The sequence below is a fragment of the Chaetura pelagica genome, unplaced genomic scaffold (assembly GCF_000747805.2).
Source record: "Chaetura pelagica isolate M959 unplaced genomic scaffold, ChaPel_1.0 scaffold15, whole genome shotgun sequence".
Classification (NCBI taxonomy): domain Eukaryota; kingdom Metazoa; phylum Chordata; class Aves; order Apodiformes; family Apodidae; genus Chaetura; species Chaetura pelagica.
The window spans coordinates 2,248,763-2,320,851 of NW_009953507.1; positions in this window are offsets into that span (position 1 = coordinate 2,248,763).

Below are 72,089 nucleotides of genomic sequence, written 5' to 3' on the forward strand. Positions count from 1 at the left end.
TATAGAACATTCATTCTTAAATATGTGGAGGTATCCAGAGTTATCTTTGTTTTTTCTTTATATATATTTGTATTAGATACATTTTTTCTGTGTTTCAGAATGTCTTGACATTGCACTTCTTTGATTTTAAAATAATGCTTAATTTTTTAATGTGTGAAATACATTGACAATTTGCTTTAGCTCTTGCTTTACACATGCATACTTAATAACTTGCTTATATGTGGCCAGGGATAGCACAACACTTTTGTTTAAATTCTTCCTGGTACGTTCAGTGAGACACACAGCTCCTAAACAAGGCCATACTGTTTTATCATTCTCCTTTTGTTGCTTCACATAAAGTATGTTTTTTCATACTCTGACTTGTCTGAGAAGTAGCCCTCTACATGCTCTGATAATATGGAACAGCTTGAGTATTTCTCAGACAACAGAATTTCTCAAAACAATCAAGTAGTATATGGGGCTCCATTAAGGGCAAAAATAGAATAATCTATCAAACAAACCAAATCAAAACAAGAAAGACTTTTATTTCAATATGCAAATTATTCATATTATTATTTATTCAATATGCAATCATTTCCAAAATTGACTCTATTTTTCTTTTTAAGGAATCCAGTTCATTTCAAAAGCCAACCACAGAGATATGGAAATAGAAGAAAATAGTAGACATTAAGCAGAGACAGGAAATGTGTGCACCAGCTTTAGCTCAACATGAAAATTAAATCCCAACTGCTACAAACTAGGTCTGGTTTTTAATATTAATTGTTCACATACCCTCAATACCAATTATTCACACTAATGTACTGCATTAGCCAAGACTGTCACTTCTACAAGTATTTTTTGTTGTTGTTTTTGTTGTTTATTTGTTGGGGTTTTTTGTTGTTTGTTTTTTGTTTGTGTTGGTTTTTGTTGTTGGTTTGTTTGTGTTGTTTTTTTTTAATAAATGCCATCTCTTTCTTGTGTCCATTGTGGGAATTTAGGTAAGCTGCTTTAGTTGTAAGAAAGTTTTGAGCATAACATTTAAGGCTGCTGCAGCAGTTTCATGGATCATTAACAATTTGCTAATATTGTTTTAGCTTGCAAATTAGTGCAGCTTAGTGACTAAGAAAAGGTTCCATAGCTGTCATCAATCAGAATAAAATTCTTCATGCATGAGATGAAAACCGATTTTTAGCCTTTGAGGCTCAGACAGCAATAACTGTAACCAAAAAAAAAAAAAAAAAAAAAAAAGAAAAAAAAAAAAAGAATAGTCACTGTTAATCTTTTGGGGCCAAAAAAAAAAAAACTAAAAAAAAAAAAAAAAAAAAAAAAAAAAGAAAAGAAGGTAAAAAAAAGTAGAGGATGGGGAGGAGTGAAGGAGAGAAAGAAAGCTATATAAAATGCTGTTAGCCATGCCTTAGCCTCCTCCTATATTAAGAAACTACAAGCATTAGAGGGGAAAAAAAGAGAACCTTTCCTAGAAAATTACATGAGATTAGTGAATAAAGAAGGGTTAAGAACAAAACAAAAATGAAAATAAACCTGAAAACTTGGGCATTTAGCAATGCATTTTCTTCAGCTTTCCATGTCTTCCTTTTGTATTTGCTCTTCTTCAATATTTGAGTGACTGAGTGTTATTCACATAGATGCTCACAAACCCCAAATCTTTAGATTCCAGACTCTAGTATTCACAATTAGCAAATTATAAAAACCCTGTACACACAACTCAATGGAATGTCAGACTTCTCAGATTCTCTTGGCAGAGACCTTTAGCAGTACAGTTAGGAAGCCAACAAGCATTTCCCGGGGGCTACTCAACAACTAAGTGTAAACTCCATTCTGAATTTCCTCAGAGCAACTAGCAGTTTCAGTCCACACGGTGTGAGGGTACAGCTCTCCATGTGGTTGCCTTGCCTGCTGCTCCAGCAGAGCAGAGGACAAAAGAGAGAGAGGCAAAGCAGAAGTGTTACACTCTTGCAGCATGGTCCTCAGCTTCACTTAGACCAGCAAAAGAGTACATTTCTTATCAGGCTGTTTTTCTTTTTTCTTTTACCAAGCCCTCTCACTCCAAACTATTTTTCTCTCATGCATCATCTTTGCATTCAATCAGCTGCTCTCTTCCTGTTGGCTTCTCTGCACACCTCTTTGCAGCCTTCTCCAGTTTCACACTTCCTACGCCACTTCTAGTGTCATCTTGATATCATCAACCTCATTGTAGCTCTACAGTCCTCTCTTTCTAATATTTCACTTCTTTATGGAAGCTCATAAACTATATCCATCTATATACATACTTCATTAAAGATATAGAAGAAGTACAAAATAAAGTGACAAGAATATCCTTGTGGTAATACCTTTGCCATCTTCAAACTATATACTTGTCTTCCTGTCAGGGAACAGGTTGTTTTTCACTTGTCTATCAGAAATGTGTGCAGAAAAGGGCATGCGACTGTACAGCATCCATTGCAGTTCTCACCTGTGTTTAGGTTAAAACTCTGGTGTCTTTGGTAGAGAGGTGCAGCACTAATCTAAGAAAAGTCATCACTGTAGTGCCATCATGTTTTGTAAAGTTCTGTCAAGGCCACTGGAAAGAAAAACCTGAATTTCCAAATTTACCAAAATGCTTCCCAGGATCAGTCTGTGTTCTTTATGTTTAGGGAGGGATAGAACTATGCAAAATGTATCCATCAGACTCCATAAACAATCCATAACTCAGTAATAAAGAGCAGGCATAAGCATAGGAAACATTGAGACAGAACACTATCACTGTATCACAAGCTACAATCTTAAGATTATCAATATTTTCTAAAAAATGGAGACCAGTGTGACTAACTAACTAACTAACTAACTAGCTAACTAAGAATAGTCCTTTTCTAATGTTTCTTTTTGGGCCTATGTTTGCAAGACATTGATCGACTCATTCCACATATTCCTGACTTGTAAAATACTTTAGTCAGTTTGATTTTCAAGTGTCTCAAAGGGGTTACCACCTTCCTGAGGAACAGAAATCATATAATGTCATAATCATATAATGTTACTTAAAACAATTCATTTGTTTTAACAAATCTCAAAGAATAATATTCATAAAATAACTTATAATTACTAATTAATTTAATAATGTATTAACAAGTTTTATTAGTATAATCCGTTGACTAATCATTATTTTAACAAAGCTTTCAGTCACTGTTTTTTTGGTTTTTTTTAAGACATATTTTTAAAAGGCTTAAATCCATCCCTCCATCAAGTAGTGGAGCACCTCTCCTATGAAGAAAGGCTGAGAGAGTTGCAGTTGTTAAGCCTGGAGAATAAAACATTCCGGGGAGATCTTATTGCAGCCTTTCAATACTTAAATATAACTTATAATAAAGATGGGGACAAACTTGTTTATCAAGGCCTGTTCTGTTGGGACAAAGAGTAATAGTTTTAAACTGAAAGAGGGTAGATTTAGACTAGGTATAAAGAAGCAATTATTTGCAATTAAGGTGAAGAAACACTGAAACAGCCCAGGAAACTGGTAATGCCCCATCCTTGGAAACATACAAAGTCAAGTTGGACAGCTCTGAGCAACCCGCTCAAGTTGAAGAAGTCCCTGCTCGCTGCCGAGGGGGTTGGACTAGATGACCTTCAAAGGTCCTTTCCAACCCAAACAATTCTAGGAATCCCTGATTCCATGATTCTATGAAAACTGTAAAAATAATTACCAGCTCTAATTTTAAATGTAGCTTAAGTTAATGTGAAAGAAATGATCTTCTAATTAAGCAGTGCCATTAAAGTGCATAGTTATCTGGTAGCATCTATGCCAAATAATGCTAGTTAATACATGGAGTTAGAACACTATTCTTGTTTTAAGTTTTATGATAAAGACTACTCCCCCCTGGCTTGATGGTACACAAGATAAAAAAGCTGTCATGTCACTATTGGCAGATGTGAAACTGGTTCAATCTTCATCTTTATACCAAAAATTTGCAGTACCAAGAAATCTGGTGAGCTTGTTAATTTAAAATAAGGGTCACAATTTCAAGTATTTTCTTTTAGTTTCTCTAAGTGACAAACAGGGAATTTTGGGAATAACAGTAAAAATCCCACAGTCACTTTCTGAGCCAGTGAGGAGTAATATATAAACTAATCTTTCAATAAAGATTTTAAGTGGTTTTTAACATTGTCATTTTTAAGATAGTTATATGCAAGAGAGCCTCTGAAATCAGGTGGTTGCTTTTTAACATTTCACCTTGATTGCAGTAAAAATATGTAGTGTAAACAACAGTCTTTATATGGCAAAATATTTAATTAATCTTATTCTACATTTCAGAAAGTCTTCAACTGTACATAGATAACATATTTTCTTGGACTGTAAAGTGTTAATCAAATTTCTGGTGGAATAAGCCGTATATATATTTCTAATTATGACATTTACAATCAAATTATCTGACAGAACAGTTATTACAGTTAGATTTATTTTATATCCCTCTGTATCTGAACAACATAATGCAATCCATCAATCAAAAAGTAATAATTTATTGCTGTTTCTTTCCATTTATAAGGATATTTTTTATCAGCTTGGCAAAATGAGTTATGACTCCTATTTTTCAGACTTCACCTTCCTTTAAAAGTTAATTTAGGAACATCAGATACCTAAAGTTAAAAATAAAAAATAATAACTTTTTAAAAAAGGACAGAGAGAAAGAAAGCAATTCTCTTTAAATATTTCAAAAAGAGTGCCTTTTACTTGTTGTATTAATTAATGTAATAAATCTGGTGTTCTGTTTTACTTAAAAAGAACATGGTTTATGTGCTAGTAAAATAATTTATTTTGTAGTCAACATATCTATTATAGGGTGTAAATCTTTGCTCCCAAAAAATAAATAACCCATATTTATTCATTTAGCATAAGAATAAAACAAAAAAAAGGAAAAAAAAGAAACAATATTATGTTATTTAAATATATCACAAAATTCCCTGTTAATATTTCAGAAAATGAGTAATCACACATTTCATTCAACAAGTGTTGAACACAATTTAAAATGGTAGCCAGTGGTGGTGTTTTATCTATGGATTGTGAATTTGTATTTCACTATTGTCAGACACAGAGTAGTTATTTGTTTATTCTTATCTATTTATTTATTCCTTTTTATTTATTTTCATTGGGACTAGGAGTGCCATCATGTTGTTAACAAGTACTTTTATACTGCTAAATTACTTGCTTACTGCTGTTGGTCATGCAACATTCACACTGTTTTGGTATGTTCATACTTGTAAGCACATTAATATTTATATCTTTTGTAACAAAAGGAATATTAACTGTACTCAGATTCATACAACTGTAATTAATAGGTGTCACAGGCCTCTGTTTTGGCAACAAAGGAGAGACTAATAAATATGCATTTTACACAAGCCAAGTTTTTTGTAGTGTATGCGAGGAAAATGTTATTTAACTCTGGGATCAGACTTACATTGACTAAATACATATTTAGTTGTACATACAAATAGATTGCTAGCAGGATGAAATACTGAGAAAAAAGATTCTTGATGAAGTAGGGCACACAGTTGGAATGGAAAACACAATCTGTGAGGGACGTACTCAGCGGTCATCAGATGGATTTGCAGCCATGCTCTCCTGCATAATTCTTTTCGTAAGCAGTCTGTTGGAACTAAAACTTTGCTATAAATGTCTGAAATAATTTGTTAAAGAAAATCCAGCCTATGCTGTCTACTAAGCTATTGGGTTTTTTTTTTCCTGATGGAGAAAAAGTGGTTTGTTGTTAATTTTCTACATATAACAATAGAAATAAACACGATGTGTTTATAGAATAAAAACACTGATTTAAACCTAACCCTGGCTTCCAAGCTTCTCCTATATTTGCTGTCTTGGAAAATACCTGTAAGGTCAGCAGTATATTCCCTTAAGCTAGGCAAGCATGACATATGTGAAGCACCATTTATTTTGCTTCCAAGTGAACACAACAGCAAAAGCGGGATAGATCTCCCAGGATTGGAGGTGTATTTGGAAAATTTGCCATCTGTTTTGACATGTAGGAACTTTCAGCATGTAGTGTAGGTAATTTCTGCATTAGTCTGGGATCAGAAAAAAACCCCCAACATAATTTCATACCCTGTTTTAATCCAAATTCAGTGTTCTACAAAGCCATTGATCCAGCAAATGAGTTTTCTACTGACAGGGAACAGCAAACCTATGCTGGTCTGCATGGAAACGGGAACCAGGAACTGAAAATCACAGCAGGCAGCTGTGACAGCAATTCTACCACCAAGGAACACCATTACAGACTGCACGTGTGGCATTCAGGATGTACTGGCTGATCTCATCAATTAGCCAAACAAAGACTACATAGCCCCTGGCATCATCCCTGCCCCGCTATCACAGAGGAGATCCGAAGGGTTTTTCCCTATGCAGGGAGAGAAGTGGGGGGGCAGTGGGCAGGGACTGTATAAAAATCTGAGACTCTATGGGTGCATTGAAGCACTTCTCCACCTGGAACTTCTTCCCCACCGACGACATTGCAGGACCGTGGGTGATAACTAGGCTCTCGCTTGCTGTCCTCTATCTCTGCTTTTTCCTCTCTTTTCTGTCTCTGTTTTCCTGCCTGTCCTATCCACTCTAAGGGCTTTTGTTGTGTTATTGCAATAAAGGTTCGTTGTGTGCATGACATCTGACCTCGTTTGTGTCTCAATTTCACCATTTGGGATCACCTTTATTTATTAAAATTGCCTCGTATCCGAATACCGGATCGTGACAACATGCAAGAAGAGCAGTGGCAATGCTCAGAGTCAGCCAACAGTCCTGTGATTGTCAGCCACATTCTGAGTGACAGTGCAGGTCTGACAACAGTCCCAGGAAGCCAGAGCAGTGAGGCCAGGTCAGGGACAGGAAGGTGCAGTGCTGGGCAGAGGCACAGATGCAGTAAAAGTCACACAAGGACCTGAGGCAAGGACCTGAGCTTCCAAGTAAAGGGGAAAGAGATCACAGAAGAGGCTGCCACAGCTCATTCTCACAGCTTGTGTTTCACAGCAGTTTGGTACCACATTTCACAGCTGAGCAGAATCAAAACTAATTTCAAACACAGCGAAACCATGAGGAGTTAGGGGAAAAGGCTGCATAGCCTTTTCTGATACCTGCATCAGTCCATTTTTTTTTTTATATTTCCCAGTCAACAAGAGTTTAAATGTTCTTAGAGTTGAAATCCTCATCCTTTGGAGAGGAGAGGACATTTCACAGAAGGAGAGTATTGCATCAGGCTTCCCAGTAGTTTTTCCTTTCATTTATCTAAGGTTAGTACTGTACAGCCATTTCAGGTTTGCCAGGTACTCAGGTTGGAGGGCATAAAAAATACAAAAATAACAAAAAAAAACCAAAAAAATCTATCACCTAGCCTTACATGCATACACACAGAAGGTGGGATTTTTTTTATACAGTTCTGAAGGATCTCACTTGCTTTGCAAATATGAAGAGCTGGGAAAGAAATGTTTTGTTCTTTCCTTATCACAGATCTTATTTGTCATCTGCACTGTAAATTTTGTTGATCATACCACGTAGCTTTCTACCCTAAATTTATTGAGTTTTATCACTAGCATCATGTATATCAAATCTGCATATTGTAGACTTTATTTGCAGTATGTATTGGATCAACTCAGACAAGAGGTGATGCTCTGGTCTTTCTTCCCTTCCACAGTAATCTGCAGACAAGTTATTTAAAAAGAAATGGGATCAAATATGGCCAAAATATTTCAACATAATTAATCTCTAAAAAATTAAATCTGCAACACTGTTTCAGAGCATTGCTTCACTTACCATGAAACTGTGGTTTCTGCTTGTGATTAATGATGTGGAAAGTATATGTGATGAGGTCCAGTGTTAGAACACTAGCAGGTGCTACAAATTATGGAAGGAAGAATTACCTTCTTTGAGTCATAGACCAATACCCAGTTTGCTTCAACTGTATTCCTAACATCTTCATTTTTACTTACCACACCTAGCAGGGTAAGGGACAAAGGCATTGAAGTCAATACATTTGAATGAACGCTACCCAAAGTAAGTTAAATGAAACACTTTTTTTTCCCACTTAAGAGCAAAGCATAGTAAACATAGGTATAATAGTTTGAGAGGGCACAGGTTATGGTATCAATATGAGGGACTAGAAAGATGATGGTTAGAACCCTGAGGAATCCAGGGGGCAGAACAGAGAGGAGTCACAATTTCCTCCTATCTCCTGCCCTGTAAAAGCCTGGAGGGTGAGAAGTTCCCCCATTCCTGTTCCGTGCTGCTTTGCTTCACTTGGAGTCTTGGGGAGAGGCTTCTGCTGTCTGTTTGCAGCTCACCATGTGCTCTGCAGCATCCAAATCCATCAGGTGCTGTGAAGAGCCTTGGGCTCTTTTCTTGAGCTGCAAGGAACGTTTGGACTCTTACATCAGTGATCGCTGAAATCAGGTTTTGTGTATATTTATTCTTTATCCCATGTGTAAGTGTCCCTTTCCTGTTCTATTAAACCTGTTGTAGTTTTACTTTCTAACTTTTAAATCTCCCTTCTTTATTGCCCTTTTATCTTCTCCTGGGAGGGTGGAGGAGAGTAATAGAGAGAAATTCTATTCTCTGGATTTTGGTTAGACCTGACCACTAAGCTGATACAACAGGTGAAAGTAGAACTAAAGTGATTTAGAGAACTACATTAGTTCCATTCTTCTGGGGCTAGCTTCGCTGCAGGGGTATAAAAACTACATAGATAAATATTCAGACCCATTCTACATTTCTACAGAGTAAATCCAGAATAATACTGTTATATTGGTGAACAAAAGACAACAAAACCACCTCTGATTTTCTACTCCTATAATCACATCTGTAAAAGCAGTTTAAGAACATTATATTTTTGCAAATTAAATGCAAATGAGCTAGTTGCAGGAGGAACAGCACACTGGAGAATCAGACCTGTCATCCACAGAAGGGATCTTCAGCAACATTACAGAATGCCATCAAGGAAGAAAAAGTGATTTACAGACTACTAGGGAATTTTCCCTTCATTTAAAACAATGTAAACCACATGATTTGTTATAAAACTTCATATATATAGAAGTAATCTTAATTCTTTGGCAGGTTGCTGACCATTTAGGAGATCATTAGAAGTAGTTGTAGTAATTTGTCCATTTGCATTGAAACTCTTCCTGTTAAGTTAAATCCCACCATTAATATAATCAATTTAGAGAAACTCCCTTGAATTTGAAAATTATGTAGCCTTATGCTTAGTTTTTTGTTCAGTGAAGCAGTTACAAGCTTGAAGAATACAGAAGAACTTCAGATACTAAATTTATGAACTTTTCATGTTCCCAGTTTCTGGGAATACAAGATGATTTGCTGGAGTTACTCTGATACCTTTTCCAGTACAAACCAAAGATGTAGCAACAGCAGCAGAACTGCATCTGATATGTTTCTTTTTCTTAACCTAACTAGTTTCATAGTTTTCACTGATTTACTTGGTCTGCTGTGAAGGATTCGGCATACTTGCAAGTTTGGGATTGATGCTGTGGGTAGGATCTGACAGATTTGTATTAGTCATCACCAAAGAAAGTGACACTTAAAAGCCTCCTGTATTGTCTCTTGCTCTTGGCTTAGGTCCCCTTTTCATCTTCCCCATGCTGCAGCAGGGCCACAGAGCCAATCCTAGCTGGCCTTGGCCCATCTCCATGAAGATTCCCAATGCCCCCAACCGACTTCTGGCCTGCTGTTCTGTGCCCTGCCTGGGGGCCAGCAGAGCAGGGAGTCCAGTCCAGGGCCTGTTTCATTGCCTTTGGTTTTCAGTGGTGGGACCGGCCCTGGCTGCAAAGCCCTGGCATAACATCACATGGGAAGCCCTCTTGGCCCCCAGTGCCTGACTGCAGAGAACCACCAGCACTCACCAGTGCCCTGACACAAGACAACAAGCTTTATCTTTTACCCTGTAATGTTCCGACTGATGCAGATCAATATTTGAGTTCCTTACGCACGTGTTGTTTGGCGACTAAAGGTATATCATAGTATTTATGTTGTGATGTAAATAATTGCTTGTAATACATAACTTTTTTATGTACAATATTTTGTCACTACTTTCAACATGGAATTAAACAAATCGGGGTTTCTTTGGCTTGGCTGTGCCTAACACTGGTGTGGCCCCATCTTGAGTACTGTGTGCAGTTTTGGACGTCACAATAGTAAAAGGATGTAAAGCTACTGAAGACTGTCCAGAGGAGGGCCACGAAGTTGGTGAAAGATTTAGAGGAGAAGCCGTATGAGGAGCAGAGAGTCACTTGATCTGTTCAGCCTGGAGATGAGAAGACAGAGGAGACCTCATAGCAGCTTACTGCTTCCTTATTAGGGAAGGAAGAGGAGTAGACGCTGACCTCCTCTCTCTGGTGACCAGTGATAGGACCCAATAGAATGGTGGAGGTTTAGGATGGACATTAGGAAGAGATTCTTTACCCAGAGGGTGGTGGAGCACTGGAACAGGCTCCCCAGGGGAGCAGTAATGGCACCAAGCCTGGCAATATTCAAGAAGCATTTGGACAATGCCCTCAGGAACATGGTGTGAAATCTCGGGTTGTCCTGTTCTGGTGCGGGAGTTGGACTTGGTGATCCAGGCTGTCCAAGGAGGTGGTTGAGGCACCATTCCTGGAGACATCTAAAAAGACAGATGTGGTGCCAGGGGACAGGGTTTAGTGGTGGACATGCAGAGTTAGGGTAGTGGTTGGACTCCATGATCTTGAAGGTCTTTTCCAACCAGAGTGATACTGTAACAGTTGTAAGGCACAATTCCTCAAGCAGGTCTTTCAAGGGATGTAAGCCTGGCACCAAAGACTGCCCAAATGGTTATTGTGTTACAGACGTGGCAGCATTCATGAGTCAGTCATCTTGCATCCTGAATTAGATCAGAATTTGAATTAGCCAGATTATTGACAGTCAGTATTCATATGATTCAACAGTGCTGATTTTCTTGAGTTTGGTTTTCTTCAGAGTGATCTATTTTAAATACCTACTTTAGGATTACTAGCTTAGTCACAGAGTCACAGAATAGTAGGGGTTGCATGGGACCTATGGAGATCATCTAGTAAAACCCCTCTGCTAGAACAGGATCCCTTAGAGCAGATTACACAGGAATATGTCCAGGTGGGTTTTGAATGTCTCCTGGGATGAAGATTCTACAACATCCCTGGGCAGTTTGTTCCAGTGCTCTGTTACCCTCAGAGTAAATAAGTATTTTCTCATATTCAGGTTATATCTCCTGTCTACCAGTTTGTGACCATTACTCCTTTTTCTGTCACTGGACACCATTGAGAAGAGTCTGACACCATCCTCCTGACATCCACCCTTTAGATATTTATAAACATTTATGAGATCCCCCCTCAGCCTCCTTTTCTCTAAGCTAAACAGACCCAGCTCTCTTAGCCTTTCCTCACAGGGCAGATGCTCTGGTCCCTTAATCATCTTAGTAACCCTGTGCTGGGCTCTCTCCAGCAATTCCTTGTCCTTCTTGAGCTGAGGAGCCCAGAACTGCACACAATACACTTGGTGAGGCTTCATCAGGGCAGAGTACGGGCAGGGGATAACCTCCCTTGACCTGCTGGACAGACTCTTCTTAACGCACCCCAGGACAGCGTTAGCCTTCTTGGCTGCAAGGGCACATTGTTGGCTCATGGTCAGCCTGTTGTCCACTAGGTCTTTTTCTCCAGAGCTGCTTTCCAGCAGGTCAGCCCCTAACCTGTACTGGTGAATGGGGTTGTTCTTCTCCAGGTGGGGTACTTCACAGTTGCCCTTACTGAACTTTATTAAGTATCTTCCTGCCCAGCTCTCCAATCTGTCCAGGTCACACTGGATGGCAGCACAGACTTCTGGCACGTCAGCCACTCCTCTCAGTTTTGTGTCATCAGCAAACCAATGCTGCAAACATCCAGGTTATTGATGAATATATTGACTGGACCAAGTACTGATGCCTGGGAGACACTACTAGTCACAGGTCTCCAGCTGGACTCAGCCCCATTGACCACAGTTCTCTGGGCTCTGTCCTTCAGTCAGTTCCCAATACATCTCACTACCCAATCATCCAGTCCATGCTTCTCAAGTTTGGTTGTGAGGATGTCATGGAAGACAGTGTTGAAAGCCTTGCTTAGGTTGAGGTAGGTGACATCAAGCTGCTGTCCCCTCATCACATGCACACTCAGACACATGAAGACAAGAGCAATAAATTCCACCAGGCATGTCCCAGTATAGATAGTATCCTATTCTCCGTTACTACCTCAGACTTTTCTGATCAAAGATATGTCAAGTGGAAGTCTTGCCTTTCGGGTTAGATTTTTTATGATCACAGGTAGAATGCACAGTCTTGCAGCATAACTTTGATGTGAGTGCTCTACAAAGACACAGAAGAAACTGATTTTATCTTTCAGATTCAGAATTTCCTTAGGCAAATTGCCAATCTGACATTATTTTTCCCTCTATACTCTCTCTCACTGCTTGCCTAGGTAGTTCAAACCTGACTCTGTCCCAGTTCTAGACAACACACCACAGGGATCTCTGAACCTGAGCATAAACTTCATTTCAGTCAGAGTTAAGAACATACGCAGTCTGAATTTGAGATTCTGAGCTGAGTTGAAAGTCCTGGTGGCTAGTAGTAAAATAATAGGAATCTTTTTCCGTAAAGATAAGGGCTTTCATAGTAAGACTGCATTATTACCTAGGCACACCTGAAGTGTGTTTTAATTAACTGCAACAGAAGATAGTTTCTAATAAATTTAAGAGGAAATAAATAAAACAAAAAATAATACAAAAAACTACAACAAAAAAACAAACCAACAAAACAAGATACACCTTGCTGAAAAGGGTACAATATCAGCAAATGAGTTCTTACTGTACAGCAATGGTTCAGTTTAATACCATCTTTATAAAAAATGATACGACTTCCTTATTTATAAAACTATAAGAAAATGTAACTGGAAAAGACATTGAAATTCATGAACTGAAACTTTCAAAGCTGTTTAGTCGTTTCAAACCAACATCTATTAATTTCAAAGAAAAATGTTTCAGATTGTTTAGACTATTTTGAAATTTTTAGTCAACATGTCTAAAATCCTGTTGTGTTGTTATGACAGCCACTTTAAAGTCAAGGGAAGATTTATTTGCTATATGCTTGAAAAGGTCAGAGAGAAAAGTACTTACACAAGGACAATGCACACAGTTTTATATAAACACAGCAAGGTAGCAAGTTCTAATATGTGCTCAAATAGAAATAACTCTTGCCTGTCATTTTTTAAATGACCTTCTGATTAAAAGAGCATACCAAAGAATTTGTTATTAATTTGAAGAGGCAGTAATTCAGTTTTTCACATGACCAGTGAGACTGGGCATGTTTCATTCAGATTGGTTTGTTAAATATTTTATAGATCAGTTTTCAGCTTCTATTGAATTAGAGTGTAATCATCACATAGTATTTTATTTACTGTCGAGGAACATGTCAAGGATCTTTTTATATTTGATTATTTATTTCTAGGGTAGATAATTTATTCATAAGCATCACTTGGTTACTGTAGCTATCTTCAAGAGCAATTTTAGTTGATGTAATCTGATGGAATAATTACAATGTATCAATAAACCTGGCAATATGAATAGAAGAACACTTAATGTTGGGTAGTGGAATGTATCAGTTTTTTCTTGTCTTTCTTAGAAAAATACAAAACAAAACAAAAATATCAACCTCATACCAAAAAACCCAACAACAGCAACAAAAAAACAGCCAACCGAACAATAAACTCTGACTTGTTACTGATTTAATTGCTGATAATAATACACAGAAGATGTTTATTACAAAAGATATTTTTCAGTATATTATGATTATACTGGGTCTGGCTGGAATGACATTAACTTTCTTCATAGTTCTAGATTTGTGACTAAATCACTGGTGATAACATACCAAAGTTTGTCTATTGCTAAGCAGTGCTTGTCGTTGTCAAGGCTTCCCTTTTTCTCACTCCACTTCCCCTGCCCCTTCAAGAAGTGTGCTGGGATGGGAACAAATTTTCAAGGCAATACCTGAACTGACCAAAGGGATATTCCATAATAACTGCAACTCTTCACAAACTATGTGTTAGACCCTGAAAATCTTTAGAATGTCTCACAAACTATTAAAAAGGACTTCTAGAAGTTACACTTGGTACATTTATGTTTTGGGTTTTTTTTAATATAGCATGTCCATGGCTTTATGCTCTGCCTCATGGGACATATAAATCTATTTTAAAAAGTAAACCCTAAAATCTTTACCAAAAAAAACCAAACCAAAACACAAACACACAAACCAAAACAAAATAATTTGTACAGTAAGTGAAATTTTAAACAGGAAATTAAACACACAGAATTAAACTTCAAATAAAATCACAAAATAGATGCCACTTTGCTTATACATGAGTTAGTCCAAAAAGCTTTCAAATTAAATTACCACATAAACTAATTTTGAGTAAAGACTAGAAAAACTGGGGGGGGGAAGTAACTTAGAGCTTTTTAGAGTGTTTTTTTTTAAGGAATACAAAATAATTGCTTTTAAGGAATATTTAAATTACTGCCTTTTTAGACATATCTAGTTTTAAATATTTGAATACCATTTATCTAAAGACAGTAAAGTTTAGAAACAATTTGACTGCTAAAGAAGTCAGGTTTTTAAATCTTTCTTAAGAATATAATGCACGGTTTCTGAACAATTTTGCATATGCTAAGCATAATTTTCCTGTTCCTCTTATTGCTCACTTGTAGCTTTTATGCAGAAGTAAAAGTGGCAATATAAAGCAATCATTTGTATGCTGCTTTTATTTTTCCATTGTACCAGAACACGAAATTGCAAATCTAGAGATACCCCTGTATGAAGTTCCACACAATCATTTCCAGTGTCTATAGGTCTTGAAAGAATATGAAGAATTTGCTTATTTCTAATTAGTGCTTATCAGTACGAAAACCTACTTTGTACATACTAGCAGTTATGAATATGTTTTGTAATTGAAACAGCACAGGTCAGGACTGCCCTGGGCTGTGAAAATCAGCTTCTCCAGCTGAGCTCATTTTCAGATAAATGTTAAAGAGCAAGGGATTTGTCTCCTCTGAACAGAGCACTGAGGAAAGGAGCCACAGGGGAGAACAATTTCCTGGTTTTCTGTAGGAGATGGCCTCACTGTAGGTCTCATTGCAGTAACTCAAGTATTCAGCTCTTTGTTGAAAAATTGCTTTCTTTGTTAGGAAAATTTGAACCTTTATCTGTTGTAGGTAAAAGGTAAAAACAATCTTCAGTCTTCCTTTTCAGGTGAGGAAAGATTTTTATCTTAGTGTCCAAAATTATATTGATAATATCTGACTGCCTCAAAATACTCTGATCTAAGGGAAAGATGATACATGGAATAATGTAGTTGTTTGCAGGCTGTTGGGTGTCTGTGCTACATGCAAATGGTGTTCATGGTTTCTCCGAGCAGTTGTTAGTTTGTCCACCGTTTCAAAGAATATCTCTCTCTCCAAACACTTGTAAAGTGTTCTTGTACAACTTGCTTTGCTTTCCCTGTCAGTTCACATAAAATCCATGCAAGTTTTGTGAAGGTCTCACTTTATTTTTGAGAAGTGAACAGAAATTAATTCCATTTTCACTCTCTGTTGAGAACAGATATATGTACATATGTCCCATTGAGTTAGAGAATAACAATCACAAGTGACTCATCCATTTCTGTCTCAGAAAACCTTTGTGAAGGATGGAAGCAGTTGGAAGTGTATTACCTGTCTATGTGCTACATTTCTGCACAAGGAAAAACGAACAATGTTTGTAGCAATTAAACTGTCAAAACCTTAACTGACTTTTTTCTCTCACAGAAGTAGATAAAATACAACCAGCCAGCTGTACCAAACAAAGTAATAGATTTGGTGTGCTCAAAGAACAATCAATACTTAAATGATGCAAACAACATCTTGATCACTAACAAGTGCTTATATGTCCAGATATGTCTAGAACAGATTGAGTGCCAGAAATGGCACAGCTAGTAAGAAAATGAAAGTACAGTTTGAATGGGCTAATCAGTAATGGGATTTTGTCCTATAGGTCACAACAACAACAAGAAAACAACAACAAAACCAACCAACCAAACAAACAAAAAAAGGTGTGTTAAGAGTACTAAGAGTACCTGAAAGAGTCTGAGAAGTGGGAAGACACCATGACCCAGGAGTCAAAACTGTCTCTGTAACCTCTAGTGAACCCGGAAGTGGAAGAGAGCCCAGGGGACCCCATGAATATGCCCAGGACTGCCTATGCTTAGCACACTGATTCATCCTATTTCTCTCTGGGAACATGGCATCTCTCCCATGAAATACAGAAGTTATCTAATTTGTAAAATTGTATAAATCTATCTTTAAAGTGTTTTGACATCCAAACGCCTTTAGCCTTCAAACTGTCATTAGGTTTTAATCTGTGATAATGTGCCCAGATATAGCTCTCATGAAGTAATATGTTTTCCAATAAAACATCTGCTTTTCAGTTAGAAATGTGAAAGTTTGCATAATTAAACCACATGCTTAATAATTTAATGAAATCACTTCAGATGATGTTTAAAAAAATGTGGCAAACTGTCCCACTAAATACTTCACTAATGAAAATCTGTAAATCTTTAGTTTTAAAGACGTATTCACATTTACATGTAAATCAAGGCCTGGATCAGAATGAAGGGAAAAAAATAATGTTCCAGACTGCAGGGAATAAACAATTCCTTAATTTGGTTTAGTGAAGCATCTTTATAATACAGTTGAGTATAACTTGAATTTTTCTTCTGTTGGTATATTTGCCCAAGGGACACAACATGACTTTTTGCATTGTTTCATTCTCTACTTTTAAACATATGTATATAAGACTTCTCATAGATGACCCAACACAGTGGCTGTGAGTGGCATATAGTCATCTGAAATATATTTAAGTCAGGTAATGAAAAGGTTTAAATTAGCATAGCTCTTGGAGCCAGCTGACTGATGGCAATGTGCATTCACATAGAATTTCCCTTCTGTTATCTGATGGGTGCATTTTCATTGATAGCTACAGCATCTGTTTCAGAAGAGTACACATTTTATCCAAACATATCATTACTGTGGATGAAAGTAATAGTTAATACAACTGCACTGCAACTAAGGGCATATTTTAAAAAGATGACCCATACTAGATTATCATTGTTGTTATTACTATTATCATCATCATCATCATTGCTACTACTGATGATGATGATTATTATTATTATTTAATGACAACCACCACACAAATATTAACAAAAATGGGATTTTATTGTATATCAGGATTTTGTATTTCCTAAGGGTTTATGTGTAAGGAAATAGAATTTTCTTAGTTCTGATATCTGGTTTCTTATGTGAATCCCATTTTCCCTCTTCCACCTTGTATAGAAAAAGAATCACCATAGAAAAGATTTTTTTTTTCCCTTTTCAAGTTTCTTACTTTTCAGTAATTTCAAGACCCTAATAGTAAGTTCTTTGGTTTTAGTTAACCAACTAAATACAAGTTTTTACAAAGTTCTTGTTCTCTCTTTAATGTGTTAGGTAAATTCAACAGTCTACTATTTTTAAGATGAGATCTGGGGAAAACAAGTCTAATTTTATACATTTATACCTGAAGAAAAATGAAATAGACTGTGGTATAAGTTAAGGCTAGACTAGAAAAAACAATAGCTTGTCCATCGTGTTAGATCAGCACTATTTAATTCTCTACAAGGCATCTTAGAAGTTGAAGTGAAAAAACAATGGGGTCATAAATAAGAATTGCAGAGGTCAAAAAATGTGTTCTGAAGGAGAATGTGTGATTTTGGTACTTTTTATATTCTGCAATAAGTAAATACAGTTATGATTTCTTTTTCTTCATGTTAAGTGGAGGAAATATTTAGTCAAGTAGAAGCAGTCTTAAGAATCAAAGCTCTGCAATGGAAAATACCACTATTTGGTTTAGACTAATAAAGCCTTTGTAGTAAAATACAGTATTAATTCTTGTGTTTACCTAAAATGATTTTTAATAAGATATTAATCAGTGTTTGTAATGTGTTACAGTTATAAAAGTCAACCTCTATAGTTGATGTAAAAGGTCGAGGTGAAAGCAAGGAAAAATTATTTAATAATATGATACATTTTTATTTACCTGTGAATGAAGAAGAATTAAAAACGTATGAGGTCGTGAGCTCAAGAATATGTCTTTTAAAGAAAGTATAGTTCAAAATACAATTTTGTTATGGACTAGATTATATGATAGCACATTCATCCCACATCTGAACTGATTATTCACACACGATTAGATTTAGTTAGGATAGGGATTCTTATGGACACTTTAATCATTTGCTTCATGAATTGAAAAGGGGCATGCATTTGATTTGCTGTCATCTGGTTGGGTGATAAAGATCAGCTAGTTGACAAATGTTGCAAATGAATTTGCTGATCGAAGCTATCCTTTCATTTGTTTTGCACAATAATTAAAGATTAATTAAATCAGACGTGCTCCTAATGAAAGCCTCTTACCTGCAGTTCTCTTCATCCAGCCACAAAATGAAAATTGACTGAGATGAAAATTCTTCAAAGAATGATGGCTTGGATAAACAGAAAAAGGAATGTTTGTATTGTTCTGCAACTATCGATGCAAGTAATGTGTAACATTTACACTCTGACTAGAACAAAAATTACTTTTGGACTTTACATAGTAACATTTAAAAATTAACACGCAATCAATGCAAAAGTTTTAAAGTCTGTTATTTTTTAAAAATTGGAATTATACATTTGTCAGAGGTAAGCATATACCTTACAGAATTTTAGGGGTTGGAAGGGACCTCAAAAGCTCATCTAGTCCAACCCCCTGCCAGAGCAGGGTCACCTAGAGCACATCACACAGGAACGTGTCCAGGCGGGTTTTGAATGTCTCCAGTGAAGGAGACTCCACAACCTCTCTGGGCAGCCTGTTTCAGTGCTCTGTTACTCTCACAGTAAAGAACTTTTTTCTGATGTTTATGTGGAACCTCCTATGTTCCAGTATGCACCCATTGCCCATTGTCCTATCACTGGACATCACTGAAAAAAGCCTGACTCCATCCTCCAGAAACTCACCCTTACCATATTTCTAAACATCAATGAGATTGCCCTTCAGTCTCTTCCAAGCTAAAAAGTCCCAACTCCCTCAGTCTTTCCTCATAAGGGAGATGTTCCACTCCTTTAATCATTGTGGCTCTGTGCTGGACTCTTTCAAGCAGTTCCCTGTTCTTCTTGAACTGAGATGCCCAGAACTGGACAAAATACTCCAGATGCGGCTTCACCAGGGCAGAGTAGAGGGGGAGGAGAACCTCTCTTGACCTACTAACCATACCCTTTCTAATACACCCCAGGATACCATTGGCCTTCTTGGCCACAAGGGCACATTGCTGGCTCACGGTCATCCTCCTTTCCACCAGGACCCCCAGGTCCCTTTCACCTACACTGCTCTCCAGCAGGTCAGCCCCCAACCTCTACTGGTACATGGGGTTGTTCTTCCCCAGGTGCAAGACTCTACACTTGCCCTTGTTGAATTTCATCAAGTTTCTCCCTGCCCAACTCTCCAGCCCATCTAGGTCTTGCTGAATGGCAGCACAGCCTTCTGGTGTATCAGCCACACCTCCCAGTTTTGTGTCATCAGCAAACTTGCTGAGGAAACACTCTGTTCCTTCATCCAGGTCATTGATGAAAATATTGAAAAGCACCGGTCCCAGTACTGACCCCTGAGGGACTACATTATTCACAGACCTCCAACTAGATTTTGTCCCATTGACCACAACTCTCTGACTTCTTCCTGTCAACCAGTTCATGATCCACCTCACTACCTGATCATCAAGCCCATACTTCCTCAGCTTATCTACAAGGATGCTGTGGGAGACAGTGTCAAATGCTTTACTGAAATTGAGATAAACCACACCTACTGCTCTACCATCATCTATCCACCTAGTTACCTCCTCATAGAAGGCTATAAGGTTGGTCAAACATGACTTCCCCTTGGTAAAACCATGTTGACTGCTCTTAATGACCCCCTCACCCCTGACCTGCCTAGAGATAGTGCCAAGAACAAGTTGTTCCATCACCTTTCCAGGGATGGAGGTGAGACTGACCGGTCTATAGTTTCCCAGGTCCTCCTTCTTGCCCTTCTTGTAGACTGCAGTGACATTTGCTATCGTCCAGTCCTCAGGCACCTCTCCTGTTGCCCACGACTTATCAAAGATGGTGGAGAGTGGCCTAGCAATGAGCTCTGCCTGTTCCCTCAGCACCTGTGGGTGTATTCCATCTGGACCCATTGATATATGGATGCCCAGATTGCTTAACTGATCTCTAACCCAATCCTCATCTACCAAAGCAAACTCTTCCTTCATCTTGACGTCTTCTGGAAGTTTAGGGATCTGGGGCTCCCGGGGAGAGTCTGCAGCATTAAAGACAGAGGCAAAGAAGGCATTCAGTACCTCTGTCTTCTTTATATCCTCTGTTACCAGAGCACCCACCTCATTCAGCAGTGGGCCTATATTGCCTCTAGTGTTAGTTCTATCTGCAGTGTATTTGAAGAAGCCCTTTCATTGTCTTTGTAATTGATCATAGAGATGTTTACAGGGCACCAGATATGCTAGCAAACAGTGGCATAGAGCTGTCAACAAGGGGAAAGGATTCTTAGCCAGGAGTTAGCAGGACTCGTTGAGAGAGCTTTAAACTAGACTTGATGGGGGTAAGGGACAAAAGTCCTGGATAGTTTGATTTCCAAGACACTGGGCCTGTAGGCATTGGATGGAAAGACTTAGCAAAAAGTGTTAGGTAACATTAACTATAGGTTTTCTTAATTAATTATATCTTTCTCTTTAAGCAATAAGAAATCTACTGAGTTAAATGAACAGTTACAAAGGTTACAAGTGATACAAGTCATACAACAATTCTGATTTGTTTTAATAATTAGAACACTAATCTCACGATGATTCTGTTTATTCATGAATTATGATAATCATGAGTATTCACAATAGTTTTTAATTAAATCTGAGTTAAAAGTAATCACATTCTTTCCCAGGGTACTTCTCTAGTTGTATATTCCTTGGGCCATTTATTTTTCCACAAGCCACCAGAGAATTAATAGAATAAAAGAGGAACATCTTCTAAATATAAGCAGTACAAACAGAGTTTGTCTTTGCAAAGATGTTACCATATAGATTATACTGGCCAGGGAAACTAAAATTTTAAAATACTATTTGGCAGTCTTCCGGAACAGCCATACTGATATGTGTCAGGAGTTGGACCAGAGCTGCACTTTATGCTACAGATACACACTGTTGAGCAATGAAGGTTGCTGCTGGCTTTCTTAATCTTTATCCTGAAAACTTCAGCCATCTACAATTGTGCATCATGCCACTATATCTGTCTATATAAAGGCAGCCACATCTAGCCCTTTTTGTGATGTTTTTGACTGAAAATGTGACATTGCATAGAAAGACAAGAGGAAGACAGAAAATGTAAGAGCCATTAGGAAAAGCATTTCTAAAACATCTAATCTCTGAAATATTGTGGCAGAACACTCGCACCCCTCTCCCACACTGCTGCTGATGCTGGGGGGTTAAATTTCACCTGTTAAGTTCCCTGGAGATAGCAAAAGAACTCCTAGGGTCAACCTTTGTTAGGTCAGACTGGGTGGAGCTGAGACTGATCTCTAGTATTAACCCCTACTGACAATGAACAGGATCCCCAGCCAATGGGGTATCTTTACCCAGGTAGAATAATGAATTAATGACCATAGGTCAGATCTGACTTAGTCTATAAAAATGGAGTTTCCACTGGGAAGTCAGTTGGGTTTTCCCTTGTAGTAGCAGGTCTACCAGGAAGCCTTCTTCCTTAGGTTGGGATGCCACCTAATGAGAATTCTTGAGATTGAGTGACCTCATCTTTGGTGAGTGATATATTCCTTCTAGATATATCTTGGAATGAGCCTTGTCTCTGTTGGGCAAGTGATTCTGAGTACCTGAGGGGGAGGCTTTCCCTTTGTCTGAGTGACTGTGCACATGTGGGATAATTATTATTATTTTCCATGTTTAGATTATCTATGTTAAGACTAGTTAAAAAAAGCTTAGGAATTCTTAAGTGGTTGTGGTGTAGTGCCTTAGTATTCCCGACCAACATCCAAATCTGTGGTATTATTTGTTATTTATCGGAGAGTTAAATAGTGTTGCTTGGAATAAATGTTCATTCTTAGTCAGCTTCTGTGTATTTTTGGGTGCCTCTTTCACAAACATGAACAAGAATTGTAATTGCAAAGAGCGTGTTTTGGTTAACATCATACAACAGGTCATGCCTTTGCAGCCATAAATCAGAATACTTTCAGAAATGCTTGTGGAACTATGGTAATGATAAATTTCACAAAATGAGAATCCCCATTAAGACAAAATCAGGACTGGAACTCACTGGATTTTCATCTTCAGATCTACACTTACCTTGTTCTACCAGACTTGTAATTTCTCCTAGCTCAAGAAGCCTTTTAGCATATTACTAATGAAGACTAATTTTGAAACTTAGCTTGAAAAAAAAAGTATGGAGTGAGACAATTGCCTCCCCTGCCCACCAGAAAAGACTATAATGAGAATTTATATTAGTGACAAATATATCTCATGGCTCTCATATTCTGTCAATTGATTTCGTATTGCTCCAATATTTGAATACCCTTGGTACTGAAGTTCATGTTTCAAGTATTTGCCTTTGATGTCTTTCATGTCTGAGAGTTGATTGACTTATTTGATATCAGAAATCTTTACACATGCTTACAAAATCTTTGGATGTAAACCACTGCATTCATTCTCGTGTTGGATAGTTGGCTTTGAGGGTGTTTTTTTCCTCTTCCGTATGCCTGTTTTTCTCTTTCTCATGTCTGCTTAAAAGTTTTGAAGTGAAATATTCCACAGGCTAAGGCGGGTAAAAGTTCAAGATTGCAGCATTGCCTTCAAGTAATTGTAAAACTCATAATTCATTGCAATTAAGAACTCATTCTGATTTTAGTATTTATGAAGATGATAAACTCAATCCTGGAAAACAAAGGCATGTAATGTGATATTTAGTCATGGAAATTCAACGCTAACAAATTATGAAAGAAAAAACATGTATTTGAAATCAGAATTCTTTTGTAAATTTTATTCTGAGTGATCAGTTTAGAAGCTTTAAATATATCCTTCAATTTGTAATCAATGTTAGGATATGAGAAAATAAGAACTCTAGTCCTTATGAATTCTGTCAGGTTTATTGACATCTCAAGGGATTTTGGCTGTTTACCTTCCTCCAACAATGGTCACATCTGTGTGTCACAAAATGATAAATCAAAGCCATCAGAAATGTCTCAAAGAGCTTTATATTTTTGCACTGTGAAATGTTTATGTTCTCTGAATGTGAAGGTTATTGTGCTTGTACTTCATTCATTCATTTGTTGGAGGTTTTTTTTTTTACATTTGACTGATCAGTTCTAGTTATAGTTAGAAGTCTGGTGATTCTCCTAAAACTGTGAACAATAATGCCTGTGTTACTTTCCATGGCAGTAAGACTTACTGCTTTGGCCTTACCCCCTGATATGATTTTGTCTGATGTAGACTTCCTAAAGGTTATATTAGCTGACTATGAGAAAACAAGACATTGCACAGGGACAAAATGGAATTAATTCACAGAATCTAATATATTGACCATTAGCCAATCAATATTTAGTATACCTCAGATTTTTTTTTTCTCCTTGCAAGATAAGTCACTTACTCTATGTGTTTTGTGTTTACATTGCTCTCTAATTTGAGTTAGAAAAGTCTGAGAACACATTTTTAAACAAAATTACCTTATTAGGACATCTTTCACAGTACTCAAGTTATCACTTATAGAACGGCTTAACAGAAAGATGACCTAAGTCTTCTGAACCAGTTTCTATTAACCAATGAACTGAAATCACAAGGAGACAAAAATGAACTGTTTAAAATTATATTTAGGAAGTCAAATAATTTGAATTTGTCAAAATATGACATTTAATTATGTGTGCAAGTGAACTTCTTACATGAACCAATTATTGTTTCATGATCCTTTCTAGCCTCTTTCAGACTTTCTCAAGCACAAAACAAAATGAATCTTTAACACATTCATAAGCTTTAACATAAACAGATACCCAGAGGCCAGTGGTTATCCTAGCAGGAAGGAAACAAAGATATCTTAGTAAGTGAAGAAAGCACAAGGATGAAAAGACCAGACTTCCTCTTGTAATAATGTGACTGTCTTTCATGATATTGTGGGTACTTTGTGGTTCAATGTAAAAATTTGACATAGTTACCACATATTTATGCATCATTTTGAAGGAAGAATAGACTATCGTAGTGTTTCCATCACGATATTGATACAGCAGAGCCTATAAATATTATTTTTGCTGTTCCTAGTGAAAAGTCTTGGACTCTGCTTGACTTGAGATCACAGGTCTCAGTGCTGACCCGAGCTCATCTTGGCTGGAGGTGGGCTGATTTTTAGCTCCTGCCTCAGGGTCAAGTGCTTGTTGTCTCCCCTGCCTGAGCCTGAGCTCTACCAGTACTTCGATGGGAAGGGTCTGGTAATCCCAGGAAGTCACTACCCAGCAAACAAGAGCCTCCAGGGTGCTGAATCTGCTGCCCAAGATGACACATTAAAATAAACTCAAGGTGATTCCAGGACCGAGTAGCTCTGAATCGCACTGTTTCTGGTGAAGAACGCAGGATGATGGTGATTTATCAAAAACTCCTCCTCTGCTCTTCTTGAGAAGGCAGGTACCATCACCTTCAAACCTCAAGAAACACTGGAAGGTGTTAAATTTTGAATGGGTCAGGCTAATTTCATGGTACTGATACAAGGACCTAGAGAGAGGGTCTTTAGGACCCTGAAGGATCAGGGAGAGGCAGAGAAAAAAGGTGTCAGAATTCCCTCCCATTTCCTGCTGTACTCTCTAAAAGCCAAAAGGGTGGGAAGCCATCTCCTTTTTCCTTGCAGCTTCTGTGCCCAGAGGTCTAGGCGACAGGCTCCTGCTTTTTCATTAGCTCGCCATGTGTTCTGCAGGATCCAAATTCATCAGGTGCTGGAAAGAGCAGTGGACCTCTCTCCCAAGTTGACCCTGCCCCAGAGGACCCTCAGAAACCAATCTCTGCAATCATCGAGATTGGGTTTTGCATATGTGTATACTTGTTCCTCATCCCTGGTGTTAACTGTCCTTTCCTTGTTCCAGTAAATCTGTTGCAGTTTTAATTTCTATCCTTTAAGTCTCTTTTCCTTAATTCCCCTTCTGTCTTTCCTTGGGAGGGTAAAGGCTGGTAATGGATAGCAATTCTGTCATTTGTTTTTTTATTTGCCATTATCCCGAATAGGATGGATGACAGATAATGCATATTTGCAGTAATCAAAGTTTATTGCATACAACATTGGGGGTTTTAATTATTCTGGGCAAGAGGCATGAGTACAGTAAAAATGTAGGGAACCTGGGAGATAAGAACAGAAGTGCAGTTAGGATGCAAAGGGTATATTAGCAGTGAATTTACTACTTATAATTAAATCAAACAACAAAGGTTAACCATTGAAGTGCTGGCAACTTACTTATCAAATCCCATACTACACCTAAAATATCAATCATCATTTTTAAAGGATCTTACAATCCTAAACTAAAAATGAAGATTACTTCATGTTAAGTTTGCTCATAAAGACAGTGAATGAGTAATATTTCTCAACTATGTCAGGCCACAGCTGGATGAACTTGGTCAGACTGCAACTCCCAAAAATCAGTTTCTCTGGCAGGCATCCCTGCTGGGGATGAGGAGAGAAGGTCCAGGAACTTCCCGGGGAACGTGTATGGAGATCTTGGGTTTTTTTAAATAAAAAATGGGATCAGGCTTTTATAGAATAAAGTGGATTTACTGCTGTCATTTAACATCTCTCATTGGAGAATAAAAGGAAAACAGTAGAAAAAAACATGAGGGCCCTGTTCTTACCAAGCAAACTCTGTTGTTTATCTGTTCTCTATTCCTTTATCTCAGCTTTGGGCCTCGTTGTGGTTCGGCTGAGCTCCGTGTTCTTCAGCACTGGAAAGCAGCTGGTGTTATGCACATCCACTTAGCCCTCTGTTTATACCTTTCAAGGTTGTTACTAGCTCAGAGTTTGCTAGGCCTCTTCCCTTCTCATGGGAACCTTTCACTTCAGGCCTGTGCCTGCAAAACTGAGAGACAAAAGCACTTGAATCATAAAAGGGAACTGAGGCAGGCATATTGAGACATGGAGTGCCCTGGTACATCCCTAACCACTAAACCAAGATAGAAGGGTAAGCACAGCACCAGATGAACACCATACATTGGAAGGGGTTTTATGAGATAAAAATTTCATCCATACATGGATTTTCTGTATGAAATAATTTGAATTGTTCAACTGTTAAAACTTTAGTTGGATTAACAGCAAATTTTTAGCTTCAGCTATATACGTATTTCCATTTTCCCAGAACAAGTTCTTGACTGTAGCATTGCTGGTGGTACCTCCTGAATACCTGGAAGAACTTCTCTCCATACAGAAGTAAACAATTCTTATGACACAATAGGAATGATATGAAACCTTAAGTGGCTAGAGATATTTTTTGACTCTTAAAGATGAAGTATTCCCAGCAGAGTTTCAGCATCAAAAATAAAGCAGTACTAGTTTACTTTTAATCCCAGATCCTCAGTAAGAAATATGAAAGGAAGCTACTCAAAGCAATGGGGGAAAATTAACACAGGAAAAAACAAAGAAACTCAGCCTGCCTGTTTTAATGTTTTGGGGTAGGTCCTACCCACAGGGTAAAGACTTTTCCATCCATGGCTTCAATAGATGGAGTAACCTTTGATTTCTTGTCTTTAGCTTAGGTTAACAAAATGATATGACAAAAATAATTTTGTCATACTTGCTGATCTACTGACATAAGCATCTTTCACTTTGTTGCACTTATAAAGTAAGGGAGAAGTCAACCATTCCAGTAGAGCAAGTTTCAGAAAGGACAAAGGTAAATAAAGACAGTGTAAAATCATATTGGAGAAAGAAGAGAGATGAAAAAGATTTTTAAAAAATACATACTTTTCTCTCTGAACATTGAAAATTTTCCTCAAAATGGAATGAAAAAACAAAACGCCCCCAAATTTTAGTATAATAATAATGATAGACACAGCAACACAATTGACAGATTGGTACAGATTTGATTGTTCATAAAGCATGTTCATGGCCCATCAACAATAATTTTTGTTTAATTTTTCAATTAAAAATTACAAAATGAATTCAAGTAATTTTAGATTGAATGCTTTACCCAACATTTTGGTCTGTTGAAGACTGTTTCCATGGTGAAATTAATCCCATTAAAACAAATAAATTAGGAATGTCACTTTTATACAAGCCAGTGTCATCAAGGACATTTACTTATTTAGATACTTTAGGAGCAGCTGAAAAAGGAATTTAACTGCTCCTAAACTGGGAAGATTAGTTATTCATTAGAAATTAGCACTTGGTAGTCATTACTCACATAAAATGTGAATACAGAAAGGTTAATGAAGAGAAAAATTAATTTGGCTCCAGGAGGCATTGGATCAAGTCCATCAAAAGGATTTTCTCTACTGACAAGGAGTAAAGTGTTTTTCTTCCTATTATGTTACAATAAAAATTAATCCAAAATAAGCCAGAAATCCATTAATGAGATCAACAGTAGAGGAGCAGACATCAGGAAAAAGACATAATGTCCAAAAGGAAACCATATGCACTATGCACTATTCACTATTCAGAAATAAAGTAAAACATTCATAGAAAACATCTTAGTCATGTAGGCATCAAAGCTTATTAATAAAAAAACAAGTGTTTTATAATAATAATGATGTTGTTAAGATTATAGTAACTTTTTTTTTTTTTAAGGAATTTCTCTTCTAAGTCTGTTATTCATAAAATGATAGACTCACAGAGTAATAGAATGGCTTGGGTTGGAAGGGGCCTGTAAGATCACCTAGTTCCAGCCCTCCTGCCATGGGCAGGGACACCTTCCACTAGACCAGGTTGCTTAAAGCCCCATTCAACTTGCCCTTGAAGCTTTTCTTGTTGCCCTTGAGGTCACTGGCCAGATTTAATTCTACTAGGGCTTTAGGTTTCCTAGCCTGATCCCTGGTGGCTCAGAAAATTTATCTGTATTCCTTCTACACGTTCTTCGACCCACTGTGGGCTTCCTTTTTGTGTCTGAGTTTGTCCAGGTGCTCCTTGTTCATCCATGCAGGCCTCTTGACCTTTTTGCCTGACTTTGTCTTTTTTGAACTTGCTCCTGAGCTTGGAGGAGGTGATCCTTGAATATTAACCAGCCTTCTTGGGCTTCTTTTACCTCCAGGGCTTTATTCCATGGTACTCTACCAATCAGGTGACTGAAGAAGCCAAAGTCTTCTCTTCTGAAGTCCAGGGCAGAGACCTTGCTGTGCACCCTTCTTGCTGCTCTAAGAATCTTAGACTCCATCATCTCATGGTTACTGCAGCCACAGCTGCCCTTGAGCTTCACATTCCACAACAGTGCCTCCCTGTTGGTGAGAACAAGGTCCATCATAGCAACTCTCCTTTTTGGCTTGTCTATTACTTGAAGAAAGACATTATCATCTACCCATTCCAGGAATCTCAGAGATTGGTTTTACCCTGATGTTCCACACAGTGTATGTTATTTAAAATATACCTTTTCAGCTGTACTAAAGAAATGTGATTTTTTTTTCTCATTTTTTTCTTACCAGTTTTAAATGCTTATTACCAGTTTTCATTTTCTTATTTTTAAAAATAAGATTTTTTTATTCTAATAAAGTGAAACATTAAATTAATTTTCTGAATTGAGGTGTGTTTCCACTAGAAGGAGAAACGAAAAAGATGCAAACCAAATAAGCCATAAAAAACTTGGTTTGCTGAAGGGAGTAGGGACTAAACAGAAAGCAATGTATGTTCAGACTCAAACGTTTGACCTAGCCATACTATGTTTTTTTCCTGAACAGCTATACTTGTACAGGACATTTGCAAAACTGCCACACAGCTACTTTAAATTAAAGCTATGCTTTATTAAAAAGCTGTGCTCTAAAAACAATGCTCTATTAAAAGGACGTTGAAAAAGCAGACTGGTATATAAAGGTATAGTACTCAGGACAACAGACTTTAGAAGTCCACTATTTTATAAAAGTGTATATACTGACTGAGGTTTAATTAACTGAGAAACAATAGTGGGAAATTCTTCTACCTAATAGTGAAATCACACTGAAAAATATATCCTTAACACCCCAAGACAGAAATATTTTTTTTAAAGTATGAATTTTCTGTTAGAAACAAGAGACAGACAATCAGATGCTGAATGTCTTCAAGCTTTATGTACTGGTAACAAGTGCAGAACTTTATTTAGCTCTACAGACAACAATTTGAAAAAAATATATAAAATACATATATGTATATATATATGAGAAATACTCTTGAAACATTAATTCCACCTTTCTTCTTGGACTAATCTCAAAATTCCATGATCTTTTCTATGAACTGGGCATATATGTACTATTTAAAAAAGTGTACATAAAGGCAGATTCAGTATTAGAGAAGGCTGATAGTCTGCAAAAATAAAGGTATTGCACAAAATGTAAGATATTATTAAAGGGATGTTAATTATGACAACTATCACCAATTTCTGGTCAAATCTTTATGTCTCTGAGAGAAATCACACATGCTGCAAACTTGCTATGGAAAAGTAGTTCTTGTGAGGACCTCAAATGTAGGTAGTATGTTTTTACAAGGATAGAAAAAAGCATTTTCATCTTGACACTGTACACTACCTTGAGAACAGGTCACAACGCAAGCACTATCAATGGTATGAATCAATAGAAAGAAAAATCAATATGGAACAATAAACATTGCCCTTGCATTATAGGCCTCCATTTCTTGTGTCCTGAGTACACATTAATTGATCCAACAGGACCTATTTATGAACGCCAGTTTTCACTATCTGTATGAAAAAAAAAAATAAAAAAAAAATCAGCCTTGCTTTCTGTGGTTTAAAAAACACAAAATGGTAGCTCACAGCAGGAGGAACTGCAGTGTGTGCTAGCTCATAGCAGGGAGATACAACTCACTTTTGCATGCACTGCAGTATTGTATCTTGCAGGTATTCTGGATTAGAAATCTCACTGTATGAAATAAGGTGCAAAGGTGACCTTAAATAGTAAGTAAATAAATATATTTTGCTGTAAGACTACATGATCTCCTGCCCATGCTGTTTTCCTACATTATACAATTTTTTTATTAGAATCTTTTGCAATGTTATTTACATTGAATGATCTTAAAAAAAAATAGAAATATAATAAAATTTTAACTACAGAATTAAAAAACTTAACAAAGAAGCAGTGAACAGCTGTCAATGCTAAGAGACTTGGAATTTGCACTGACATGGTGATACCAGGAGTCTTGAAAACCTATGGAGGTATTCTCTCATGGTCCAGAGAAGCCCATCACCCCACTCTGATCCCCATCCTCCTGACAGGAGGTTTAGATTTGACTAACATAGTATGGTTATAACAACATATTTGATTCATTGTCCTGCTCCAGATGTGCTGGTGAATCACATGACTGCCCCACAGATAAACCCAGACAACAGTGCTCACAATTGTGTCACATATTACTCATTTCTCTTATTTCTTGGCCCGCCTTTGTGTCATCCTTGTAACTCCCATTTTTTTGTCTGTATCCTCCCTGCCCTAATGAGCAATTTGCCTTAATTATGTTTTGCCCATTCAGTCCCAGTTCTGCTAAATCTATATTGAAATCAAACATTTACTTTTTACTTAGGAGATCTCGGTTCTCTATAATTCAACTGATGTTACCTAGGTACTCTTGACCTAGCAAGATTGTACTTGCTAGAAGGTCCCTAATGCTCCTCTCCAAGTATCTCTTGATTGTTTTGCAGTCTCACACACCACTCCTACTTAACCATTAGTGAAATCCAGCTATCCCTCATTGAATTACCTGTCATCAGCTTCCCATAATAGCTTCCCATGCTATTATTTGAGCTCAGAAATTTCTCGTATCGTATTTTCAAGAATTCTCTTACTAACTTCAGCTGAACTAAAATTGCCTTTTCCTGAAAAAACATGCATTTTTTACTACATTCATGCCTTTATACAAGTAATCTTGGTTCTGAATACTCTAGTATTTTGTCAACATCTTGTGATTCTTCTGGACTAAATAAAGCATAAATCACCAGTTAGGATTATCTGATGACCTTTCAATCAGAACCAGAGCAAAATAAATCTGTATTGTATTTCATAGTTTTCCTAAAATTTAATCATGTGGATGCTAGAGATAGCATCTTCTTCACAGATAACAGATTGATGGTACATTAATATGACAAAAATAAAAAATTATACAATAGTTTAGAAAGTGGGATGATAAGTTCACAAGATTTTATTGTGTAAGAAACTTGGAAGTTTGAAAAGATTTTCTAGACAAATATATTTGGTTTATATGGTAAGGTTTTGGTACTGGGGGAGGGGGAAAGTGAGCTGCAGAAGTGGCCTCTGTGACAAGACAGAACGCATTGCCCCGTGTAGGACACAGCAAGTTCTAGCTGGCTCTAAAATGGACCTATAGCTGGACAAAGCTGAGCCCATCAGCAAAACTGATGGCACTTCTATCATAACAATTTAGAAACATATTTAATAAAGTGTAAAAAATGCTGTGCAGTAGCTGTGAGAGAAGGAAGAAAAATCTGAGTGAAAAAACCTTGCAGACACTAATATCAGAGAAGAAGGAGGGAGAGGAGGTGCTTCAGGTTCCAGATCAGAGATTCCCCTTTGGCCCGTGGAGAAGAATATGGTGATACTGGTGGTTCCCCTGCTACTACTCATGGAGGGCTACAGTGGAGCAGGTTTCTACAGTGAAGGCTGTAAAGAACACCATCCTGCAGCAGACAGAAATGCCCTGAAGGAAACTGCACTCTGTAGAGTACACACACTGGATCAAGTTCCTGGCAGGAATTGTGGCTTGCGGGGGACCCACACTGGAGCAGTCTGTTCCAGAAGGACTGCATCCCATGGAGACGATCCATACTGGAGCAATTCTTGAAGAACTGCAGCCCATGGGAAGGACCAGCGTTGGATGAATTTCTGAAGGGCTGTATCTCATGGAAGGGAGCAGGAGGAAAGTGTGAAGAGGAAGGAATGGCAGAGGTGGTGTGTTATGAAGTGACTGCAATCCCCGTTCCTCATACACCTGTGCTGCTTTGGGTAGGAAGACACAGAAGAGTCATGAATGAAATTGAATCTGGGAATAGGAGAAAGATGGAGCACAGGTGGTTTTAGTTTTGTCTATCTTTTTTATTACCCTACTCTATTTTTAATTGACAAAAAATAAAATTACTCGTCTTCAGGTCGATCCTGTTTTGTCTGTGATGGTAATTGATAAGCAGTTTTTAATCTCAGCTCATGAAATTTTTTCATCTTTTTTTCTCCACCATTCTGTTGAGGTGGGGAGTGAGACAATGTCTTGGTTGGGTGTCTGGCAGCCAAGGTTAACAGATGATATATAGTCAAAATACATCTCCAGTGATGACATATAGTCAAAATACTTACAGCAACCTTCCAGTATCTGAAGGGGGCCTACAGGAAAGCTGAGGAGGAACCTTTTATAAAGGCTTGTAGTGAGAGGACAAGGGGTAATGTATTATAACTGGAAGAGAGGAGATTTAGGTTAGATATTAGGAAGAAATTCTTTGTGGTGAGACACTGGAAAAAGTTGCCCAGGTAAGCTATGGAAGCCCCATCCCTGGAAATGTTCAAGGCCAGGTTGGATGGGGCTCTGAGCAACCTAATCTAGTGGGAGGTGTCCCTGCATGTGCAGGGGGGGAGGTAGATCTAGATGATCTTTAAGTTCCCTTCCAACTCAAACTGTTCTATGATTCTATATGACTTAATACATCTTTCTAGGGTTCATGTCTCATTACGTAATACTCTTTGGAGTTGCTCTTATGGTAGTATATATTGTTCTGCCTTAATTACATAATTCACTTATCATCGTTCAACAGCAATCAAGTAGTATGAAACATGAATAAGAAGCATGTAGTCTGTTAGCTCATGGAAATATTTTATGCCCTGTGCAACTACAGATGTTCTTGTCTAATCTTACAGCATAATTTAGCCAGTTACTAATTAATATTGTTCTCAGAAATTTTCTATTGTGTTTATGTAAGATCACTCCATATCTGGAAGCTCAGAGATTTTTCAAACAATAGCATTCTTTTAGGCAAACTTTTGTCACAGCTCTAGTGATAATTCTAAAGACAGAAATTTTTATGCCTTCATAAAAGTACACACAGTTTAAAGGATCAAAAGAAAGAGCATAATGAAAAATACTAGATGAAGTTTAAAGGAAAACAACAGGCCCATTTCTATCTGGCTTCTCAAAATAGTAAATGTGATTAAAGAAAATGTTGAAGGCAAATACAAATGCAAGCAAAGAACTTAACCATTGCTATTAGACACTTTATAAGGGATTGTTTATTAGCCAAAAACATTCTGAAATGCTGGTATAAAGTGAATATTAAGAAAAAAGTTAAGGATAATATTTTCAATGCAAGGCAATTTTATTTTATTTTTTTTTTCAAAAAGTCTTCATTGCTTGTTTTTAAGGGAAAATTATCTTTGGAAATTAGGCTTTACAGAGCATCAGCAAGATTTATTTACCTTTAGAAATAGAACTCAAGTTCTTTAACTTTTTTTTTTACTGAGCAGCATCACATTTCTGGAAATGACCAAGGAAACCATGCTTAAGAATCTGAAGTATATGGGTTTTTTAAATTAATACTTAAAAAAATCCCTCTCTCTAACTGCTGCTTAACATGCTTATCCATATGCATACAAACTGACCTCCAATCTCCTATTAATATAAATCTGTATGAAAACTAGTTCATTGGTTACCTTAAGACAGTGATTTTTCCCAAGGGCACTTTGTTTTTTGTGTTTTTACCACTTTATCACTCTCCTAGGTTTATGGGGGGATGGTATGGGAAAACCATACATCCCAGTTAGTTAAGTGGATATGGGGAAAACACCTTTGGTTTGATAGAACTGACTAATGTGACTCTGTATCCTATTCCTATTCTATTCTGTAACCTAGTGGTCCAGTATCATATTCTAGTGGCCCTCTGCTGAACTCACTCCAGTTTATCAATATGTGCCTCATGTTGGGAGCCAAAAATAAACTAAAAGAATTATTAACATTGTATTATTTATGCTATGCTCACTATACCTGTGACCAGAGAAATATGGGACTTAAATACCTCCAGGGATGGCGACTCCACCGCTTCCCTGGGCAGGCTGTTCCAATGCTTGACAACCCTTTCAGTGAAGAGACATTGTTCCTAATATCCAGTTTAAACCTTCCCTGGAGCAACTTGAGGCCATTTCCTCTCATTCCATAGCTTGTTACCTAGGATAAGAGACCAACCCCCATCTCACTACAACCTCCTTTCAAGCAATTGTAGAGAGTCATAAGGTCTCCCCTCAGCCTCCTTTTCTCCAGGCTAAGTAATCCCAGTTCCCTCAGCTGCTCCCCGAAAGACTTGTTCTCAAGACCCTTCAGCTTCATGTGGAATATTAGTTCTCACATAGTTTCATCTGAAATCAAGTGAAATTCTTACTTCGAGTAAGTATTTATCTGAGTGCATGAGTTCACAAGCGCAAAGCAAAATTCTGAAAATTCAGAGAGGAAAAAACTGTGGAAATTTTTTTATGAAGCTGAATTTGATAATCATAGAATCATCCTTGTTGGAAGGGATCTTGAAGATCATCAAGTCCAACCATAACCTAAATTCCCCTGTCATAACCTTAAAGGTTTTTTCTAACTTACATGATTCTATGATAAATTGATGTATGCTAAAGATAAAGTAGTAATACAGATATGATGCCATACACCTGGGATCTTTGCGAGTGAGTATTTCTACATAGATAAATTAGTTACATACAATAATATATGGTTATACACGGTTATATACATATATGCTTTTACATTTAGCTATATACTCTTGTAAAAACTTCAATCAACACACGTAAGCCATATTGCCTGTTTAGTTTATCAAGAGAGAATATAACTGAAATGTAAGTGACTCCACTAAGAAGATTTTTCATCTGGTGTGTCACTGAGTCATGTGTCTTATAGATTTTTCAGTAGATTGATAAATTGTAGAAGTCAATTATAAAAATCCCAGAGACTGATAAATAAATTTTACACATATTGATGTTAATAAACTTTTGCTGTAAATGGTGTAAAACTTTTACAAATTGTCTATACTGTATCAATGTTTTATTCAGTATAACCAGACCATGTAAAACACCTACTCCTTTCTCATTCTCCTCAACCTGCTTCTCAAAGGGGAATAAAATCACCTGATCCCTGTCAGCTGTCACTGCAACCACTTCAAGAACTGCAGGTCTCTGTCACATCTGGAGCAAGCTGGGAGAGGAAGACCAGGTTATAGAAAATGATGAATGAAGGAAATGGATGTCTAGTTATTAAATTATCTTTGTTATAGCTCTGAAAGGTCTGAACACCTTATTACCAAGTAGGAAAATACTGTTATTTCAGTGAAATCGCCCAAATAATTAAACAACATAAACAGCTAATTGTGTAATGAAAAAAATGTAGTTCCTTTCAGTTAACAAAAAGCCAGTGACTGGAAAGAGAGTTTTATATAAGAAACTTCACGTAACTGCTACTATATATTAAGTATGGCCTTAGAAGTGATTGTATTGTAACATACTGACAGAATACACCTAAATTTTATTTTAAGGTCCACATTAAGCAAGAAGCTATATTCAGACTCTTGTATTAAAGAGACTCATTCAGTTTGTACCAAGTTTTTCCCACTTATTCAGCTGAAATGTGGAACTCTGGAATAATCAAAGAATGTTTCAGACATATTTGTATACACATATATATGTACTTTTACATATAGATACACATAAATAAAGGAAGGAAGAAACAAGATCTCACTAGATTAGGTTGCTCCAACCTGTCCTTGAACATTTCCAGGGATGAGGCTTCCACAGCTTCCCCGGCCAACCTGTTCCAGTGTCTCACCACCCTCACACTGAAGAATTTCCTTCCACTTATAATACATTACCCCTTGCCCCATTACTACAAGCCCTTGTAAAATGTCCCTCCCCAGCTATCCTGTAGGCCCCCTTCAGATATTGGAAGACCGCTATGAGGTGCCCCCAGAGCCTTCTCTTCTCCAGGCTGAACAGCCCAAACTCTCTCCACCTTTCTTTATAGGAGAGGTGCTCCAGCCCTTGGATCATCTTTGTAGCAATCCTCTGGACTTTTCTCAGGAGCTCCATGTCCTTCTTGTGTTGGGGACTCCAGAACTTGACACAGTTCTCCAGGTGGAGTCTCATGAGAGCTGAGTAAAGGAAATGAATCACCTCCCTTGATGTCTTTTGATGCAGCCCAGGACACGGTTAGCTTTCTGGGCTGCAAATGCACATTGACAGCTCATGTTGAGCTTCTCTTTCACCATCATCCCTAAGTCCTCCTCTGGACAATTTTTCATCCATTCTCTATCTAGCCTGTATTTGTGCTTGCATTGCCCCAACCCAGGTGCAGAACCTTGCACCTGTCCTTGTTGAACTTCAGGCAGTTTGCACAAGCCTGCCTCTCAAGCCTGTCCAGGCCCCTCTGGATGGCATCCCTTCCCTCCAGTGTTTTGACTTCACCACACAGTTTGGTGTCATTAGCAAACTTGCTGAGGGTGCACTTGATCCAAGTCCATGGACTGCAGGTCCACATTTGCCCTTTCTGGTGCCCTCAGGGGATGCTCCACCACGTTCCTCCATGAATGAAGGGTGACAGCCTGCCATCTTTCCATAGGTTACGGGTGAACTTCTGCTCAGGCACCTCCTTCCCCCTTCTTCCTCACCAGCCTTGGGATCTCTGATCTGGCATTGCTCTCACCTCTCCAGCTCAGCTCTTCTCCCTTGCTTTCTCTGTCCTTGGGTCCTATATAAATTTTTTTCATATATTAACTGCATCTGTTGTCTCTCTAATGGCTCAGCCACGGGAGCTTTTAGTACAGGATCCACTCCTGGGGCCCCTCCCTTGCTACCTAAACCATGCCAGAACCAAAACAGTACATCACATGAAATGGTTCCCTAATTTAAATGCCTGAAAGAACTATCTGCCACTGGATTTTTTATTGTGTTTAACATTTCCACAACATCCTGTTCAAAGAACCATCTGAGTTAACAGTTCAGTTTTACTTTGTTGAACAATATTGCTAAGAAATGTAAAATACAGAAACTTAGGATATACTCATTGGGAAAATTACAGTATTCTTAAGGTATCCAGAGCTGAGCTGTCATTTTAGCCAAACAATAGAAACATATGGAAAGGATATATAAAACAGTCCTGTTTTTCTCCACTAAAATTAACAGGAAAAAGAAGGAATGGGGTCAGAATAGAATATTTTCATATCATAAGAATATGTAAAAAAAAAAAAATCACAGAAAAGCACTTCTAAAGGGCTCAGGGAGAAGAAAGAAGAGACTATTAACAGTGGAAGGTTTTTTGTGTATAAACAAGTCTTTAGTGAAGCTGTGCAGTGGAAAGGGAGATAAAAAGAACTCAGCGAAGACAGAGTTGAATAGCATAAAGAAAAGGTTCACTGTAAAAGTGCACCACATTTTCAGCTAATGTAAGCTAAAATAGTACCAATGACTTTGATGGGCCAGTATTTGTTGATTTATTCTATCTGAGAAAGCAATTCAGAAAGAGAATTGTTATATGAGCAGTGTTACATTTTCTTTTTGCTTAGAGGAAGAGGTGGATTGTAGTTTATTGCCAGCCAGAGAACATTCAGACTTGAAAAAAACAAATGTGTTTTTCCTCATAGTTCTTAAAACAGACAAAATCATCCATGACTCTCAGTGTAGAACACTATCAAAGTATATTCTTTTATGAGCAGTAAAACGAGTTAAGAATTAATTTTATGGGAAAAAAAAGTCTGTCTTCTTGATAAAATCAGGGCTTTGTGTTAGTAGCCTATCAGCAGCAGTTGCAAATTATCATGGTTCTGCCTCTTCTGTTCCCACACTTGCTTATTTCCCAGGAAAGATTACCATCCCTGTTCAATTCCATTTTTGTGTCACTGTACTATAACCTACATTTCCTGAAATGATCCTTGAAATAAATAATAATAAAAAAAATAAATAAATTGTAGTGTGTTTTAAAATGGCTTGTCTCACTTGTCTGGTTTAAGGCAACATCATACAGCTGTATCAGCACACCTGAGGGTCTCATAAAATCTTGCAAAGGATGGGGAGCAAAATATTTTAAATTAGACCCTCCTCCAGTGAAACAGTAATGGACAATGGCAGCCATAAACAGAAAGAAACTGGACCATGTCACAGATTCGACCTCTTTTACAGCTGTACAAAAGCAATCAAATTCATCTGCACATGTTACCTCCCCAGCCAAGTCAGCCTTTATAACCTGGAGGTAGAAAAAAATATAAGGAAGCAAAATCTTCACTGTTTTTGATATTAATTGTTTCACAGGATCACCCATCTTGAGTATATCCTGGGGTCTCAGTTTTTAGAGTGATCATACAGCTCCTGTTCAGGCTTTATTCCTACATCACAGAAATATATTTCTGATGCACTGTAGCAATAGTTTTCCTATTTAGAAGAAGCCACAGGTTTCCAAAACCATACCAAACTCACTGGAAATATGGTATGCAGTTGCACAAATTGTATAGGTTTGTCAGTGTTCCTACCATGTACCTAATGGCAGCATTTGGACTTTTTTTGAAAGACTCAACTACTCCAGCCCTAACACTAGTGGAAAGAGAAATTCTGTAATCTATGCATTTAATCAGTAATGCATCTAATAGTTACATCTTTATGTATATTACGTGCTTCAGGAAACATTTAAGCATCTTCTTCACATCCTACAACATAGTTATCACAGTGGAAATATATTACCTGTAGCACATAAAAATTGTTTTCATTCTTTCAAGATAAAGAGGAAGGATAGCCCTAAACGGCTTGAAATGGCTTGCTGAAATATCACCTAAAGCAGAGGGATCGAAATCTAATAATACATTTGACAGGCCTTAGAAACAAATGGAAATGGTCCCAAGCATGTTGTCAAGTACAAGATAAGAAAGGAGAGCTACCCTCAAATTATTAGTAGCCAGATTTATGAATTACTTTCAGAAGATTAGATATCAACTTGGAAAATGCTTACACCATATTTCTAAGCCATTTAGACAACCCTGCAAATGAATTTTTTAATCTAAATTAAGAAACAATTTCATAAAATAGATCACATTACTTTCTCAAATTATGTGTTTAAAGCAAATCTTACAGATATATAGTTCTGTATTATGCCCTAAACTTACACTCAAGAATCACTGGTAGCACTGTCAGAGACAACTAGATGTTTATAGTTACTGCTAGCAAATGGTTTACAGAAAGGCTCTTGCTTATATTTATTTCAACAGAACCCAAGTTCTCTCATTGGTTCTGCTAAACATCTTATGTGCCAGAAATGAGAAGGTGGAAAAGGGTTGACACCTGCTGCCTTCCTATGGGGAGGAGTAGACCTGACAGGTGATCAGAATTGACCAAATTAAGTATTTCATCCCATATACATCATACTCAGTCTGAAGCTGAGGAATAACAAGGGTTAAGCTCTCCTTCTCCATGGCTGGCATCCTGAGAGGACTCCATCATTCATATCTCTTTGATCAATGTGTTCTTGAATCTGCTCATTCCTGAATCCAGTTCCCATCTGCTGCTGAGTCCAAAAGTTGAGTCCAGGATTTCCCCAGGGACTGCCCTGCAGCCTCAGTGGTCACTTGAGCATTATTGGGGAAGAGCTAAGTATTTGTTTTGTATATATATGTACATATTTCACTACTTTATTTTCCTTCATTATTGCTTTCTTTAATGTTGTGTAGTTTATTTTCTGACCGTCTCTCTCCCATATGTTTTTTCCTTTCCCTTTCTGAGAGGGTAGAGGTGTTAATAGAGAGCAACTGTAATTCATTTAATTGTCAGCCCAGTGTTAAACCTTGACACGTTTTTCTAGAAAACAATTTTCCCACATTAAATAATACAGTTTTTATTTTGGTAACTTGCATGATATAAGAATCTGACCAGCTAAATTCAAGTTCAGGGATCATGGCTTTCAAACATATACTGGAGATTCTCCTCAAGCCTTTGCTTCCATTTCTATGTTCTCATCTGATCTTTTCTCTCCAGAAGACTATGTCTTGGCAGCTTTGTTGTGAGGTCTTCTCTGCCTGACAATTTCCCATAGTCATTGATAAGAAAAATTATATGCCCCATGAACCAATTAAGAGTCTGTAGTTCTACATGTACATGAACACCAGAAGAATGCAAAAAAAAACCCTATCCTCTTTCACATTTCACACCTGTAAGGCAGAATCAAGTTTTTTGCCAACCCAAGAAGAAAATTCAAGGAAAAAGATTTTTCATAGAATCATAGAATGGTTTAGGTTGGAAAGGACCTTAAAGATCATCTAGTTCCAACCTCCCTGCCATAAGCAGGAACGCCTCACACTAGACCAGGCTGCACAAAGCCTCATCCAACCTGGCCTTAAGCACCTCCATGGATGGGGCTTTCACAACCTCCCAAGGCAACCTATTCCAGCTCCCTGCTGCCCTCATTGTGAAGAATTTCTTCCTGATGTCTAACCCAAATACCCCTTGTCCTATCACTACCCCCTCTGGTGAAAAGTCCCTCCCCAGTTTTCCTGTAGGCCCCCTTCAGGCACTGAAAATGTTCAGTTAAATAATGTGCTACTTTCATGCTACACCTTCAGTAAGTTTGCAGATGATACCAAGATGACTGGTGCACCCTTCCAAAAGGGTGGTGAGGCACCAGAACAGGTTACCTAGAGAGATGGTGGACACCCCATCCCTGGAAACATTTCAGGTCAGGCTTGATGAGGCACTGAACAACCTTACCTAGTTAAAAAGGTCCCTGCACACTGCAGAGCACGCTGAACTAGATGACCTTTAAAGGTCCTTTCTAACCCCACACATTCTATGATTGATTCATTATTTTTTTTTCTACACGCATTACAAGATTCCTGGAAAACCTATTGAAGTCAATAAAGAGTTTCTGTTACTGTTTTAGTTTGTAAAACTGATTCCACTGAGAGAAGAAATCACTAGGCTAGTGTGCTCTCTTTAATCTTTATTAGAAAAAAAAAAAAAAAAAGGTAGAATTGCAAACAATTTATCTTTTGAATGCAGTGTAAACAATGATAGGCAGCTTCTTTCCTCAGAAATTCTTAACTGTCTTAGTCTGGAAATCCACATTTCTACAGAAATTTCTGTTTCCTTTTAAAATATGACACACGGCTGCTGAATATTTCAGCTTTATATCAGCATTATTTTGGTTTTGATGGATGTTTACAGAACTGAAGTATCATTCTGTAAACATTATTTCTCAGAGTCTCATCATGCTTTACATTTGTCATTTTCTCCAAAGAACAAACTATGTCAGTTCATTCCTCTCCTATAATCCTTGCTTTCTTTCTCTTGAGATTTTATTTTTAATTCAAAAAAAAAACAAAAACAAAAAAAAACAAAACCTGAAAGAATTTATGGAGTACATACAAAATGTAACTTAAAAATCATTACCCATAATTCCATCTTCCTTCATTTCCTTTTTTGTCTGTCTTTTCAGTGGTGGTGAAACCCAGGAAGTCTGATTTTTACCATCTAGCACTAATACCATAAAAGTTCATTAAAAAACTTCTTTTCACAACACTCAGGATTTCCAGATTATTTCCTAATAAGTACTGATCAGAATAAAGGTTGATGACCTTTCATAATAATGCAGTGTACATTCAGCCCAGAATGGCCAAGAAGAAATCTCTCCTGTTTCAGTAAACCAAGTATCACAGCCATTCTTATGTCTTTGTTTATAGGTATATGAGAAGGTTTTCAAATTTATCAAGGTATAGAATCATAGAATATGCTGAGTTAGAAGGGATCCATCAGGATCATCGAGTCCAACTCCTGTCCCTGTGTAGAGCACTGCAAGAATCATACCATGTGTCTGAGAGCATAATCCAAATGTTTCTTGAAGTCAGGCAGGCTTGGTGCTGTGACCACTTCCCTGGGGAGCTTATTCCAGCCCTTGACCATCCTCTTGGTGAAAAACCTTTTCCTAATATCTAACCTAAACCTCCCATGATTCAGCTTCCTGCCGCTTCCCCAAGTCCTGTCATTGGTCACAGGAGTGAAGAGGTCAATACTGCCCTATCTCTTCCTGTCCTAAGGAATCCATAGACTGCAATGAGGTCACTCCTCAGCTTCCTCTTCTCCAAACTGAATAATCCAAGTGACCTCAGCCATGGGTACAAGTTGGAACATAAGAAGTTCCATTTAAATATCAGGAAAAACTTCTTCACAGTGAGGGCGATGGAGCACTGGAATAGGCTGCCCAGGGAGGTTGTGGAGTCTCCATCTCTGGAGAGATTCAAAACCTTCCTGGATACAGTCCTGTGTAAAGTGCTCTAGATTATCCTACTTCAGTGGAAGAGTTGGACTAGATGATCTCTAGAGGTCCCTTCCAACTCTAGCAATTCTCTGATTCTCGTGATTCTCGTAAGTCATCCCGTCCAAATCCTTCATCATCTCCGTGGGTCTTCTTTGGACACTCTCCAAATTGTGGTGCCCAAAACTGCATACAGTACTCAAGGTGAAGCTGCACCAGTCTGGAGTAGAGCAGGACTGTCTGGCAACATTATACTTGATGCAGCCCAGGACACAGTATGCCCTTCTGGCTGCCAGGGCACACTGCTGGTTCATATTCATTTTGCCATTAACCAAGACTATCAGGTCCCTCTCTCCCACACTGCTCTCTAGCCACTCCTTCCCTAGCCTGTACTTACCACCGAGGTTGCTCCATCCCAGGTGCAGAATCCAGCACTTGCCCTTGTTAAACTTCATGTGGCTGGTGACCGCCCATCTCTCTAACTTGTCAAGGTCTCCCTGCAGGGCCTGGCAAGGCCAACAGCTCCACCCAATTTTGTATCATCAGCAAACTTGCTTAGAATTCCTTCGAGTCCTATAGCCAAGTCATTAATGAAGATGTTGAAGATGATTGGGCCTAGGACAGAGCCCTGCGGGACCCCACTAGTGACCAATTCAATTAATACAGACAGTGAGAAAATTATCACTTCCCTGATGAAATTTTCAAACAGAATCGAAACCTTGAAATTCACAGAAAACATTCAAGTGACCAGAGTGAGAGGTAAATATGACAACTCAACAGTGGAAAAATATGAAAAATCTGCCTCTTACAGGTCAGATTCTGGTATCCAGTAGCAAGATTCTGGATGAGGTACACATATGCTTTTTGCATTTTTGAATATACTGTGATTTAAGAGCCATCTAATTCACTGTTGAATCCTTTTGTAAGCAAGAAAAAAACCTCTGTATTTCAATAAATAATTCATGAATCAATTTGGAAATAGTGTGTTCTGCAGTCTAAATAAAGGCTCTAGAGCCCAGTATACTTTTATTATAATCAGTCTGGTTTACCAGCTGTGTATCAACTGGTGTATCAACTAAATATGCTATTTAGTATATTTGTAGATCAGTCTGTAGAGAAGCTTGAGGAAACCTAGAAAGCTTAAAAAGTGAGTCAGCATTCAGATCATGCATCTCTGATTGTTTATATTGTAGGCTGAGAAGAGTAATTAGGATTGAGCCTTATGTGAGTAATGTGTCTTGATTACTGTTAGCTGACCAGTGAGATGTGAAGGGCAACATAGAAGTTGACAACTATGGTTACAACTGATAAGTTTGATTCCTGCAAAGAATAAAAAGAGACTACTTTGCTGTCTTCAGACAGATTTGTACCAAAACTGCTGTATAAACATATGGGTTTCTATAAATAAATAAGCGGAAAGCATGGTGACCATGACTATGGTTCTCTTACTCTTGATTGACTACACATATCCCTCACACATACACACCCATTCACATGGAGTATTCTTTTTGTTTGTTTCCTAAACTATTGTGAGCATTTTTGAATGTGCCTTTACTAAAATAATAATTTGGAGGAAATTTCAAATAGTCATGTTTTTATTTCTTCTCAGACATTAACTGGGGTGAGAGAATTGACTGGGTTTAGAGCTTTTTTTAAACACAAATACTGTGTTTCAGAGAGTATACATGTGGGTTTTTTGGGTCTGAAAAAAAAAACCAACACAAAACAGAAAGATATTTTGTCCACAGGAAAAATGCAGTCAATGAAAAAGATAAATTCTCAGACACCTGGGTGTCTGCATTTTCCCACTGGAGCTCTGTCTGGAAAGCTGTATTAGCCATGGTGGTTGCAGAGCTTAGAGAGGCCATAGCTTTCTGCTGGGTGGACACCATTGCTCCCTGGTGGAGCTGGCAGAGCTTCAGTGCAAAGCCAAATATTTATTTTCTGTAATACTTTTAGTACCAAACATAATTTACCTTGGATAATTCTTTTGCTTGGCTAAGCTGATTGAAGTTGCTCTTTAAGAAAGGCAAGCAATAGATGCTTGTTTTCTACTTTTAAACACAATTCACCTGACTTGGATGTTAAAGAAGAGATGTCATTTTCCAGGTACTAAGCTCCCAAATTTAACATTTAATAGCCATATCTGAGTTCAGAGGAAAAAATAGAGAAATACTGTGAGACATAAGTGCTTATTACTGCCAGGAGAAGACCTACCCACACTTAAAAATAATAATGTACATTTTGAAGACGAAAGCAGAATAGCAAAGAAGATGTAGCTGATAATTTTAGTCTTCTTTGAGGTGATGATTATTTTCAATGGTGACTCAACAAGAATCGTGTAACAACTGGAGAGAGTGCAGTTGAAAACTATGTTGAGATTGTTAATGTAATGACAAGTTCATCATAAATCCTGCAAACAGCCAACTAGATAGCAGAGAAAAAACATGAGTCTGAGCATTTCTGTGTTTCTTCTAGTAAGGAACCACCTTAAATGAAAAAGGTAAGTCACATTGTCTCACTTTCATCTTTCTCTAGAGAATATGAAAAGACACAAGCTTAACAGAGTTAAAATTCTGGAATGCTTATGGACTGATTGTTTATTGTCAGCCTTGGGATCAGATTATTAGTTTATACCAGTGTCCCTCATGCCAATGTCCAAGCATGGATGACAGGAAACATAAATCATATCCTTAGTAAATATTTATCTTTTAGAATGAATTGAGATTAACAAGTAATAGGACTCAAAACTAATTTATAAGTGCTTAATTTGCAAAAAGCAAGTATGAATTATATGATGTACTCAAAGTAGATATCTATAGCTCTGTGCAGTCAAAAAATGTGTTCCTTTCTACACTTGACCTACTGGTGCCATGTTTATGACAGTAAGTCTGAGTATATCTACATAACTGTTTATCTCAGTCTTTTCTAAAGTATCACAGACTTACAGAATAGTACAAATGTAGAATTGTCACAGTTGGAAAAGATCTCTAAGATCATCCAGTCCAACTGTCCAGCCAGGGAAAAAAAACACAAAACAAACAAATCAAAAAACCCCAACACAAAACCACCACCACACACCCCACAAAACCACCACCACACAACCTACCATGCCCACTACAGCATGTCCTGAAGTGCCACATCTACATGTTTTTTTTAATACTTTCAGGGATGGTGACTCCACCACCTCCCTGGGCTGCCTGTTCCAATGCCTGATTACTCTTTCAGTAAAGAAATTCTTTCTAATATCTAGTCTAAACCTATCCTGGTGCAACTTCAGCCCACTTCCTAGAGTCTAGTTGTTATTCACTTGTGAGAAGAGGCCAGTGTCCACCTCATTACAACCTTCTTTCAGGTAGTTGTAAAGAGCAATGAAGTCTCTCCTCAGCCTCCTCCTCTCCAAATGAAACAATCCCAATTCCCTCAGCCTCTCCTCATAATACTTGTTCTCCAGACTCTTGACAAGCCTGGTTGCCCTTCTCTTGACATGCTCCAGCACCTCAGTGTCCTTCTTGTAATGAGGGACCCAGAGCTGAACACAATGCTTGTGGTATAACAGCACCAGTAGGGGCACAATCACTTCTCTACTCCTGCTGGTCACACTATTCCTGAAAAAGGCCAAGATGCTGCTGGCCTTGGCCATATGGATACACTTCTGGCTCATGTTAATCTGGCTGTCAACCAGCACTCCCAGGTCTTTTTCTGCTGAGCAACTTCCAGCCTCAGTCCCAAGCCTGTAGCATTGCCTGGGGTTGTGACTGAAGTGCAGGATGCAGCACTTGGCCTTGTTGAACCTCATACAATTGGCGATGGCCCATTGATCCAATCTGTCCAGGACCCTCTGCAGAGCCTTCCTACCTTCAAGCAGGTCAACACTCCCACCCAATTTGGTGTTTTCTGTAAACTTACTAAGGAAGCCCTCAATCCCTTCATCCACATAATTAATAAAGATATTGAACAAGACTGGCCCCAAAACTGAGTTCTGGAGGATACCACTGGTGACTCCCCACCAACTGGATCCACAACTCTTTAAGCTCAGCCATTCAACCAGCTTTTTATCCAGGAAAGAATGCACCTGTGTGCCCTATGTACTGCCAGCTTCTCTAGAATGCTGTGGGAGGGACAGTGTCAATGGCTTTTCTCAAGTTTAGTAACATCCATAGCTCTTACCTCATCCACCAGACAGGTCACCTGGTCATAGAATGACATCAGCATGGTCAAGCAAGATCTGCCTTTTCTGAAGCCATGCTAGCTAGGCCTGATACCTTAACTGTCATGCACTTGTCATGTGAGCTCACTCAAGATTAACCTCTCCATGATTTTCCCCAGTACCAAGGTCAGGCTGAGAGGCCTGAGTTCCCCGGATCCTCCTTCTGGCCCTTCTTGTAGATGACCATCACATCAGCAAGCCTCCAGTTGTCTGGAACCTCCACTGTTGACCAGAACTGTTGATGATAGACAGAGGCTTGGCAAGCTCCTATGTCAGTTCTCCCAGTACTCTTGGGTGAATCTCATCCAGCCACCTAGACTTGTGAGTGTCCAGGTGCTGTGGCAGGTCCTTAGCTGCTTTCACCTGCATAATGGTGGGGGGAGGGTGTATGATCCTGCTTCCCATCTTTATGTTTCAGCTCTGGAGGCTTAATATTGTATGGGCAGCTGATATGACTATTAAAGAGAGAGGCAATGAAGGCATTAAGTATCTCAGCCTTGCAATGATTCCCCCCACATCCAATAAAAGATGGAGATTCTCCCTAGCTTTGTTGTTTATATAATTATAAAAACTTTTTTTTTTATCATCCCTTATGACAGTAGCCAGATTGACCTCCAGCTGGGTTTTGCCTTTTTAATTTTCTTCTTGCATAACCTAACAAGGTCACTGTACTCATCTTGAGTTTCCCACCTGTTCTTCCAAAGGTGGTAAACCCTCCTTTTTTTTTTTCCTGACTATCAGCAAAAGCTCCTTATTCAGCCAGGCTGATTGTCTTCCCCACCATTTCATTTTACAACACAGAGGGAGAGCCTGCTCTTGTGTTTTTAAGACTCCCACCAGAGCAAGGGCTGGTGATTTTGAGACTTCTGACAGCTGCTTGTAAAACACTTAATCTGCTTCCTCATTCTGGTTGCTGGTCTATAACAAAACCCCAACAGGTTATCAGCCTTATTTACCTTCCCCCTCATCCTTACCTATAAACACTCAAAACCTACCATCACTATCATTGAGCTCTATGTAGTCAAAATACTCCCTAACTAATAGAGCCACTCCACCTCCTCTCTTTACTTGCCTATCCCTTTTGAAGAGCTTATAGCCATTGGCTGCAGCATTCCAGTCATGAGATCCATCTCACCACGTTTCTGTGATGGCAGCTAAGTCATAGCTCTCCTGTCACACAATGATTTCCAGCTCCTCCTGTTTGTTGCCCATGCTATGTGCATTGGTGTACATGCACTTGAGCTGGGCTAATAATTTCACCCCCAGTCTTGGTATGTCACCCTTACGGTCATCTCTGGTCTGGTTTTATCCCCTTTCTCCTTCATACCTAGTTTAAAGCCCTCTCAATGAGCCTCTCCAGCTCCTGACCAAGAATCCTTTCCCCACTTGGTAACAGCTCTGCACTGGGCCAGCAGGCCTGCTGCCATGTAAACATCCCCATGATCAAAGAAACTAAAATTAATCTAATGGCACCAGCCTCTAAGCTACATATTAATCTTCCACCAAAGAGGAAGAAAGTTTAAAATAAGCGTGTGATTTGCTATTTCAAAATAATCCTCAAACTCCTAATATTGCTTGTTATTCCTAGTCAACATGAAAAATTCCTATGTTTGATAATCAACACTGGATTTGAATGTGGGAATTGTTCTTAAATAGATGCTATTTCCCTTGTAAACTGACTATTTTGTAACACATACCTTTTTTACTCAGAACAGAAAGAAACATTTTCAAATATTTCTAATTGATTTTGGAATTAAAGCTTCATTTTCTAAAAAGAAATAATAATCAAATTTAGAAAAGATATCTATTCAATGATTTCAAAAGGACGAGGAAGCCCTTTTCAAATCAAACTATCAATCTCCTGGTTTTTGTTGTTTTATTTTTCCTTTTTTCTTTTTTTGCTGGTGATGGTGGTGTATATTTTGTTTGTTTTAAATCCTTTATTACTTTTTCTTTTCTTCTGGGTTACCTTCTGCAAAATATCCTGTTTCATACCATCTTCTGCTACTAACAATATAAAAAATAGTAACACTAACATCAATATCAGCTGATCACAAATGCAATATTCAGGACCTCATTTCTAAATGAATATATTTTCTCTTCTGCTTTAGGATGAATAATAGTTCAAGTTACTAAATCTTTTCCTCCTGAGATCTGTCCATTGGTAACTGACTACACTGATCCCTACTACTTGTGCTTTATTGTAAAAAGAATTAAATCTCATTTGTCTTGAAAAAAAAAAAAAGTTTGGAATTTTCACATGGAGTGAAAAATACAAATTTTTATTGTCTAGGGTAGCAACTTTTAATTTGCAAGAACACAACTATTTCTCTTTTAACTCTAACCCAACATTTCTAAGACTGTATTCAGAATGATTATTAGATTTAAATTTTTATGTAAGATTCTTTAAGGATCAAGGCAGCGGTAAAAAACTGTAATTCCAAAGAACAATACCTGGTTGGATATGCTTTATTTGAGTCAGGTGGCCATATTTTCTCAAGACTAAATAATAATTGTTTCATATATATCATTATATGTATTTTAGACTTCTAGTCTAGTTCAAGCTAATATAGTATTAATCAGTAAAGAAAAAGAAAATTGTCACTATTGTAGTTACTATTAAAGTACATTAACCAAGATATCTGGATTTTACCTGCTGTAAGAAGAGTGTTTTTTCCTCTCACTAAAATATAGAGCCATGAAGAACAAAGTTCTGGTAAAAGATGTAATCTTAAAATTCATTGCAGTCAGTGTGACAAGTCATATTTTAAACTTCTCAGAACAATGATATTTCTGCATTAAAAAATTGATTCTATATTTCCTTTTATTTAATATAAAAATGTGCAATAATGTGGTTTCACTTTAAGAAGCAAGACATTAAGTGCTTACTGTAGTTACAAAATGGTTTACCTATAAGATCAGTTACTGAAGAGTATATAAAATAGAAAGCATAAGATATGTTTGTTATCAATCCACCAATTAATTTCTCTGCTGTGTTAAAATTCTAGACATGATATCATTGATGAACCTGATTAAAATACTGATTATGCATCAATAATAAAAGGACAAATTCATTACAAGTTAATAATCCAACATCAAATATTAAATTTCATTATAATATTGATCAGGACATCCTTTATGTTATTTAAAGAAGTCATCTCTCTCTCAGAATAAAAAGTTACAAGAGACAACACAGATAGATGTTCTTTTACAGGGATAGTTCTTCTTCTGACTTAGGAACATATTAAAGTTTCAGCGTTATAATAGTAAGTTTTCAAAACATTCAGCTTCCTGCATGCTTTCCATATTTTTATTCAAAATACATTGTATGAAAATTGCAGATCACACTGTCAGATAATTACTTGCAGAGACATTGGTGACATTCTGAATTACAGATTTCTGTGGATAAAAAGCATCCAGGATAAATAGAAATACAGGAAAAGATTATATGGCAAGTCTAGTACGGTGAATTATAGTTTCACTTTGTCAGCTGTAGAAATAGAATGAAAATAAGTTTATTTGCACTTAATCCTAGTTTTTGCTTTAAATACACTATAAAATCTTTTAAAATGATAAGATTTTGTATGTATCTAAAAGGTCAGATTAAATCAAAAGATGTGTATGGCTCAGTATGCTCTTTCTGTCAGTAGAGACAGAAGAAAACGAAAAGAAAGTGGGCATCTCTAAAGAGAGCTGAATTCATTAATATCAGCTGGTTTTAAGCTATTAGTGACTTAAGGACTTCCAGAGACGGATTTATACCCAAACTACTGCACTTGCTAGTCCCCATCCCCCATGACATTAGAAATTTAATTCTACTTTGTGCCTTCTTCATCCATCATTCATAAATATTTTTAGTTTCTGCATTACCTGAAAAAGCCTTCTTTTTTTAGGCTCAAAATTGTCTTTTAATAATTTCTTTGTGTGGCCCTCACAATTATTTAAGGTATGGGCTTATAATGAGTTTATGGATTATTACGTTTCTTTTATTTATTCAAAACAACTTTCCTCAAACTAAGACACATTATCTTTTTAACTGCTTCAGAAGAAAAAGGATAATGATTTTCTTTTTTATTTTTTTAATCTAAGTAGAATTATTCCAGAAATTCCTCCCTCACCTCACCAAACTTCATACTTATCAAGTAACTGATGCTCTCTATTAGCCCTTCTCCCTTCCCCAAAAGGGAAAGACAATAAAGGAGAGAAACTTGCAGGTTGGAAACTAAACAACACAGCTTTAAAGAAATAACAAGTGATGAAAAAGAAAATAACTAAATATATTTGTATATATTAAACCACTATCATGCTCCCCCCAGTAACAGTCACATCACCACTGAGGCTGCAGATTAGGCCCTGGAAGAGTCCTGGACTGGGGTCCTAGAGTCCCTGGCAGTAGAGCTTGATGCAGGAACAGATTCAGGAATGCAACAATCAAAGGCAGATAAATTAATGGAGACTTCTGAGGATGTTGGCCATGGACAAAGAGAATTTCACCGTCACAATCCCTCAAAATTGTATCGAGTATGATGTATATGGAATGGAATACTTTGATTGATCCATTCTGGTCAGGTCTGCTTCTCCCCATAGGAAGGTAGCAGGTGTGAATCCTTTTCTCCCTTTTATTTCTGGTGCATAAGATATTTAGCAGAACCAATGAGAGAGCTTGGGTTCTGTTGAAATAAATATAAGCAAGAGCTTTTCTGTATACTATTCTCCAGCAGTAACTATAAACACTGTGATCTGTCCTAGAAGCAGACACTGACTGAAAAACATACTGTTAATTTCAGCTAATGCAGTTCTTTAGAAGAGACTTAACTGAAAAGCAAAATAAATTAAAAGCAAATTGGTTCTAACCCAGTTCAAACCAGGACAAAACTCATCTTGCCAAAGACCTCAGAATGGTGGTGGCATGTCTTCTGTACTTCCTGCCAGGAGCTCAGTCTATTAGCTTGAGGACCCTCAAGGACATGTGAGGTATGAATGCCATGGAAAAGGGTAGATACCAGAAGGGAGCAAAAGGATTGCCTAAGAGGTTTAACTCTTACTATTGAGGCTTTTATCTGTATTAATTACATAATTTGTATTACTAGGCTATTAAAACATTAACTGGACTGCCAATAAATTCCTAGCTCCATATATATGGTTTCTTTTTGCTCATACTAAAATTTGGAACATAACAAGTACAGAGATCAGCCCTGTGCCCTTTTTAAAAGCTGTCATTGCATGTCAAAGATTTAATTTCTCTGATAACAAGCTTGTTTAAAGAAATAGCTCTGCTTCACACTAGGCAGCTAAGCCATTTCATATTTGAGTTTTCCTGAATATTGATAAATGATACACTGTTAGAACAGGTCTCGTTCTTTCAAATGCTTTTTCTCTAGGCTAAATAATTAAAAAATAAATTTGCAGAGTCAGTATTCAGATTACTTCAATCTTCCATATTAGTCTTGTAGGAAGTGGTAGGGTTTCAAATCTACATACAAAGATGCAGTACAGGTCAGACTACATATAAGGATGCAGCATGAGTTAGGGGTAAAAAAAGAAGGCTGCAGAGACTTAAAAGTTGCCATTATACCTTGGTCAGACTTATTCTACACATCCATGCTTTCCACTGCTCTTCTGAAGCACGTATTCTCAAATATATTTTATTTAAGCCTTCTTTTAGAATGAAAGGATCCTGGACTGGAAAAAAGAAAAACAGATGAAGAGGAGAAGTGACACACTGGTCGGGACTAATTACTGTGGTCTGTTCTTAGCATAGTACTTCAGTGGAAGCTATATAAAGTCCTGGGGTAGGTGGATGGTTGGTCAGATGCATGCAAACTGTTTTTCCAAGACAGTATATACAGCAGTCTGAAAAACTTCATGAAGAAAAAAGACTAAAGTATGTTTAACTTTAAGGAGATGAATAATCCCAATGCAAACAATAGAATCAACCAGAGATCTGAGGTTCAGTGTGTGTTTCCTTCATGGTATTGGGATCAAAAGAGTGATTCATAATCACATTTTTGTTATCATTTTGACTGTAATGCTTATTTTACGTTATAATTTAGTTATTTATTTTTAAATGGCTAAATGTATTGGAAATTCACTGTCAATTCTCTTGCTGAATGCATGTTTTTTCTCTTTAGAAAATAGTATTTGGCAGCTGAAGGCTTAAAAAATGTTGTAATAGTCATAACACTGGCCAGATACAAACAAGAGTGTTCAACAAATAGCTGCAGCACTACCAGAGCTCAGCACATTATTAAACAGGGATGGAAGGCTGATGTCCAGAGACCTTTAAAAGTCAGAAAAAGTAAAGTAAACTTGAACCTATTATCAGATTACAATTATCTATTATGATTCACAGGCTTATGTGAATTTGAGGTTTTTGCTTGGGTTTTTTTTTTTGAAATTATTATTATTGTTATTATTATCATCAAATAGAAACATTTCTCTGTGGTTTTTGTTTCCCAAGATCACATTGATAAGCTGTTTCTAAAGAAAGGACAAGCACCTGAAAACACAGTGGAGAAAGCTCTAAAACTACCTTCTTTTCACCTCAGCTTTCTGTGATACTTCCATTCACTGCCTTCCATTATCCCCATTACTGTGATTGTTGCACTCAAGCTGCAGCTCTGAGGACAGACACATTGTAAAATCCTGCTGGTAAGAATGGTAGTATTCCCATAGACATTCACTTCTCAACTGAACAACACAGCAAATTGCTAGATAACAAGGACAAAATGTCATTTCCCAACATTTTAAGTATCTCTTTTATACAGCATATACTTGTGTAAGAAATTTTGACCAGTACTTCAATCTATGGAGCAAACATGTTTTAAAGACCATTACAACACACATCACTTGGGTCACCAAAAATGTTACTATATGTTCTTTCATATATGTCTGCCCATCAAGATTGCACAAACATCAGGTTTATTAATTAGTAGCTGTACATTCACAAGATTGCTATTTCATTCATGGAGAAGAAAATACAGTTTAAATTAGTGGAGTGCAAGCATATCAATCATGATCTTTTATCACTATGTCAGGATTTTGTAAATGCTCATTTCTTATTTCCATGTATTCAGTATTTCTTTAATAAATAATACAGAGACTAAATGGAAGCTGAGTAGCCTGTTGAGAACAATTAACTTAAAGCAGACAGCACTACAAATACAATTTTCAAAGTTTCATTTCTTGTTTGGACTTTTTGTCTTGTTGATTTTGCCCCCTGGGTGAATTAACGTCTTTATTGATAGGTTTCAGATCTCCCTGACATTTGATTACTCAAACTTCATAGAGATTATATGAAACTTTAGTATCTATCAGAACTGAACAGCAGTTTTTATGAGATGTTTCCTCACCATGTCTAGTTTTTAGTATCGTATAAAGTGACTGAGCTCAGCAACTACAAATCCTGAGAAAGCAGTACAAGTTCAAAAACCTGAACTAATAAACAAATTTGAAACATCAGCCCTAACCTAAAGACCACAGCGTCATATTCAAATAGGATGGTTAATTTTCAAAGACATCAAGAAATATGGGAAGCAATTTCACTGAGCTGTATATAGAATACATTAGTGTATTTTTTTTAAACACTTGAAACATCTACGCGCTGACACTTCAAGAAGCACCATGCATTAATGGAGGCTTACAGACTTGAGGTATTTCATGAGGACATGTATCCAGCAGGATTTCAGTGCAGACTTGAGGCCTTATGTGTATGTAAACATATCAGTGGAGCATCTCTCACATTATAACTAAGGCTTGAGAGACAAATTGATGCTGAAGATGTATATATCAGGTAAGTTCTACACTAAAGAAGGCACAATTATGCCCAGGTTGTTTGCATTTTTAATCTTAGAACCACAGAATCACTTGGATTGGAAGGGACCTTTGAAAGTAAGCAGTAAGCAGTAAGCAGGAGCATCTTGAACTAGATAGGGCTGCTCAGAGCCCCATCCACCCTAACCTTGAATGTTTCCAGGGATGGGGCATCTAACAACTGTCTGGGCAACCTGTTCCAGTGTTTCACCACCTGCATAGTAACAAATTTCTTCCTTGTGTTTAGTTTAAATCTACCTTTCTTTGGTTTAAAACTCTTACCCTTTGTCCTATTACAATGGGCTGGGCTAAAAAGTAAGTCTCTATCTTTCTTATAAATCCCCTTCAAGTAGTGAATGGCTGCAGTAAGATCTCCCTGGAGCCTTCTCTTCTCCAGGGTGAACGACTGCAATGCTTTCAGCCTTTCTTCATAGGAGAGGAGTTACAGCCCTTTGACAATTTTTGTAGCCTTCCTCTGGTCCCGCTCTAACAGTTCCATGTGTTTCCTGTACTGAGGGCTCCAGATATGGACACAGTGCTCCAGATGGGGTCTCATCAAAGTAGAGAGGCAGAATCAACTCCCTGTACATACTTGTCACACTTGTTGGATACAGCTCAGGATACTGTTGGCTTTCTGAGCTGCAAGTGCACATAGCTATCTCATGTCCAGCTTCTATCTACCAGTACGCACAAGTACTTCTCTGCAAGGTTGCTCTTGTCCTTCACCTTCCAGCCTGTATTGATACCAGGGACTGCCCCTACTTAGGTGCAGGACCTTGCACTTGGCCTTGTTGAACTTCATGAGGCTCAATTCAGTCCTCCAGCAGCATTACATGAAAAATCGCTTTTGCTGCTCCTTTAGATAGTGCTTAATGTAAATGTTGAATGTACGGGCATGAATTAGGATTTGGGAGTAGAAAGATCTTTGGAGATAAATAGATAAGATAAATTCCTCCAGATGTTGCTCACTTTTAAAGAAGATAGTCATTAGCAATCATCAAGCTAGTATAGAAAAAACATTTCTTTCTCATTTGCTTTGTCTCAGTTGTTATTCCAAATGCTAAGGCCAGATTTGGAGTAGAAATTTTCCTGGTTTTATTGTTTCACATCACCTGGGACTTAAGTTATTTTGCATTTTATGTGTGAAATTTGGAAATATTAATTTGTTGGTATGAAAACATCTAACAACTGTCTGGGCAACCTGTTCCAGTGTTTCACCACCTGCATAGTAACAAATTTCTTCCTTGTGTTTAGTTTAAATCTACCTTTCTTTGGTTTAAAACTCTTACCCTTTGTCCTATTACAATGGGCTGGGCTAAAAAGTAAGTCTCTATCTTTCTTATAAATCCCCTTCAAGTAGTGAATGGCTGCAGTAAGATCTCCCTGGAGCCTTCTCTTCTCCAGGGTGAACGACTGCAATGCTTTCAGCCTTTCTTCATAGGAGAGGAGTTACAGCCCTTTGACAATTTTTGTAGCCTTCCTCTGGTCCCGCTCTAACAGTTCCATGTGTTTCCTGTACTGAGGGCTCCAGATATGGACACAGTGCTCCAGATGGGGTCTCATCAAAGTAGAGAGGCAGAATCAACTCCCTGTACATACTTGTCACACTTGTTGGATACAGCTCAGGATACTGTTGGCTTTCTGAGCTGCAAGTGCACATAGCTATCTCATGTCCAGCTTCTATCTACCAGTACGCACAAGTACTTCTCTGCAAGGTTGCTCTTGTCCTTCACCTTCCAGCCTGTATTGATACCAGGGACTGCCCCTACTTAGGTGCAGGACCTTGCACTTGGCCTTGTTGAACTTCATGAGGCTCAATTCAGTCCTCCAGCAGCATTACATGAAAAATCGCTTTTGCTGCTCCTTTAGATAGTGCTTAATGTAAATGTTGAATGTACGGGCATGAATTAGGATTTGGGAGTAGAAAGATCTTTGGAGATAAATAGATAAGATAAATTCCTCCAGATGTTGCTCACTTTTAAAGAAGATAGTCATTAGCAATCATCAAGCTAGTATAGAAAAAACATTTCTTTCTCATTTGCTTTGTCTCAGTTGTTATTCCAAATGCTAAGGCCAGATTTGGAGTAGAAATTTTCCTGGTTTTATTGTTTCACATCACCTGGGACTTAAGTTATTTTGCATTTTATGTGTGAAATTTGGAAATATTAATTTGTTGGTATGAAAACATTGATCGAAAACTAACAAAACACTTCCAGATATAGAAATAGCAGTAATTAGCACACAAATATGGCAAGGATTTTATTTTGTTTCAAAAATCCTCCAGTAAAGTAGTACCCTAAACACAATGCCTGGTGATCCTGATCGTAGATAATCCAGTCCTCAGTAAGCTCCATTACTTCTACATCTTCTGAAGTAACTTAAGGATGATCAGCTATATTTTTATCTTCCATATTTAGAAACAGTTTCAAATTAAAGTATGTCTTGTTTTGCCCTGTAAGCTTTATACATACCGACCATGAGAAGAAAGAATTATCTGCCATATTATTTATAAAGGATTAAGCTGTTTAAAAAACTGAATTCCCAAGTTAAAAAAAAAAAAAAAAAATACATATATATTGGAATGGAAAACCAGAAAACATCACTTGCACTCTTCAAGAGAGGATTTTTCTCTACAATGTAGTTTTCTAGTGATTTATTTTTCCTAATAAGAAACTTTCCACAATCTAATGACTAATATAACATAATACATGAGCTTGTGGCTCTTCCCCCCTGCCAAGGTTCAATATGTTTCTGTCTGTTTTGTTTGTGTCTACTGTGTTCAGTGATGCCCCCTGGACTACCTTAAATAAAAAGTGGTCATTAATTGAAGAGTTCATTAAGGCATACCAGAAGGATAATAAAGTTACGAGATGAGCAGATGTGAGCACATTTGAAAAGATAAGTTTTATTACACTGAAATAATGTCTTTAAAAAAAAAAAAAAAGCTATTGAATGTTCATCACTTGGATAATTCTGACCTACAGCGAAAGATAGTATTTTGTTGTGATGGTTGATTATTCTCCTGAGAAAGCACTCATTGCCTCTAAATACACCTTTTTTATTATTAATATTCTTAGAGAAAATGCTTTTTATTTTGAAAAAGGGGTGATCATGTCTCGACATCTATTGTGAAAAATAACGTTTGCTTGCATAGGTCTTGTAGAGGTAGGTGGCCATACACATCCCAATAAACTTTTACAGATCTTTTAAAGTGAACAGTTAAAAAAATCTTCAGAAAAGCATTAGAAACTAGCTGTAAAACAGAATCAGGCACTTTTCTATTGGGGTTTTTAAGGCCCTAAAGTGTATTGTTACTAATAAAAAACATTAAAAAGTTACACTTGTTATCAGTGAAAAAATAAGCTAAACAAATTTTTTCTTAGAAGTAGGAATGAAGTTGTCTTCTGTGATCTCTGACCTTCCTCTGAGCTTACGTAGATATATGGAACGGAATTTCTCTGGCCAATGTTGCTGTTTAATTCAGCCTCCTACAGGAGGGTCACAGATCTCCCCATAGTGTATGAGCTGGCAGAGCAAAGATGTGTCCCTGAAGATCCAGCAGTTAGGAAAACATTCCACTCTTACCAGCCTTAATTGGAAGGCTCTGTGACCAGTTAAAAGAAAGCTTACTGAAGGAAAAAGAAAATCAGTAAAAGAAAAATTGGCTTCATCCTGGATCAAACTAGGATATGGCTCAAAACTGGAATATGTCCATCTCTGAATCTCCATCAAACACTCTTGAAGTGCAGAAATAGGATTTTTCAAGGCATTATGTGCCTAAACTAGTTATAGAGCTGTGTGGTTTCTGCATAATAATTATATTTAAAGTAATCTTAGGTATTTATGTTGATCAGTATAACCACAGATAGAAAGACTCTTCAAAGTAAAATTTTAAGGTGGATATTAGAAGAAATTCATGCTAATCCTGTTAGTCACACTAAGCAGGATTTGTGTTTTATTGCCTGGGGTTTATATATGGGGCTCATTTGTTAGGTAGTACTTAAGAGATTTGCAGAGTGGAGAGACACCAAAAGTTTCAGAATTAGGCCTACTGCACAGCCACAGGTGATATTTGCAGGAAACTATACAGTCTGAGTGTAGTACATCTATATAGGCAGGGTGTATCCTACACATCTGAAATATCTGTGGTGGCCTTACAAAGCACATATGTAGTGAGATCAACACAACTGTTCAGACACTTTATTCAGACCATGCACAATGGTTACTCATCGTGAAATTTAGTACACCTACTAGAGAAGAAAAAAACCCTATTCATCCTGATGAAACAGAGCTACCAGGTAATACCAGGAATGGGATGGAATATCAACATCACATTCTTGAGAACTTTGTGCCCCTGTTGATTATTCAGTTACTACAGAAAAACCAAGCATGTTTTTGTAATAAGAACACTATTTTTTTTGGAAACTTCAGGCAAACTTTGATGTTGTTCAGGGAATAAATTAATAAAAGTTCTGTACAGATTACTTAGTATTTTTACAGAAGTAATTTACTGGTTAGGATTTCTAATATTTGTCCCTAAACCCAGTCTGCATTTAAAGGAAAACAATAACGGGGGTTTTGAGTAATAATTCTGACTGATGCTATCTCTTGCATACATTCCAGTTAATGGGTCTCAATCTAACATATTGTTACATCAGCTTTTTAAAAAAGTTTTTATTAAAGTAAATGGATATTCCAGAACCTGAAATATATTAATAAATAACTTGCACACATGCCTTATGTTCTTTCTCATCAAAGTCAAATCAGAATTTCATGTTTCAGAAGAACGTCCTGTAGTTGTTTTTTGTTTTTTTGTTTGGTTTTTTTAAAATTTCTGAGAGTCAAGATGAATTCTAAAGTATTAAAATAATGTTATTTTAGTATTTAATAGAAGAGAGGTATTGGGTTGTTTGATTCAGTTTGGTTTCTTTGTTGAGTGTGGGATTTGTTTGTTTTTTTGTTTGTTTGTTTCAGTAAAACACTGCTGTCTGTGGAATATATTCTTTATTTTAAATGAGGAAAAACCTTAGGCCCAATAGAACTGTTGGAAAAGAAGAATTATTTTTTTCCTACACACAAAGCTTCCTATTCATCTAATATAAAATACATACTGGTTTACTAACTTGGAACTACACATACATATACTGGCATTCAGGGTGTATTTGGTGTACTTCCTTTGATGTAAAGGAACTAAAGACTCATGAGAATAAAAAAATAACCTTCTAAAAGTCTTTCAGGTTAGTAAATTGCTTTAGAAAAATCCACATTTGTAATGAACCCATTTATTTCAATATTTTTAGCATATCTGAATATCATATTTCTGAACAGGCCATTTCCACTTGCTGTGGTGTGGGGTCCTCCACAGGCTGCACTGTGGAAATCTGCTCCAGTATGGTCCACCATGGGATGCATGGCGACAAGCCGTGTCACCATGATCTTTCTCTACTGGCTGCAGGGGAATCTCTGCTCTGGCACCTGGAGCACCTCCTCCAAGTCCTTCTTTAATGACCATGGATTCTGCAGGGCTGTTTCTTTCACGAAGTCACGCTCCTTACTCTCACAGTTGTATTTCTTCAGGTTTTTTTACCCTTTCTTTAACAAGATATCACAGAGGCACTAACAACATCACTGATGGACTCAGTTTTGGCCAGTGGTGGGTCCACCTTGGAGCTTGCTGGAACTGGCTCTCGCTGACATGCGGCATCTTCTCACAGTAACCAACTCTGGACCATCCCACCCACACCCCCCCTCTACCAAAAGCCTTGCCACCTAAATCCACTGCACACTGATACTTAAATTCTTTGCTCCAGAAAGCTGAACACATATATAGGGAATAATAAATAAATAAATAGCAATAAAAGAGGTGAGTTAGAAAATTATTATTCCACATTTAATGAAGGATGAGAGGGACAGACAGAGCCTCTCTTAGCAGTTAGAGTGCAAAAAAAAGAACAGTAACTGCTGATCTTCCCATGGCAGCAAATAACAGTATTTTTTACTTCCTTTCTCTTATCAGCCTACTCCATAGAATATTGTCCCTTCACCAGAGTCAAATAGTTTTATGGATTAAGTTGAGAAGTAGACAGAACTTCAATAAAAAATCATTTCCAAACAGTAATTTCTCTTTTTCATTATCAGTGGCACACACTTGACTGACAGCATCCATCTCAACACAGGTATGTTCACAGAGTTTTTGTGCTGTTCTCAGTACAATTCATGCACACAGCCTGTTAAGAATGAGACAATGTGAGGACAGGAGTCTTATTTGGTTTCCTATTTTATTGAGCAGTTTTTCTGCCATAACTGTAATCTTTGCACTAGTATCATTCACTGTCTTGCCTGTCAAACAACTTCAAGTGTAAATAATACAACTCTTCCTTACTTCAGCACTAGCACTTAATTCACTCCACTGCTATGTTCTAAGCCTAACAATTGTTTTGTTTTAATTTTTAGTTTAGGGACTGCTAGTATTAATTTAAAGCTATTAAAATTTAACTATTGTTATTAGTCTTAGTATTGTTAGTTAACCTGACTGATTACTGACCTGCACTGATTTCATTTTGTTTGCATTGTTGTGCACAAATATAGATGCTTGTTCACTGTGAGGTGTAAACAAATCATAAAGGAAAATTACTATCTAAAGAACCTGAAAGTGCACAAGTCTGTGTGACGTGCTGAGATCCATCCACAGCTCCTGAAAGAACTGGTGGATGAAGTTGCAAAGCCTCTTTCCATCATATTTGAAAAGTCATGGCAATTTCATGAAATTCCCACTGACTGGAAAAGGGGAAACATATAATTTTCAAAGAGCAAAAAAAAGGAAGATCTGGAGAACTACAGTCAGTCTCACATCTGTGCCTGGCAAGATCATGGAGCAGATCCTTCCTAATGCTCTGTTAAGGCACGTGGAAAAAGTAGAGGTGACTGGTGACAACCAGCATGGCTTCACAAAGGGCAAATCATGCCTGACAAATTTGGTGACCTCTTATGATGGGGTCACAGAATCAGCAGACAAGGGGAGTGCAAGTGACATCATCTACCTGGATTTGTGCAAAGTGTTGGCATACAACCATGTCCCACAGGACTTCCTGGTCTCCAAACTGGAAATGTATGTATTTGATGGATGGAAAACTCTGTGGATAAGGAATTAGCTGGGTGGTTGTACGCAAGAAGTTGTGGTCAACAGCTTGATATCCAGATGGACAGCAGTGATAAGTGGTGTTCTTCAACAGTGCTGGGACTGGTGCTCTTTAACATTTTGCCAGTAAAATGAACAATGAAATTGAGTGCACCCGCAACAACTTTGCTGATTACACCAAACTGTGTGGTGTGGTTGACACGCTGGAAGGAAGGGAAGCCATCCAGAGGGACCCTGACAGTATTGAAAGGCGGGCGCATGCCAACCGAATGAAGTTCAACAAGGCCAAGTGCAAGGTCCTGTGCCTGCATTGGCACAACCCCAGGCAAAAATACAAGTTTGGCAGAGAATGGATTGGTAACAGCCTGGTGGAGAAGGACTGGGGGGTGTTGGTTGATGAAATGCTCAACATGAGCCAGCAATGCATACTTACAGCCCAGAAGCCAACCATGTCCTGGGCCACATCAAATGAGGTCAGGGCAGCAGGTTGAGGGAGGTGATTCTCTCCCTCTACTCTGCTCTTGTGAGCAGAGTAATTTTTTTCCAGAATCTTCTCCTGTTCTTGAAGTTTGAATAGCCAATGGCAATTAGTGATCCTTACTTTGTAATTATGTTTTCCCCTTTTCCAGACTATTTTTCACTTTTTCAGGCTACAAATCACTGTTATGCTGTTTTTTGGCTTATTGATAGTATCTCACGACATTTCTGTCTTTTAGGTACCCAACTGTACTCCAAAGATGCCACCTGTTGTTCTAAAGAATGCTTCATGTTCATAGGCCTAGTTCCCAGACTAGCAGTTCCAGGGCTAACTGTTCCCAGGCTGGCAGGCATTTTTGCTGCCAGTACTTCAGCAAACATGTTCTTCTCAGTATTTTTCCCTTTTACCAGGTCTCCTTTATGACTGCATACAACACCATGGAAAAAAAAAAAAAAGAAAAAAGGTAGAAATAAAAAAAAAGAACATAAAATTAGCATTCCATGATTTGCACACACTTTCTTATAGTGAACCAAGAACTTCACTGAGTGTTTTGTTCTTAAATTTTGTGTGCTACCTATAGAAGAAAATGGTGCTAATAAGTCTTCTCTTGCCCTTGTCTTTAAGGCATGATATATCCTTTTTCCAGATGATCAGAGATTGTTCACTTCAGGTAGTATTTCAGCTTATGTAACATTTTTTCCTGAATAGCCAGCTTAGTCTTCCCATTTAAAATTAAATTCTGATTTTGAATAATCAGATGCTGGTAAATGCTGCCTGACATTACTGACGATAAAGAAATGGAAAATATACCCAAAGCTACTCTAATATGGACTATGGCAAATATGTCCAAGTTAGTGAAAGAATTGAGAACCGCCTTAAAACAATTACCTATTTCAATAATTTACATTGCTTTTTTCAGTCAGTGTCTCATAAAGGATGATGCAAAGAGAAGCAACTATCATCAGTAGATAGCCTAAAAACATAATGAAGCTCTTTAGTCATTATGCTACATAAAAGATGGGTATTTGTTAACAACTTTTCACAGATGTCTTTGGTGTCCACACTGGAGCCTGTAGTACTCTTTAAGAAAACAAGAAATCTGGAATGCATTCAAACTATTTTAAGAATAAATATTGGCAAGCAAACCTCCATAATTTGTTTGTGAAGTGCCTCAGAAGCATTTCCTTTATTATATATTGGTAGACCTCAACACAGAATGAAAAAGAATTCTTATGACAAGATAATTTTAGAATGCAATGTTAAAGAATAATATTTCTTCTCTTGTCATTAGACTTTAAATGTTACACCAGCAGAATAAACACCAGCTTCATAATATCAATCAAAATATTAAACTTATTTTCAGAATTCAGTATAGAATAAATCAATTATCTTTCAGAGACTGCTGTAAGTTAAGTCTTACACAGTACTAACCCCACTGGATTCAGATGATTTTCAGTTTAGATACTGCAAGTCTTAGACCAATTACTGTGTAGTATATATTTTTAAATTATGATTTAACTTTTCATTCCTGAAGAGTAGGGAAAAATTTCCTTGCACATTTCTGGATCATATTCAGCTGAGATCAAATAGTGTTGAGCATTGTTATGTACTTAGCATATCTCTTACCACATCTTTGTGAAGAGATGATTAGCAAGATAAAACTTTGTGGTAAGTTCCTTAGTCCTGCTCAACTGGAAAAGTAAATATATGCCCATGACAAAATACACACTTCCATCAACTTACTCTTCTATCAGTCATAACAAAATTATTACAAATTCAGTAAAGGATTTTGAAAGAAAAAAAAAAAAAAGATCCCTAATCTCTATAATATTTCTGTGGATTTTTACTTTAGCATTGAGTAAAAGTTAAACATATGCTTAAGTGACATGTTAGCTTTAGGACTAAAGGATGAATCCTGAGGAATTTTAGTGATGATTCTTAGTTCATGTTAGCTCTACCATTTTTACTATATTTTCACTACCAGTTATATTTTCACCACACACTATTTCACTGTCTCCACTGTAAGCAAAACAAGAACTTCCAGCAGGAAAATATTCTATAAAAGAAAAATGAAAAAACATTGAAGTGAAAGTGATTGGCAGCTGCAAACTGAACTCAATTTATAAAACTAAACAAACACTTTAGATGAAGTGCACACCCATGCAAACTCTGAAAATGTTATCACTTAGCTAAAGTATTTTAAATATTCCAACCTTAAATAACATTGAAACTGCAGAATAAGTATACTTCCTATAAAAAGGCATCTGATTTTCAGTGTACTGATAAAAATGTAGCTGTGCAACCAAGTATGATGTACTTTAAACCTATACACACATCATTTAGGATGTGTTATGTCAAAAAAACCCAAAAATGCAGCTTAATTGACAAGCATTCTATGATCTAAATTTAGTGGCCAATTGATTTTTAAAATAACTAGACAAATGTTACATAGAAAGTGATCTCATATTTTAAAAGGTTACCTCACGATAGGTGTATTTAATTCCTTTAAGATATGAAAATTAGATATGAAAAGGTCAAAGAAATGCTTAAATACAGTATAATCAGTTAATTAAGTCAGATAATTCAGATAATAATTGAGTGATTAAAATTCATGGTAGTGACACCTGATTAAAAAAAAAATATTTTTTGATCTATACATAATTGCCTGTTATGGTGAAACAACCAGCACAGTGGATGTGTGGAAAACTGTGGATATTATGTGACTTAATTTTAGCAAGGTATTTGATCTGGTCTGTCACACAGCTTCCCTCTAATGAGCGTGTAAGATATGGACTAGACAGATTAATAGCAAAATTGTTGGAAAACAGAGTAACTGCTGAGCTCAAAGGGTGGTGGCAATTAGTGGCTTGAAATCAGACAAGTGGAGTTTCTTGGGGTCAGTACTGTCTAAAATACCTTTAAATATCTTTATGACCAATCTGGATGTCAGCATTGAATATGCTGTCACCAAGTTTATGGATGACATCAAATTGGGAAGAGAAGTATATGAGGCTGAAGAGGAGTCACCACTCAGATTGATCTCTGCAGGCTGGAAGACAGACCAACAAGAATTGCATAAGGTTTAACAAAACTAAAAGACCTGCACCTAGGACAGAATAAACTCTGTAACTATAGGCTGGGGAGTGATGACCAAGAAGCAGCTCAGACGAAAAGGCCCTGGAATTCCAAAGGGACAGTAAGCTCCATATTAGTTACCAGTGTGCACTGGCATCAAAGACAGGCAACAGCCTCCAGGATCCATCACAAGGACTGTACCAGCAGACTGCGGGATATGACTACTCCACTACTCAGTACATGGTAGGTCACACATGGAAAAACAAATTGGTTTGATCCTCCTACTTTAAGAGAGACACTGTTAAACTAGAGGGGTCTACCAGAGGTCTTTCCAGATGATGAGATAGATAGCTTGGGAACTTATAAAGAAAAAACCGGAAAGAACTGAATCTGCTCAGCCTTAAGAACAGAAGATTTGGGACTGGTGGGAACCACCAGTCCTTCATTAAGTAATAGGTAATTACAGAGAAGATGGATGCACAGTGGTTGGACAAGAAGTGATGGGCACAAGGTGTCCTAGACAAAATCCGGTATGAATATAATAAATGCTTCACTGTGAGAACACATAAACTTCGGCACAGAAGTGATGAAGCCTCACTCACCAGAAACACTCAAGACTCAGCCTGATGAGCTGCTGGAACACAGTCGTGGAAAACCTGAGTCCTTGCTTTCAACAGAAGGTTGGGCCACATGGAAAATAAGGAGGTGACAGGCAACATCCAACATGGCTTCGCTATGGGTAAATCATGCCTGACCAATTTGGTGGCCTCCTATGACAAAGCTACAGAGATGGTGGATGATGGCAGAGCAAATGATGTCATCTACCTGGATTTGTGCAAGGCATTCGACACTTCCACAGGACTACGTGGTCTCCAAACTGACAAGATACAGATTTGACAGATGGACCACTTGGTGGAAAAGCAATTGGCTGGATGGCCACCCTCAGAGAGTTGTGGTCAATGGTCCCAGTGGAGAAGTTAAACATATGCTTAAGTGACATGTTAGCTTTAGGACTAAAGGATGAATCCTGAGGAATTTTAGTGATGATTCTTAGTTCATGTTAGCTCTACCATTTTTACTATATTTTCACTACCAGTTATATTTTCACCACACACTATTTCACTGTCTCCACTGTAAGCAAAACAAGAACTTCCAGCAGGAAAATATTCTATAAAAGAAAAATGAAAAAACATTGAAGTGAAAGTGATTGGCAGCTGCAAACTGAACTCAATTTATAAAACTAAACAAACACTTTAGATGAAGTGCACACCCATGCAAACTCTGAAAATGTTATCACTTAGCTAAAGTATTTTAAATATTCCAACCTTAAATAACATTGAAACTGCAGAATAAGTATACTTCCTATAAAAAGGCATCTGATTTTCAGTGTACTGATAAAAATGTAGCTGTGCAACCAAGTATGATGTACTTTAAACCTATACACACATCATTTAGGATGTGTTATGTCAAAAAAACCCAAAAATGCAGCTTAATTGACAAGCATTCTATGATCTAAATTTAGTGGCCAATTGATTTTTAAAATAACTAGACAAATGTTACATAGAAAGTGATCTCATATTTTAAAAGGTTACCTCACGATAGGTGTATTTAATTCCTTTAAGATATGAAAATTAGATATGAAAAGGTCAAAGAAATGCTTAAATACAGTATAATCAGTTAATTAAGTCAGATAATTCAGATAATAATTGAGTGATTAAAATTCATGGTAGTGACACCTGATTGAAAAAAATATTTTTTGATCTGTACATAATTGCCTGTTATGGTGAAACAACCAGCACAGTGGATGTGTGGAAAACTGTGGATATTATGTGACTTAATTTTAGCAAGGTATTTGATCTGGTCTGTCACACAGCTTCCCTCTAATGAGCGTGTAAGATATGGACTAGACAGATTAATAGCAAAATTGTTGGAAAACAGAGTAACTGCTGAGCTCAAAGGGTGGTGGCAATTAGTGGCTTGAAATCAGACAAGTGGAGTTTCTTGGGGTCAGTACTGTCTAAAATACCTTTAAATATCTTTATGACCAATCTGGATGTCAGCATTGAATATGCTGTCACCAAGTTTATGGATGACATCAAATTGGGAAGAGAAGTATATGAGGCTGAAGAGGAGTCACCACTCAGACTGATCTCTGCAGGCTGGAAGATAAACCAACATGAATTGCATAAGGTTTAACAAAACTAAAAGACCTGCACCTAGGACAGAATAATTTTTAAGAAAAAACTGGAAAGAACTGACTCTGTTCAGCCTTAAGAACAGAAGACTTGGGACTGGTGGAAACCACCAGTCCTTCATTAAGTAATTACAGAGAAGATGGATGCACAGTGGTTGGACAAGAAGTGATGGGCACAAGGTGTCCTAGACGAAATCCGGTATGAATATAATAAATGCTTCACTGTGAGAACACATAAACATCGGCACAGAAGTGATGAAGCCTCACTCACCAGAAACGCTCAAGACTCAGCCTGATGAGCTGCTGGAACACAGTCGTGGAAAACCTGAGTCCTTGCTTTCAACAGAAGGTTGGGCCACATGGAAAATAAGGAGGTGACAGGCAACATCCAACATGGCTTCGCTATGGGTAAATCATGCCTGACCAATTTGGTGGCCTCCTATGACAAAGCTACAGAGATGGTGGATGATGGCAGAGCAAATGATGTCATCTACCTGGATTTGTGCAAGGCATTCGACACTTCCACAGGACTACGTGGTCTCCAAACTGACAAGATACAGATTTGACAGATGGACCACTTGGTGGAAAAGCAATTGGCTGGATGGCCACCCTCAGAGAGTTGTGGTCAATGGTCCCAGTGGAGGCAAGTGACAAGTGGTGTTCCTCAGGGGTCAGTACTGGGACCCGTGCTGTTTAACATCTTTGTTGGAGACATGGATAGTGGGATTGGGTGTGTCCTCGGCAAGTTTGCTGGTCATACCAAGCTAGTGACAACCTCATGAAGTTCAACAAGGCCAAGTACAAGGTCCTGCACCTGGGTTGGCGCAACCCCAGGCACAAATACAGGCTGGGGGAGAATGGATTGTGAGCAGTCCTGAGGAAAAGGACTTGGAGGGAGGAGTAGCAGATGAGAAGCTTGACATGAGCCGCCAGTGTGCACTCACAGCCCAGAGGGCCACCTGCATCCTAGGCTGCATCAAAAGAAGTTTGGCCAGCAGCGCCAGGAAAGGGATTCGGCCCCTCTACTCCGCTCTGGTGAGACTGCACCTGGATCCTTAAGGTATCTTCCAGCCTTAACCATTCTTAACGAGATGAATTCTGGAAGTCTATTCCAGCCTAGATTTTTCTATGGTTCTATAATTCTGCAAGGAATTATATCCACAAATAACTGTTTATAGTGTTGTTGGTTTAAAGGTTCTTGGGGAAATACTTTTACCTTTCCCCTGAAAGAAGCAGATACTTTTTTTCACATTCCTTGGAGGGTATTGATAGATGTATTTAATATGTTTATCTTGGTCTAATATGCATTAAATACATTAAACATTTGAACTATTATGAGGTAGAATCTATAAATTCCCATTATATATCACTCATTAATATATCCCTCTTATGAAAAGGCCAATTTTATTAAAGCAAAATTGACCAAATCAATTCAAGTTGCATAAAATTTATGACATTTACATTAATTTTCTATCTAATAAGAAGTTTTCAATGTTTTTTCATTCTTCTTTATACACAAATATGCTTAATTATTTCTGTGATCCATTCAGCCACACTAATATAAGTTACCACAAATTCTTTTCGCACTTAACACTACGCAGAGTTTAAAGTAGTCTACTATGATTTACAGCAATCTATCACATATAGCCTGAAAAGTGTATTTTGAATGCAATTACATAACGTAGTCACAGAATTAAGTTTATAAGAAATTCTGGAGATAGTCTAAACTCCTACCTAAAGCAGGACCTAGTTGTTTAGATCAAGCCACTCAGGTCCAGTCAAGGTTTAAGTATCTCCAAGGATGGAGATGCCATGGCTCTGCTTGGCAATCCATTGTGGTGTTTGACTACCCTCACTGTAATTTTTTCTGTTAAGTATAGTTGAAATTTCCCTGTTTGTGACTTGCACTTTTGCATCTTTTCCTGTTACTGCAGGAGGTCACTTTTGCCACCTTTTCCTGTCACTCCAAGAGGTGAAAGACAGAGAAGACATCCTCCCTTAGATTTCTCTTCTTAAGACTGAAATAAGTCAGTTCTCTGAGCTTCTACCTTGGTGTGGATCATTTGAACCAAACTCCTGACCATGTTGGTAGCCCTCAACTGCACTCATTCCAGTCAATGTCTTTCTTATAATAGGGACTCTAGAATGGGACACAGTAACCTGGATAAGACCTTATAAGTATCCGATAAAGGGGAAAGAATCACTTCCCTTGACCCATTGGCTTAATTTTTCTTAAGCAACATTTATCTTCTCTAAGTAAATTTATTCTGGCTCTTCCCAACCGTCTTCCCAACCACCATGTACACAGTCCTGGCATTTAAGAATATGTGCTCCATAATTCTCGCAGGGACTGAAATTAAGCTGCTCAGCTGGATCCTCCTTCATTCCCAAGCTGAATTTGTCTTTTTTTGCACACATCAGTGTCACCGTTTGACTCAGGTCCGACAACAATGCTCTCGATCCCCTCCCCCTCCCACCCAGGTAGGGAAGGAGAGAGAGAAAAAGAGAGAGACTTGGCCGGATTGAAAACTAAACTACACAGCTTTAATTAAACACTAATGAATGATACAAGAAAATATATACAATATATTGTATATTTTGCCTCTCGCCTCCCCCCACCCCAGCAACTCCCACAGCACTTCCCTGAACTGGGAAGAGTCCCGAGGAATCCCGGAGCTGCTGCTGGAGAAAGCAGAGAGTTATGAGGGTCAGGAGATCTCGAGCCTAAGGATCGACGGTGATGGATGAACAGAGTCCTCCCCGGACGCCAGCCATGGACGGAAGAGAAGGGGAGAAGAAGAAGGAAGGAAGTTGTCTTCTGTGGTCTCTGACCTTCCTTTGAGCTTACGTAGATATATGGAATGGAATATCTTTGGCCAATTTTGCTGTCTGTCTAACTCAGCCTCCTACAGGGGGGTCACAGATCTCCCCGTAGTGTCTGAGCTGGCAGAGTGCAGGTGCAGCCTTGAAGCCTCAGTAGTTAGAAAAACATTCCACTGTCTTATCAGCCTAGCAGAACACACTGTTGCTAGTTACAAGAAAGCTTACTGAAGGAAAAAAAAACTCAGTAAAAAGAAAAATTGGCTTCATCCTGGCTCAAACCAGGACAATCAGGAACCTCTCTTGATCATCATGACCTTCCAAAACTATAGACAGCAGGCTTACCCTGGAAAGATGCTTTTCAATTCACACTCTTTAATTTCTTCCACACTGACACTACCTTTTTTTTTTATTCTTTTATGTCCTTGCTTGCAGTTTTTTTCTTTCCGGTAGGAATTAACTTTCAGTGATTTACATATCTTATGGCAAATATATCTACTCTGATTCATTTTGTTGTTATCACTTCTTCTCTCCTGTCTTTTATTTATCTCGTGTTGATCTTTTTCCCAAAACCTTTTTAAAGCAAATGAAACATTCAGTACTTGGCCTTAGGGCTGATTCTTTGTAAATTAAGCATTCTGTTTTATCAGAGGATGAAGAAGGAATAATACACGATTTTCAAGACTGTTACAATATTTTATAAATTGTGTATCATAGGAAGTATTTACTTTACATAGATGTTGTGCATTTCAGAGTTTCCATAACACATTTATTATCCACTGAGAAGATGTACTATGTATTACTAAAATGCAAGGCAAACACTAGTTTCAGATACCCTTTCAAGGCTCTCCTGTGTCTGCTTCCTTTTTTTCACTTTTCTTGCATATCACAAATTTTATCACCCCCCCAAAAAAAACCCCTGAACAAACAAAAAAGTCATTAAAATTAAATATCCCCATTGTCTTTCAGAAGCAGAATTCCTCCCTTCACATTATTACCCCACTAATATAATTAACTTCTAGGAATGGTATGATCTTAAAAATATGATACTTAAAATCTTAAAATAAAACACACAACTCAAAGTTCTAAGGGTAAACATGGGTAAGATAGTCCTTAGTATTCAACTAATTTATCTTTTCACTCATTTACTTTTCAGATTCCAGTCCTTGACTGTGACTATTAACAATCTCACTCAACCTTATGACCTATGACTGGCAAGTGCCTTGTTGCTGGTATGCTGCTAGTTCTGAGAAAGAGGTACTTGTATGTTTTTTACATGGAGCACCTGTACCTAAGTTAGTGATTCAGCTTTATTTGACTCTGATCATGTAATATGCCCTATAAATAAAACCAAAAATACCATTTCAGCCTCCCCACAAAACTTTTTGTAAAGGTCTTCTACCTTCTACCTTTTTCAGACAAAACAAAATTTAAGATTCAAAATACAGGATGCCTTCAAAAGCTTTCAAAAGAAATAAATATTGTAGAGAAGAAAATGGCATGCCCTAAGATAATCAAGAACATCTGATCAGGACTGGCAAAAATGGAGTTTAGACAAAACCCACTGTTCTCTGGATGGCAAAAGAGGACAAACCAGATAAGACTAACCTTGGAGAAGCCCACCTGGCAGTAGTCTTCTATGGTTAGGCAAGTCAGTTCCCTCCTTCTTGTCACTTCTTCCTTAAATAGAAATCTAAATGCGGAATTCATCCTTTGTAACCATTGGAAATTGTATTCCTTCCGAGAAAATAATTTAAAAAA